The following is a 72,089-nucleotide window of genomic DNA, read 5'->3' as shown; positions in this document are numbered from 1 at the left end:
CCCCACCCAATGTTCTCAGGAGAGCTAATTGGGTTTGGGGTTGACGGGGGTGGACATCATGGAGGACAGACGGATGGTTGAGCAACAAGAGAAATCAACTCCAAAGATTTGATTGCCACCATGAACTGTCTGTTCTTGTCCTCCTTGGTCTTCACCGCCATGCCACTGTCCTATCCATGCTTTATACATGACTCGTAGGCAGTGGGTTCCTGTACAACAGCTACGGGAGTTGACCTTCGTAAACAAGGGGGCAAGAATAAGTGAGGTTTCATAAGCAAAAAGGCAAGGACAAGAAGTATGGGTAGCTTATTTCTTCTTTGATATTTAAACCGCCATAACCATCGACAGCCTGAACACCATAGAAGAAGGCGTCGCCCTTTATGGTGAAAAGTATGAAATAGGAAAGGCATGGGAATTTGGAGGTCACCAAAGCTTAGAAAGAATGGGTGAAGAATGGAATGAGATGAATTCCCCAAGAAAATGGAAAAGCCCCTTTTATAAGCGAGAGCGACATTTGGCATCCCAGGGCACCGTAACTCCTGAGACCTCCTTGGGCGACCACATGTCTCCAAGACCTCCCAGAATGTCCATGTGTCTCTCATGAGAAATAGTAGACCCTTGAGATTTGGAAAAGGCGGAAACTTCAAACCGACGTATTACACGGAGTTTGTAGAGAAGTTAATGACAGGGTTAAATGCTAAAACTACAGTCAACGTGCCACACGAAGTTCATGGAGAATTTAATGACAGGGTTAAATGCAGAAACTGCAACCAAATTGCAACACAAAGTTCATGGAAAAGTTAATGACAGGGTTAAATGTAGAAACTGCAACCAGCGTGCCACATGAAGTTCATGGAGAAGTTAATGATAGGGTTAGATGCAGAAAATACAACCAACGTGCCACACAGAGTTCATGGAGAAGTTAATAATAGAATTAAATGCCAGATTAATGAGGAATTGACAGTAGGCATAACTGCACTGAAGGAATTAAACGGCATCTAAAGCAAACAGGAATTGAAAGGATGTTAATAAATGTAGTCTTAGGATCAACGTGGAATCAACAATTAGATCGAGACACCCACGTGCAAAGTGGTGCCGTGCGGTAAACACGCATCAAAGTGGTGTCGCACGGTAAAAGTGTAGCAAAGTGAAGCTACGCAGTAAACATGCAGCAAGTGGTGCTGCGCTATAAATATTTAGCAACGAAACTTAGCAAAGATCCCCATAACAAGAAAGAGGCTGGCTCAGATTTCCCTCAAACAAAAAATAGACTACGCTTGAACATGGGTTCAACAATGGAGAACAACCAACTGCAGTAGGCAGAAAAAGAAGAAACATCAAAGGCTTCAAATCAGCCAAATTCAAACAAATTATAGGTACATTATTTTGCGTGGATTATCAAAATTACATCAAAGACTGATTGCAGGACTGGAAATGGAAAAACAAAAAGAAAAAGCTGAAGGCTAAGAATGAGCATCACGGAAGGCCAGAGGCATGTCATCTACACCCCAGGTCAACATTTCTTCATAAGCGGACTTATTCGGAACAAGTCCTTCCCTGCACCTCTCAGAGATGCTCAAGACCTTCCCTGCACCCATTAATCCAGGATTTATCATGCAGGGCAGGAGCTTTTCTGAGTTGGGAATCAAGAAGGTCTGCATGAAGCCGAGCCTATTCTAAAGAAGACTCCAAAAGGGAAACCCTGACCCGAGCTGAAGCTCTTATTTTGTCTCCTTGTTTGGTGATCCACAGATATTTGTGGAACATTCGGCAATGAACTTCAATAGTGCTCCTCTTTTCCTTCACCAATGTCTCTATGACTTCCTTGCTCTGCTTCAGCTCTTCTTAGAGATGCTCTAAATCACACTCCAACCTCTGCACTTCGGTTTGGGCGCTATCCCTTTCAGCCAGAAGGAGCTCGGAGTGCACTTGGAGATCTTCAATCTCCTTCTGGGCAGACCCCAATGATTGGACCTTAGAAGCAATCTCTGTATTGCTTTCTTCAATCTCCAGGTCCCTCGACTGAATCTCCTTATCCTTGAGCTTGATTTCCAAAGCCATTTTCTCAAGCTTATGATACAAAGCCTTCATAATCCGTACTTTCTCCTCAATTTTCTTTCGTTGGGCATGGTTTTTCTGACGATGGGACTCGTTCTCCTCCCTCAAAGAATTATTTTCCACGGTCAAGTTGTGGAGATCTTCGCCCATTTTCATCCCTTGCTAGTGCATAAGGGGGTTCAAAGCCTTCTAAACTCTAAAGTCCTCTTCAAGAGCCTCCCGCTCTTTAGAAACCATATCAGCAGGTTGGTTTGTAGCTTGAGAGGAAAGCAAAAGGTAAAATTAGGGGGCAGAAGGGCAAAAAGTGAAAATCAGCATACAGAGAACAAACACTTACATTAGCGAACATGGGCCTGAACTTCCAAGCCTCGGCTTCAAAAGATTCTGCCAGTGCCTTCTTAAAACCTGGCCCGAGCTCCTACGAAGAAGAAGAAGGTTCTACGCGTACCAACGGCAGAATAACCTCAATAGGTAACAGCAGAATAACCTCAATAGGTATGGAAGGCAGGCTGGATTCCTCATCACGTCGAAGAGGAACTTCGACTTAGGGAGCTTGGAAGGGCACGGACGAAGAGCTTGGTCATTCCTCAGCCCGAACCAAACTCTGCCCTAAGTGGCTCTAAAGGGGGAGAACCGTTCCCAGATGAAGGGGAAGCAAATGAGGGACCGTCCTCCACCATAACAACGTCTTCATGGAACGGAGGAGTGGTCTCGACTTGAGGAATTGAGCATTCCTGTAATGAATAAAGCAGCTCAGTGTAAGATACAATGTATGGACTCCTCACGGCGCGGAGTCATGCAAACAAGTGTAAAAAGGGGGTTCAAGTGAAGATGCAAGAAGCAAATACCTGAAATATTGGAAGAGAAGGGGTAACTTCTGGGATTATTGGGGGGACCGACTCAAAAGGCAATTCCAACACTGAGGAAGAGACCGAAACTTCAGAAGGAATCGGTTCCATAGTCTCCTTGGAACACGGTTCCCCAGTCTCAAGCAATTCCGCAAGCTCCTCAGAACGTGGTTCCACAGTCTCAAGAGGAGTTGCCTCATTGTCCCCAATAGGGGTAACCTCCATGTCCATTCCCACGGGCAGTAATGGAGGAGTGGTGAAAACTGTTGAAATAGGGACCGAAGGTAAACTAAGGGGAGTCAGACCTGAGGACTCCACAGGCAAAATGAGGGAGTTAGTCAAACACTCCCCAAAGGAAGCTTCAACCTCGACGAGTCTTTCGTCGAATGGAGTTGGCAACCTGTGCGATGGAACCTCCTCTTGACCGAGAACCTCCTCAAAGGAGGAGAAATCTCCCATCGTTGGACCAGAACCCCGAGACGCCGGTTGGTCAAACATCGAAGAAAAGAGAAAAGCAATGGCAATGTCAGCCTCATCTCTATTAGCAAGACCTAAAAAAGAGGGCAAAACTCTGTTATCTTTGGTTTAAATGAACGCAATAAAAATGAGGAAGGATCTTAGAAATCTCAAGAAATTACCTCTCAGGAGATTACCAGCTAGAGCAGCTCGGTGAGAACTGCTCTCTTTAGCATCTCGATGCGAACTGCTTTCTTCAGCAGCTCGACGAGAGCTGCTCTCCTTAGTAGTTCGGTGGGAATTGCTCTCTTTAGCAGCTTGATGGGCACTGCTCTCTTTAGCAACACGGTAAGAGCTAGACTTTGGAGCCGCTCGGTGGGAGTCCCTCTTCTCTTTACGGGGAACACTCGGCGGAAGGGGATGCGAGGGTTTCAAAGGAGCAGCTCGAGAAGACGTAGGTTGAATGGGCACAAAAGCACCTTCATCTGTGCGAGACCTCTTTGAGCTATTGTCTTCAGGCAAAGAAGCTGTGCAGTGCTTCTCCCTCGGAGGAGAAAGGGGAACTTTTAAGAAGTCTTAACCTAGCACATTTGCACAGTGGGCAAGAACAATGTAACGACGAATGTTCTCAATGCTCAACAACTAATCCGACTCAGTAAGGGTTGGATTAGCCGTTGCCCAGGACATTACGGAAGCAACCCTAAACTCTTCTCTCTCCGATAACTTAATGGAGAGAGATTTTGTAGTCAAAACCTTACCCCAGACAGATCGGACAGGAAACTCCTCATATTCACGATCTTTTTCTGGGAACTCCCAGTCAGGGCCTCTTACAAAAAGTAATCGCTGGTGCCAATCTTTTATGGAGGAATAACGCCTATCCAGAGTAGTGAAACATTTTTCGACAGATTGGGATTGGAAACTACAAACATTTCCAAGTTGTTGATTGATGCGGTACACAGATGGAAACTCACGAGTAGTAAGATCGGGATAGTCTTCTAAATCACCCAAAACGATTCGAAAGGCCACACAACTGGCCATAATGAAACGCCAGGCATTGGGGTTGAGTTGCGTTGGGGCTAGTTGCAATAAATCTAGAATATCACGCACCGGACGGTAAAATGGCAAGCGCAATCCGCTGGAAAACATGTGGGGATAAAGGGCCACCTTTGTCGCCAGTCCATCCTCGTCCACCGTCAAAATGCGAGGACTAGGGATTTCAAGAACTATTTTTGGAGGGATAGAGTACTCTCTGCAGAATGTACGAAGTTCATTACTAGTCATGGCCGACGTCCAACCCTTCCTGGCAAAATATCTAAAGCGGGGATCGTTCTCACCTCGTTTGCTCATGGTGAAAGTATACGGAAAGTTTAGAGTATTTTTTTTCAGAAAAATGAAGGAGGGTGAAACAAAAATGACAAGAAGAAAATAGAAGAGGAAATGAGGGGAAGAAATGAATAAAAACAAATGCAATGGAACAGTTAGGTGTCTAAAATGAAGGCACGAAGTACGAAGGGATACGTCCACCACAGAGAAACAGAACGACGCTTAACCACCACACGTGTGCATGAAACAGACCAATCCCGAGCAACGTTGAGGTTCCCGCCAGGGGACAACTTCAGTTAATAGTGGCAAAGAATGATTATTCATTAATGGCAGAGATCGGTTTGCATCCCCTCAGATATGAGGGAAGACAGATAAGTGCATGCAAACCCTTTCACCCAGGTTAGAAATCTTCATAGGGATTAGCAAAAAAAAAAAACCTTCTTCTTTTAATTTCCATCCCACAAGGTAGGGCCTAGGTTAGAACCCAGATCTTGGGTTTTAAGCTGGATCGGGCTGGACACAAGACCCAGATTAAGGCCTAGGTGCATAATATGGCCTAAGTTGAACGTTAGCACCTAGGTCAAGGCTCGGGTATAAAACTTGGGTCGAATCTTGCTTACATCTTAAGCCTAGGCAAGGCTTAAGAGGGAAGGAGCATAGCATTTAATGAGAGATGAGAAAACTTGCGGCATTCATACCCAGCATTAATGAGATGGAAATGTCCCAAGGTAGAATATATGCGGAATTCAATGCGGCCCAAGGCTCGAACACTCAGTGGCACTATAGCTCGGTGAACTGAAGGCAAAGGGATAGCTCGGCTAGAGGACAACATAAATATATGATCTCCTGCTATACAATGCTCCACTAGTGTGGAAACCAGGTCGGCAAGTATAAATAATACAACCAACAACACACAGGTGGGTAGTGTGAGATCCATAATTTCTATGTTTATAATTCATTGCTTAAATAGTGTTATTTTATTTGTGTTATTTTAATTATGTTGTTTATACTCTTCGTATTTTATTTTTAAGTGTGTTATTTTATTATTTATTTTGGTTTGTTGGGTTTTTATTTTTATGCTATTTTTATTTATATTATTGATGTTCTTTTTGTAGTGTTTTATTTTAGTGGGCTTATAATTTTTGTTGTTTTAATTGTTGTGTTTGGGCCGTGTGTGGTGTGTGTGTGTGTTTAAAATTTGACCCAGCCGGTTTTGAGAAGCCCGAAGCCCAGCCCGAAAACCCAGCCCAGCCGTGCGGCCCGTGTGACCCAGCCCCTCCCCCCCCTCCACTAACCCAAGTGATGCCGTTTTGATGGATCTCTTTCTCTGTAGCGCAGTGTGCCAGCAGCCCCATTCTTCTCCTTTCTTCTTCATCTCATCTAGATTCTTCTTCATTTCTTCTTCTTCCACCGAGCTCCATCCTCCACACAGCTGCTGCCGAACGCGCATGGTCAAGCATCCCAGTCGTGAGCCACCTCCACCTTTCCTCCTCGTCTCGGTGTCTTTCGGCTAGTGCTTTCCGAAGCCTTGTTGTCCAGCTACCCTTCCACGCGGCCACCTTCGTCCACCTCAAGCTTCATCAGATGCCTCCGTGTCCTTTGGCAAGGTCTTCTTGCATCTGTTGTCAAGCTCTCGCAACCAGCACTGCCACGGCTTGTGATGTCATGTTTCTCCTCTTCAAACCGTGCGACACGCAGCTCCTCTAAACTGCCATTTTTAGTCTATAAATGGGCACGGGTTCTACTATAAATCGGGACCGAGTTCATCTTTTCCTTCTGTGATTTGAGGCATCGTCTATTCTTGTTGTTGGTTTTGTGTTTTTGGTAGTGAAACTGTAAGCTTGTGTAGCTTTGCCGAGTGCTATTCTGGTTCTAAAATTGTTCTGTGTTTTTTATTGAGAACCCGTGAGCTTGATGAAGTTGTGTTCTGTTTTGTTGTTGAAATTCAATCCGTTTGGGTGAAGTTTTGAGGCTTGTCGTGGGTGAGTTTTTCACACTTGTTTGTAGATCGATTTTATTTTGATAGAACCTTCTAGAAAAGTCACTATTGAAATCATTGTTGCCGTTGAGTTGCCGCCTTGAGCAAACGCCCTTCCGCTTAATCTTTCAGAATTTTTCCATTCATCGTGTGTATGTAATTTTCCAGTTTTATTAATAAAATTGTTGTAATTGTATTTTTGTAAACTGTGGTTTTTGTTGAACTGTTGATTGTATTAATCTATTGGATTTGGGCCTTGGGCCGTTATAATGTTGAATTGTGTTTATGGTCGGATTTGATGTTGGGCCTTGGGCTGGATTGGAGGACGGGTTACGCGTGTAAATATACAACTGTACTTCTGTAATTATTTGAGTTAATTAATTTTGTATTCCAATTAAATGGTGAATTGAATATTTATCATTTTATTAAATTGTGCGGTGATGTCACATTGTCTGTTGGAAATTGATACTGTTGCGTGGGTGCATGTATTTCACGACCCTAAGTCGAGATAGGGCATTATCTAGGTGGAGCTCCTCTAGTTACTCGAGAGGGTAACAGACTGACGTGACGTCCCCTGAGTTATCGCAGGGCGATGACGGGAACGGACGAGACGGTAACGCTCTCGTACCAATTCTGTGACCTTTGGCTGGCGAGGTTAGAGGATGCTTGGCCATGTACGCGCTGAGCGCGGAACTGGGCATTGCTCGTTGCGAAGTCTCATGCACGGACGTTACCCGTGATGTGACGAAAAGAGTCAAGTCGTGCAGACGGTCCATGGGGGAGACTGTGGCGCATGCTTAATAAAATAATAGATATGATTGGACCAAAATGGGATTTTGGCGTGGGTGGTTTAAAAAGGGTATTTTGGGAAAAAGAATATGTGCTGTTGTTTTATGTGGATTATGTCCGTATGGGGACACTTGATTTTTATATATCTCTTGGATGTTATTTTGGTTAATTACTTGCTGAGATGTCATAATCTCATTATGGTGTTTTACCCTACGGTTCCGTTTTATGGTGCCGTAGAGTCTGACGCAGAACCCGAGTTTGAACCTGAGGGGCCGACTCCGCTAGAAGTATAAGTTGCTAATTTGTTGTTCAGCATTTTGGGATTTATTTTCCTTATGATATTTCATATCTTTAATTTATCTGTCGGATGACTGTATAATTCTTGTAAAGTTAATTTTTTTTTTAACAAATTCTGGTACTTAATAAAGAAAGACTTTTTATTTCTCTGTTGCGAATATTATTTTGTACACTTTTTGCATATTGTACACACTCTGAGCACTGGTCGATGGGGTGCGTGATCCGTGTGGTCATCATCCCGGTGTCATGAACACCACTAAAATAACACGTGGGGGTCGAGGGCGCCACAAGTAATCTAACATAATCATTGTCAATATACTTCATCTTCAACCTTAGCTCCAAACTGACTTAAGCATCAGAGCATCAACAGACCCCGAGGTCCCCCTTTTGTCACTGTGCAGGTGATCATACGAGCATTGACCGAGTGAAATTGTCAAGGCTTGCGAAACACGATATCAACAAAAGTGATATTATAAGTATTAAGAAAACATTATCAGAATATTATTAATCTAATTATTTACTCATTTTCTCCTACAAAGAAACCTGGGCCATGATAGAAGTGATTATCAATTTAAAATTGTGAACTTATTATTTTTATACTAACTACATAGAAATCAAAGCAACTAAGGAATAACATAAAATGTTTCGTTTGGTTATACAGTTCAGATGAGATGTTTTGTTGAAAATTAAATAAAATATTGTTATAATATAATTTTTAATATTATTATTATTTAAGGATTTAAAAAAATTGAATTGTTTATTATATTTTATGTGTGAGTTTGGAAAAATTGTAATGATGAGTTTGTGTATCCAAACAGTAAGAATGCTATGTAAGTAGAGATCCATAAATTAGACTTGTAAGCTTTTATTGAAGTATTTTTTTGTTCTGGGATTTAATTATAGATGTTGAGCCATAAAATATTTTAATTAATGAAAGGATATATGTAGGGGTGTGCATCCGAATCAGATTTTTTCGGTCTGGTCCGGAACTCGAAAATCTAGATGAATCCGAGTGGTTATCTGCTTGGATTGGACCCTGGTTGGTAGAAATTCTACCCGCCCAAACCCGATTACAGATTCAGTTATTTATCCAATTATCCGAAGTCGGGTGTTTTTTTTTTTCCTGATTCTTTTGTTTCAAAACGACATCGTTTTGAACTCGAGATTAATTACCCAATCGAAGTCAGTTTCCTCTCTCTTGAGTCACTCTCACTCTTAGTCTCCTCTCTCTCTCTCCTTGAAACCCTAGCATCCCTAAACGAGATCCATCGCTGCCGGTGACTAGTAGTGGCCGCCATCCTTTAACATCACATAAGCCCTAGATTTCTCTCTCTCTCTCTCTCTCTCTCTCTCTCTCTCTCTCTCTTCGTTGTTCTTCAAACTACAAGTTGTCAAAGGCAATCTGTTCACAGTTGATTTTCAGCAGTTCTCCAAGTTTGGTCACTTTGTTCTCACACCCCCCTTGTGAAGTCTGATTGAGTGGTTCTTGAGAAATCCTAGATTTCTAATTTGAGCTTGAAATAGGAACCCTACTTGCAAAGGTGATTTCTTGTGATTTCTTGTTATTTGTAGGTGATTAATGGTGATTGGAGGAGTGATTTGGATAACACTTTCCTCTCTTGTTGGTCGTTGCCCACTTTGGCTAGATTTGAGTTTCTGTGTTTGTAGATCTGAGTTTCTGTATTTGTAGATATGCTTTGTTAGGTTTCTTTATTTTTAAAATCTTCCAGCAAAAATTTAGTATTTTTTCATGAAGTCCGATTGAGTGGTTTCTTGAGGAAGTACAAATGGTTTGCTTTTGCTTGGAGAGTGAGAAGTTTAGTTTTCGCTTTTGTTCTTAGATAGAAGGTAAATTTTGTTTCTAAAGATTTTTAGTGTTCGTAATGAAGCCCAAGTAGTTGGGCCATGTTGAAGGAATAAATTGAAGTCTGAAATAAAGGGGCCAGGGACCCATACGCGAAATGGAGCGTTTTGGAGCAGTTGAAGGCAGAAATCGTGGGATTCTAGCTTTTCTGCTACTGGTTCACTATCATGCACCTCTTGAGAATCGAAATAAAGTTCTTCTCCCTTATCATCCAGCTCCTCCTCACAACCTTGGAGCACATACACTTTAGGAGATTTGCACACATGATTAGGGTTCCACTTCTCTTCACAATGGTAACACAATCCCGTCTTTCTCTTCTCATTCCTCTGAGATGAAAGGATTTGCCTTCCTACCTTATACAACTTCTGTCCAGGCCCCTGAAATTGGGTAAAATGAGACCCAACCCCAGAACCTGAGCTGGATGAGGGTGGTTGTCTGTCCAGCAACCTTTCACTGATTTTTTGGAACAAGTCAGGTACTCCTCTTGGATCTTAGCGAGGCCAAATGCTACATTAAGAGTCAAGGGATTGAACATCCGCACGGGAAGGTGGATTTCATCCTTCAATCCACTAAGAAAACAACTTAGCTTGTGTGCTTCAGGAAGTCCTTTCAATCTATTAGAGAGAGACTCAAATTGGGCTTTATAATGTACTACTATGGACACTTGTTTGAGTCATGTGAGGGCTTCCATGGGGTCGTCGTATGCCATAGGTCCAAATTGTAGTAACAAAGCTCTAGAAAATGTATCCCATGTATTAAACTGACCCGTTTCAACTGCATCTTGGTACCATAGGGCATCCCCCTCCATGTCATATGATGCCATTAACAGTTTCTGTGCAGGTGGTGTTTGGTGATAGTCAAAATAATGGGAGACTTTGAAAATCAATATACTACAAGCAGTACATTACATCAGTACACTACAAGCAGTGCATTACGTCAATTTCTTCCCTCAGCATGGCCCCTGTAATGGCATTCTTCATATGCTATTACTTTAAATCAATACACTACAAGCAGTACATTACAGTTCGTTTTACAAATAAAGGCAGATCCTTCCAAAATATAGATGGTGGTTTGGCTGCTAACAAGCTATTTATCATAATTGAACCTTGGTTTTAGAAATATGTTTAGAAAAATTCTACAACCTCACTAAGTGATGATTGCTGCCAAAGAATATCTGGAGTTTTCAAATAATCATGTCTACAATTATTTCTGATGTAGTATCTTACCCAATCCTTTCCTCTTCTTTTTCATCCATGTAGCTGCTTTTGTTTCTCATTTCATCTTCATAATGAAGTTACAAGGAAGAAACAATGATACATTGAAAGGGGGGAAAAACAGTGGGCTCAACTATTGATGCAACAGTACATTCATGGAGTCTTGTTGGGGCTCATAATTCTGTTTCTTTTATCTTTTGCTTGCTATAAACCTTGTTCATTTTTCCCTTATATTACAACATGCATTGGAGGCTGATAGATGGGAAAGTGAGTACTTCCAGCCTCTTGTATTGCTTTTAAGGCTTCTGATCCTAACTATTCCGCATTGCTTCTTCAAAGATCTAAACATGTACTTGAGGTTTATTATAATTTATCACATTTTTCATTAGATTATACCCTTTTTTTTCAATTTTTTTTTTACAATGATGTCGATTTGTTTTTCTTTGTATTGTGGATCAGGTCTTTGATTGAGCAGATATGTATCAAGGATCTTACAAGCATGGTTATACAAGGCCACACACGAGGCTAATGTGACCGCATGCATGTTTTCAAGAAGAAAATTTGATATTTTGCATTGTGATGCAAACAATGTAATATGTTGTAAAAAAGAAAACATAAAGGCCGGTAAAAAAAGCCTTCTAAAAATTGTTAAATAAATACAAAAAAAAGAAAAAATAGATATCTCGTAGAATAATAAACATAAAAGTGTTAAGTAGATAAGAAAAAGGCAAAAAAACCATAAAAAAAGGGGATATCCAAGTATAAATATGCCAAATCTAGATATCTATCCAAATTTTGGTCAGGTTTACCCGGGCAGATATTCACCTGTTTTTCAAAGGGCAGTGCTAAAGCCACCGATAGTGGCTCTAGACACAACACACCGAGAAGGTTATTTTCATTTTTTATGCATTTTTTTAATCTCCTTACACATTTAAAAAAAATACAACATTATTAAAAAATATTTACTTAATCATAGAGTAAAACAAAAAATACAAAAGGGGTATCAGTAGATGCTCGGATCCCAAAATAGAGACCCCAAGTATTTATCCTTTTCAAAATCCGAATGTAAAACTGGATATTTCTTGATACCCGAATCCGTGTTCGGATGCACACCCTTAGATATATGTATATTTGGTTAAATTGTTGATTGATTGTGAAGTTAATAGACTGAAAGCCTTATTACATCCCTATGTGCTAGGAAGAGCAAAATCTCAGTGGAAGTTCTTGAATGTGAGTAAAAATGCAGTGATACCGCTCAATTTGATGATATATAAATCAACTACCATGGACGGGGTGTCCGAACCTCAAGCCGAGAACCATGTTAAAATGAGCTTCGGGCCGATAACAAAGACACTAAAATTATTTGCAGGGATTGTGGCAATGCGGCTTAAAGTAAAGTAAAAGTACAAAAGAAAGAAAGGACATGAATGAAATAATGATTTATAATATAAGTGTTTACGATGAAGGAAAATATTTGAGACTTGAGGTGAATGTAAAGGGTTGGTCTATCTCATCATCTTATATAATTATTATAATTTTTTAAAATTTTTATATAAAATATAATAAATAATTTAACTTTTTCAAAATAAAAATTTATATTAAAAAATTATATTATAACAATATTTTATTCAACTTTTAACAAAACATTTCATTTCATCTCATCTGAACTGCGTAACCAAACGAGGCTAAGTGGTGTTTATGAACATCAGGACAATAAACTAGATATTTAGGATTTGTTTGACAACAAAATAGTTCTCAAGTATTCTTGAAAATTTTTAAATATTCCTTCCCAAACATCACTCAATCACAAAAACACTTTTCAATTTTAAATTTTAAATTTTTTATTTAATTATTACATAATCATTATAATTTTTCCTAACTCTCAAATAAAACATAAAAATTAATACTATTTTTTCAAATCTCAAAATAAAAATAATATTAAAAAATAATATTCAAATAATTTTTTAATTTTATAATATTTTTATTCAATTTTTTGACTCAATAAAATATTTTAATTTAAATAATTTTATTATTATTCATAAATATATTAAGATATTCTAAATATCACATATACAATTTGAGGGGTAATGCAAACGTGGCTTAAAGTAAAAGTAGGAAAGAGAAAAAAAAAAGAAATGAATAAAATAATGATTTATGATATAAATGTTCATGATAATGGAAAATTTTTAACACTTGAGGTGAATGTTACATGTTAGTGCTTATTACTCATTCGATAAAATTGTGCTTCCCTCTGGTTAAAGCATATTTTTATTTAGTTAATGTTTATGTTTAAGATTTAGAAAAAATGAAACCCAGTGCACACACATGTAGAATTCATTAATCTCGAATACTAAAATGCAAATCTTTGGAGTCCCACCTGTGGTAATATCGGATTCCGGAATAGGTATACCTGAATTTTCGAGTCAGAACTCGGATGAACAGTCCTATGTAGTACTGATAAAATGGAATCACATATTTTATCGTAAGTACAGTTCACTCTACTGTGGAAGGGGATAACGAAGAGGAGGTTGACCCTCAAGATTAATATGTAATCTAAAATGTGAAGTCATTTACAGACTTGTAGAAACGGTGTGGAGTGGTAACCTATATGAGAACATTGCATTGTCAATATCTAAGTCTGTCCTTTTGAAACTTTGATAAGTTAAGGGAAAATGATAGACTCACCGAGAGAGTCTACTCATTTTCTTTACCGAAATATATTTTTCTAGCATTTGTATTTGTTTATTTTTTAGTATTGTGTTTGTTTATTTAAAAAAAAAAAATACACAAAAAAATGCTATAAAAAAATTTTGGAAAAAATGTTTAACACTGTCGGTACAAAAGCTCGGTAGCTTTTGTTGGTAGATGTAGCAGTGTCCTAAGTTTAAGTGCTTGAATTGTACGTATTTGATACTAATAACTCATGTTGGCTTAACTTGGATTGGAAATATTAATATTTGTATACGTACAATTTATATTACTTATGGTATTAGTTTTATTTTTCTGCTACAATCCACTTTATAGACTGTTGAAGACGCGTTTTACCTCTTGGAACTCTCGATCTCCTGCAACCAAAGGGTAAGAAAGCTTGGAGGTGGAGAATGAGAACCTTCGATGCCTAAGTCAGTAGTTGTAGAAGTAATCTCAAAACTAATTAATGTTCTGCCTTGTTTACGTACCTGGTCCCTTTATATAGACCTTGTGCCTTCTTCTGATCCTTCGGATTTAACTACCTTATCTATCATTTGAAACTTAAATTCCCGTCCCTCAGAGTTATCTATATGTTATGAGTGAATAGATACCTTTAATCGTGCCAAGATATTTGGTGGGAACTCTCTTTATCAGTTTAGCTTGAACCCTATCGAGCATCTAGGCCTTAGGTGTTTTGCTGGACCTTGGAGGGTCGGGCTCAGGTAAATGCCATGCGGGTCTTTAGGAGTATTGGAGCCCTTCCATAGACATTTGAATAATTCTATTGGAACTGAAAGCTTAATTAAATAGTTCATATATAACTTAAGGAAAAAGCTAAATGCAGCAGATTTGGGGGACCAATCGCGCACCAATCATCCACCTGGATGTTAAATAAAATGGTTCGTTTTGAAGTGGTGAGCTGAACTGTGCATTTCATTCGGCATCTCCATTCTCTTCTCTTCTTTCTGTTCTTTTCTCTAATTTTGTTTTCTCTCGATTTTCCTCCATTCTCGTGTCAACCTTGCAATTACCATGGTTGTGTTGGAACCGTCCATTTTCATGGCAGCAACGACTGAGGGATACATTTCCATTTCAAGGCCGAAGAAGTTTCTGAAGAACCTTGAATAAGTGCTTGGGTTGACTCGATGAGAGTTTGTTCTTCTACCAGTATCAAAACCATCAACCATGCCTTCTTTGGCCGACCATGACCAGAGTTCTTGGATTGTGAGTCATAACATTTCTCAAAGAAAAAAGATTTTTTCTTTTCCCATTTTTTGGTGGTTGTGTTAGGTTTCAGAATGATATATCTGATTCATTTTAATTTTATTGGCCAACAACTTTCAAAAGTGATTAAACTTTGTCTTCTTTTTTTGTCCAACTCATATGAGAAAGACGATGGGAAAACTAAAGCAACTCCAAGGGCTCAAGTGGAGCACAACAAGTTGATATGCGTCTCTATTCATTTTTTATGGGGATGAGAGACAGACGAAGATGATCTTAGAAGCAAGGGAGACGAATCCTCTTCTGATTGCATTTTTTTTTTAAAAAAATAAAAGTTATTCTGAGCAGCAGACCACGTAAGCTTGGTATGCAGATTCGTCTGTTAACTCGCCTGTATCTAGACGAACTCTAATTTTTTATGCCGAAAAAGTAACCAGCACAGAGTTGGTACATATTCCATCTCGGGTCAAATTCTGAACGTTCCGTCTAATTTCGATCAATTCCGATATTCCAACTGGAACGGTAATTTTACTCTAAAATGTAGCTTAATGGCATTTTTGTAAATAACTTGGAAATGAGATATAAAATGGTCATTTCGTGCCCTGGTCGACTTCTCTTGTTTGCTCTCCCGTCCCATGCGAAATCAAATTCTCAAAATCGAACCCCTAACCAGCCACACTCTGGCTGTCTCCACTCCAATCACCAGCCACACTCCAACAGTCGAGGGCCCCCACAATCAATGTCGTCGCAGCTCGAGCCTCCTAACGCCATCGCAGACTCCATCAAACTCCGTCCCATTTGTTGTCTAGAGGTTAGTCTGTACTCTGTAGATTTTCTTCCATAAAACCCTTTGTTTCTACTTTCTACTTCTTTAGATTTCCTAGCATTATTTCCTTTTTATGGTTTGGTAGATTCATGTATTGCTTTAAGAAAGATCTTTCTTTTTTTTTACCTAACAGCAAGGGTTTCAAAAGAAAATCTAGTGAAGGCTTCCTGCCAAAGGAAGGAACTGGACGACAAGGGAAACAAAGTTACACCCCGACATCTCAATGTGTATTTTTTTTCTTCATTGTTCACAACTTGACTCTCATTTTTGGAGCGGAAGTCACACAAGCTAAGGCTGTCGATGGTGGTATGGAGAAGGAAAAAAACACTACTAAGTGAATAGAAAATCTAAAACGTACATAGCTGTTCCAGCGAAAATACTTGGAATAATTCTACCACTTCTACTAGGAGTAGCCTTTTTAGTGCTAGCTAAATGCAAAGCAATGGCTTTTGTGCAACGTCAAAATGATAGGATACATAAAAGAACATCTGAACCAATGAAGAATTTGAATTTGGATGAAAATTTTAAATCAAGATATACTTTGAATTTAGAAATGCTTTATTATTTTCCAGAATAAAAGGGATTTTTTAATGTATATCAGTGAAGAAGCAACAACCAAAATTTTCTGTCGTGTTTATGTTGTGTGCATATTTTTTTCGTGCAAACTTTTTCCTGCTTATGTTTATGTTGTTTATAACATTTGGCTGTGTTTTCCATTGTTGTTTTGTTTATCACTTATCAAAACATGGTGTTTCTTGTGTAGAAATTAGAAAGCCTTGTTTCCATTGTTGTGGCTATGTTTCCCATTGCTGTGTATTTTGTGCAAATTTCTTTCGTGCAAATTTGACTTTATGAAAAAATATTTCTTTCATGCAAATTTTGTTGTATTTCTTGTTGGCGTTTTGAACTTTTGTGCATATTTCTTTTGTGCAAATTTCTTCATGCTTATATATTTCTGCAGTTGACTATGAGATTGTAGCTATTTGAGAAAGGACTTATAATTAGTTCAGTGCAGTTCATTTTTAGACTTCTTTATTTGCATTTCAGGGGTGTAAAAAGGTCTAATTTTCTATCAAATAGTGCTACATCTACGACAGTTTCTCCTGCAAGATCAAAGGATCTAGCATGGGCCCATGCACGCATAGTGCTAGGGGCAAGAAATGGTACTCAAGGTGTTTATTGTAACAAAACAATTCGAGGTGGCAGAGTCACTAGGTTGAAGTATCATCTAGCTAGGATTCCAAGTGATGTAAAAGCATGAAAAAGGTCCCTGATGATATAAAATGGCAAATAAAGGAGCTGGTCAATTAACTGAAAAAAAAAATTAAAGAGAAGAAAAGGAAAATAAACTCAAAGATTGGAAGCCCTATAGATTTACCATATGATGATGTTGATGACGATAATGAGGGACACTATCATGGTGCAAAATGGAAGGGGAAGGAGAGAGAATGTGGAAAGTCAATGGGGGTATTTAATAGATTTTCAACTCTTAAGAACAATTCTTGGATTTCAACCTTCCATTAAGAGTGTTGCGTTCGAAGGATATGATTGACAAAATAAAGATGGATGTAGCAAATTGGTGGTACAATGCTAATCTACTCTTCAATGCAGCTTAATCTAATTTTTATCAAACGGCTATAGATGCCATAATTGTTATTAGGTCAGGATTCAAGGGTCCTTCTTTACATGTGTTGGAAGGAAAATTGTTGAAGAATTCTGTGAATGAGGTTCATAATTATCTCTTAGATATTAAAAAGTTTTGGAATGAGTGGTTGTTCACTAATGGCAAATGGTTGGACAAATCAGAGGCAGACAACAACTAATAATCAACTTTCTAGTTTATTATCTAAAAGGTACAACGTTCTTGAAGTCTATTGATACATTAAGCCTTATAAAAGATTCCGAAACATTATTTAACATGTTTGATGAAGTTGTTTAAGAAGTTGGGGTTGAGAATATTGTGTAGTTCATTACAAACAATGATGCAAGTTATAAGGCTGCTGGAAAAAAAATTACAACAGAAGTATGGCTCTTCCTTTTAGTCCCCTTGTGCAGCTCAGTCCCCTTGTGCAGATGATTGTATATATTTAATGTTGGATAATTTTTCTGATCCCAAACATTTTATTATTATTGATGAAAGTTTATAGAAGGCAAAGAAGATTACGAAATTCATTTATAATCATGCTTGAGTTTTGGCTTTGATGATAAAAGATTTCACTAAAGGTTGTGATTTATGTCGTCTTGTAGTTACAAGGTTTGCAACAAAATTTTTTAAGTATACAATACTTACTTTTGTTTAAGAAAGAATTTAGACAAATGTTTACTTGTGATAAATGAGTTGTATAAAGTCATTCTAAAAGAAACATAGAGAATGAGATAACTGAGATTATTCTAAAAGATATATAGTTTTGGACTCAATGTCAACTTATTGTAAAAATTAGCGAGCCTTTGGTTCAAGTCCTACGACTTGTCGACGGAGATGAGAAGCTTGCAATGAGATACTTGTATGACGCCCAAAGAGAATATAAAAGCAAGATTGAAGAATAAAGTTACTACATTTATGCCATTCATCAAGATCAATGATGTTAAATGGGATAACCAGCTTCACAGTCTATTACATACAGTGGGTTGTTTTCTTAACCCTGAACTCTTCTTTAATCCTTGCATATTATGTCAATGTTGTAGTGCGACTGGCTGTGAAAGAAGTTGGAGTACATTTGAGTTTATTCATTTGAAGAAGCGGAATAGACTAGAGTATAAACGTTTGAATGATTTAGTATTTGTTCGTTATAATTTGAAGCTGCGAGAGAGATAAAAATTTTCAATAATAATATTTTTTACTATTGAAAAAGATGTAACGTTTTAATTTCTGTGACTTTTATTTTGGCAAAAACATTAAAAAAAAATGGAAGAGATGCTTTGGATTCAATCAACTTTGAAAACATTGGCTAGATGGAAGAATGAGTGGCTGAAGAATCAGAGTTTATTGATGGAGAAGACTTGGGTTGGGATGTATAGAGGAGTCGTTAGCCTCATTAAATGTGAAAAACAGTGATAATGTTAGTCTTGATGTTGATGATGATCGTGGTGACATTAACGAAAATATTTTGATTAATGTTTCGAATATTAATCCTTGTCTTATTGATGAAGAATAGTGATTTTTTTTTTTTTAACAATTGGATTGAGAATTTAGAATTATTATTAATTTTTATAATTATGTGTGTTTTTAAGACTTATATTGAAAAATATTATTGAGCTTCTCAAATACGTATATATAATTTATTCATACCGATATCGAAATATTTCGTACCAGTGATTCGATCGGAATGGTTATCGAAATGGAATTCAACACTTTGGTGTTGGCTAATAAGATAAGTAAGCTAAGTCATGCATGTCATAAGTATATGTATGAATGATCATATTTTTAAATTTTCAGCATGAAATATTTTATGAAAAATTTTATGTTTATTATGTTTACATTATGATGGGTTTTTTACTAACTCTTCAATTCATTTTAGTTTGCCTTATATTTTTCAACCATCCCAAGTGAAGATCTTTATGAGGATTGAGGATGGAATTGCAGGACAGGACTTGGCCTATGGAGGCAAGACAAAGGCATAGATCATGCACATAGCTTTTAAGTTGTGGTTTTGATAGTAATAAAATTCTAGAAATTTTAATAAATGTTTCCACATATTCTCTTTTATAATTTCAATATTTTGAATGATTTTATTTATTGTAAGGAATCTTTGTACCTAGTGTTAAGAATAAAAATGTTTTTAAGCCCAGGTTAGTAGTAATACTTCGATCATCGAAATTTTTTAAAAGTGACTTTATTCTTAACCGTGAGGAGCGGTGTAACACAATCATCAAATTTAGTTTATTTTTCACGAACTTAATTGTTAAGAGCCCTTTTACTCATCAACCTTAAACTACACACCACACTTTTTTTTTTTTTTTTAATTCTTGCTGAAGTAAAAGAGTTCTTCTATTTATCATTCATATACCACATATTTGATAAAGAAAAATTATGTTTGATGTGTGGTGCAGGGATGATGAGTAGATTTTTTCTTTGTACTATTATATCTAAAATGAGAAAGTGGCATTCCACATGCAAAAAGTTTTTTTTTAAGTGTTATAAAAAGTTGAATTTTAAATAAAATATTATTAAAATATAATTTTTTATTTTAAGATTTAAAGAAAGTTGAATTATTTATTATATTTTAAATGAGAATTTAAAAAAATTATAATGATTAAATAAGATGAGATAAAATAATGTGTAACGAAACCAAGTTAATTATAAACTAGTTGCTTGATATGATAACATATGTTTTATTATAAAATAAATTTTATAATTTAATCTGTAATAAATTAAATATAATTTGTTAATTCACTTTTTTAAAATTTTGTGTGGATGCTATATTTCTCTATCTAATGGATTGGACTAGAATCTTCTGCATTCGTTTTCTTACTGTCTTTCTAAGTAAATATTGTGAAAGTGTAATTGAGGCCGTTTGAGTCATGTGATCTTCTTAGTTTAATATTTTATTCTAATACGAGTTGAGTTTGAATTTATCATTCGAGTCACATTTTATATTTACGAATAATTTATGTATTATATAAATAATTTTAATTTATTCAAGAGCTACTTAACTTTGATAAAAAAAAAAAAAAGTTATTTATAATATACCTTTATTTATAAATTTTGACAAATAAATTTAGAGTTTTTGTAAATGTGTTTATATTATATTAAAAAAAATCAGTAACACTCGTTATAATATTAGGAATATGATTTTTTTTATCATCTTTTAAAAAATATAAGATTGTTATAAAGTTGAAGATAATATAATTAAAAATAATAAAGAACGATTTTAATCAATTTGATAACTTATACGAGTCGTGTCTCTAGTCTCAAATCAGTCATGAGGAGCATGCGGTGACTCCAATGTATTTTTTCTTTATTTTATGGAAAATGCTAGTTGTTCTGAGGATGGGTCCCAATATAAATTTATTTTTAGTTAATAATTAAAAAAAATATTTTTTAATGATATTATGAATTTTTTTAAATATTTAAAAATAAAAAAAATAAAATTATTTTTATCAAGACTCATCCTCTGGCTACACCCTCACTGGGGGTGTGGCACAACTCTTATCTTTTTCTCACGTCTTAACCTGTCATTGTTGTCAACCCGTAAGAGTCGTCATTCGTATGCGTAGGAGTGATAAATGATCTGTCTGGACTAGACTGAGACTGGTCGATCTCGGTCCATGGTTTAGAGGACTAAAAAGTTTCGATTTGGTTCCGATCTAAAGTTTTTCCACCCTAGACTGGATCGAATGAAAAAAAAAATATTATATATATTATTTATGTAATAGTTGTACAATTTATTAGGTAATTTTCTTCTAACATATCACTATTAACAATATAAAATTTTAAATATGTTATTAATACTTGTTAGTATTCTATCAATTAACTAATATATAATATCAATTAGTTAATTATATAGTAATTATATAAATTAATAGTATAATTTTTATCTAATTTATTATCATTAACTATATAAAATATTTTTTTATTGAGTTAGTTAAATAATTTATATTAATAAGTCACTTAATTTTAATTTAATATTTTAAATAAATTTTTTATTAATTATTTTTTTTAAAAATAAAATAAAATAAAAAAATATAATTAAACCAAACTGATGGATTTGCAACCGGTGATGTAAGAAAGGGGCACCCATAGTGGGCACCCCTTCACCTCCTCTTGAGGGTTATGAAGTGGCTCTTAAACCACTTTATGAGGCTTGATGGCTGGCCCTTAATGTCCAGCCAAGGGGTTACACTAGAGAGGCTATTTAAATAGTCTCTCCCCCTCTTTAGAGGAGACACTTAAACAAATAAATTCTCTCTCAAATGGTTCTCTCTAGTCACGGCATCTAGGCTGTGGAACGTGTGAGTGTTGCTCTGGTATTACCACGTAGCACACTCCACCATCGATGTGAAGATCCTGGATGAACAATGATACTGGAGAATCTGTGGAACAACCGCACTAAATCCGAGATATTTCCTGTGTGGTAATATCGCTTCCGCTGTATATTTTGATCTATTATTTCTAACATTGGTATCAGAGCATGAATTGGTTGTTCTCGATTTGTGTTTGATGTGCATGTTTTGATTTCATTCACTGATTTTTTTTTTTTGCTGCCCAATGAGAAAAATTTTATTTTCTCTCGATAACCGTGATAGGCGGTTTATGTTCACCCCTTAATAGATGCTGATCATTGTTAACGCAATGAGAATCGCTGCGGCTATGGCCATATGAGGCAACAACCTGCACTGGAGGGTATTGTGCACCCCGGTGCCATGAGCGCCGCAAAAGACACCAGAGCGCATCGCTTGGGTGCTGCCGCACAGGTGATGGGTGCACCTCTGTGTTGCATCCGCAAGGCAACATTGAGCACCTCTTGAGGTGTCTGAGCGCCACGGTGCTGCTCGAACCAGAGGGCAGCGAAGTGCACCCAAGGTATTGCGGCACCAGGTGCCGATGCTGCATACCAAGCGAAGTGGCACGATGGTGCACTACGTACCAAGAGCGGCTGCACCGCAATGAGAAGCAGCGACAAGGCTGGCCCTGCTGTGCACAAAGCCGCCCACTTGGGCGCGGCGAGCTCTGCTCCACTCAGAGCTACGCACAAGGGGAGTGAGGCAGCCCAGCGCCTCAGGAATGCTGTCGTGGTGCAGCGTTGCACACAGTGCAGGGTGGGGGTGGCACTGCCGTGGATGGGCGCCTCTGCCATGGCTACGAAGTGCATCGAGCACTGCAGTGTGGGCGCACCAGCTGGGTGTTACGCTGCCCATGCAGTTGCGCGCACCAGCCATGGCGCAGCCCGCCATGCTCTGCGCTGCACCATGGCTTACCAGTCCGTGTCGCACAGTCCTCTGCTGCGTGCAGAGCAGCGCGCACCATGGTGGTGCTGCGAGCTCTGCTGCGTGCAGAGGAGCACGGCAAGCTCTGCTACGGGAAGAACTGCGCACGGATGGTGCGACAGTCTCTGCCTCCCGCAGAGCTGCGTGCTGCGAACATACGTGTGGAGCGTAGCCCACGGTGCTACGGCCGTTGAGAACCAGTGGCCGAACGTGTATATTAGTGCCAACATGAAACGGCAGTAGGCGGTTACAAGATGTGGCATCGGTTCCAATTTTTTTTTGGATGCACTGTAACAATCGGCTGAAGGAGGAAGATGAACAGTGATGTTTGTGATGAAGTCTGGGCTGGATTTAAAGGGAGTTGGGCCTATTTTTTTTTTAAGTTCTGGGTCCGGCACATATTTTTTTTTGTTTTAGCAAAACCCATCTGTTTTAAGTAAAGGCAAACAGTTTTGATTTAAATTATTTATGGGCTGTGGGTTGCAAAACTATTTGTTTTATTTCAGTCGAAAAAGAAAAGCCCAACTAGTTTTTTTTTTTTTTAAAAAAAATGCCCACTGGAGGATTTGGGCCGTGAGCCCAGCAGGCACAGGCCTGCTTTGCAATTGGGCGCCCAAGATGGTGCGGCCCTTTGGCTGTCCAAGAAGAGTGGCATAAAATTTTGTTTTACAAAACGCTTGAGTGGTGTTTTGAACCCAAGACCTCATACACAAAACTATAAGCTCAACCTTTTGGGCTAGAGCCTATTATTGGTAAGTTTGCTGATTTTAGTTATTTATTCAGCATGTTATTGTGGCATAAATGTTTTTTGAAATATTTTTGCATGTGATTATGGTTATTAAATACATGCTTGCCATGATATTTTTTTTGTCACATTTGTTTGGCATTTTATTTTACGTTATAAATTGCCTAGATTATTATTTTTTGTGAATAATAATTATTTGGATCAAATGTGATGTGATCATTTTTGTACATGTATTATGATTACATGTAAATGTATGAGCTTTTTTTATCACTTGTATTATTAGACTATTTTTTAGAACTGTCTTCAATTTTTTTTGGATGTGATAAACTAGAGGATTAAGTAGCCCGAGTTTGATTTGTCCATGCTTATGATTGGTTTAAATTGATTTCTTCGATCTAAGAAGAAATTATTTTTACATGAGACTAACTCGGTAGATTACTTATCCTAGTGGGAGTATGGTTGAGATTGATTTGGAATTAATCTCCTATACAATATAAATTTGCGCGAAAATTAAGTTAGAAATTAATAATTAGACATTGAGGCGCAAGAGATGATTAGGAAGCTTAGCGATTTTTCGATCTTGCGACGTGTATTAATTATTTTTCTTCTAACTTAGATTAAAGCGGCAAATTTCATAGATGTGTGTGTAATGAGATGCGCATAGTTTAGTAACTTTGAGATAACCATGAAGAAAGCCAAGAGATTATTTATAAGACTTAATCGTCGCATTAATCTCCTCCATGAGCAATAGTTGGAAACAAATAAAGATTATTTTGAGAGTCAGATAGTCTTAGATCATCATTATTGAAAAACCTCTAAAATGTCTAGAATAAAATTGGAAGTGCGCGTGGGACGCATGCACTATAATTTTTATAGAAGTTGATGGGATCAACTATCATATAGAGCTAAATCACTATTTTGCCTTTAAGAATCTTGTGGGTAATAGAAGAAATTGCGCGTTGTTTTTGTAACGTAAAGATTAATTGCTCCTATATTTTGAGGTTGAGTATTATAATCTTAAAGCAATTTAGATTACTCACAAATAAGAACATACTCTCTAAAACTTGCTAGTATGTCTGGCGAGTAAGGATATTAAAATCTGAGTGTGCAAGCGTGTTGAAGACATTCTTGATTGGCACATTCATTTTTTTAAAGATTTTATCAGTGCACCTTTATGTGGTATTAGCATTGGTAATCTTGCTCAAGTTTTATTTCTCTTAGCGAGAACATATAGGTTCTTGCAGATATATAAACTTTGGAGCACCCCTTGAGAGTAATACCAAGCACCTTGGAGGTTTGCATGACAACTGTGGCAAAAGTCTGAATAATTAGGTATGACTTATCTAAACCTAAACTAAAAATTTTGCTCGTGGTGGCACTGATGCAAGATAGGTTTTAGGTTAAGATAATTTCTCGCAAAGTTTTTTCTTTTTCTCTCCTATAGTGGATTGAAGAAAATAAAAAATATTAAGTATGCAAGAAATAAAGATATATCGCTAGTTAGCAGCTAAAACGTCGCATACTGCATTTGTTGCACAAAACGATGTTTTTATTAGTGCTTTTAATGCGATATTTGTGAAGTCTATACCTAATTTGATTTAAGACTTATTGAAAGTAGTGGTGTTAGTGAGAATTCCTAGATGTTTGGAAGTTGGATGGTCACTCATTGACTCGGTGGTATTATTTCTCGGGTGGGGAAATGATATATTAAAATATGCCATAGAGGCATAGGATGATGGGTGTGAAGCTTGAGAAATTAAAAATTTTCTCGCTAATGAGATCCCTCTCCTTGGTTTAGTAGAGTTAAAGAGAAAAGGCAATATGAACATTTTTCTATGTGAAAGTTCCTAAACATGCACACTAAGGACTTTGATAATAAATATGTTGTTTCATCATATAAATACGATCCAAATTTTTTTTTGAAAATATATTTTTCAGTTAAAATTTTTTCGAAATCGCAATCGTATAAGTTATATGATGAAAACAATTATCTCGCAATTTATTGACTTGCTGAGAATGGTGTTATAAATGAATTATGGCGCAAAGCAGTTGTTACATCACACTTGGGTTGATGTAATATGGGTTGCAGCCTTAATTCTGATTTGTTGTCCTTAGATCGAGTTCATTCGCTTTTGAGAAAGGCTGAGTGACTATTTTGTGCAAACGTGAAGTCTATTAAAAGTCGAGAGGATCTAAACTTGATCATTTTTTTTTGGTTGAGTCAAGAAAATTACTCGTATTTTCGGCGAGGGTGGGGAATTGTGGATTTTTGTAACACTTATTTTTGGAAAGAACGTTTTCATCACATTTCATTCCACATTACCTTAATCTTATTTTTTCAAAATTCTATATTTATAAGATCGCCAAAAATAGTGGGAGTAATTCAACAACTAGTGGGAGTATACCTTTGAGTTTGACTTAAGGTGTACCATTAGTGATAGTGACTCCCAAAAGTTATAGAATATAAGGATCCTCATAAATAGCGTGGTAGCTTTATATCAATATTTTCTCGTCGTTTAGAGACTAGAAGAGAATATTTGTAATATGGCTCCGCTAAAGGTATTGAATTCACATAGTAGGAATCCCAACATAGAATCTTAGATTCGCTTCACTTATATGATCCAACCTGGGGTTGTTGATCTAATTGACAGGAAAAGTGGAGTTGATAAAGGTATAGATCCATCTCTTGGCACTAATTGAGTTGCATTTAGATAGTTATTGATCGCATATTTATTGAAACTTTTCTTGAAGGTGTTAAATAGCTGATTCTCATAGGAGAATTAGATGGTTGGCTTTTGTGATGTTTAGGCATTAAGTACCGTGAGCGCATGATTGTTGCTAGTACTATTTTGGTACAAAAAGCGAATGAATGCTGCTGGTGCTGTTTAAATGCGGCCTCAACAAACCATCTATTCAAAGATATCCAATGTACCTAGTCGTTTTTTTGTTATTAAACGACCTATTGAATAAATGAGATTCTTTGAACGCTGTTGACAATATTAGAAAACTGTTATCATAAGAGATATTGTGAACTGATTATCTTAGATAATTAATTGTCGCCTAATAAGAGGTTTTCCATACTATGAGGTGATGGACATGGGTTTGTGAAAAGAAGCTCAGATTTCATGTCTTGTGAGATTGTTTTTTAGGAAAACAATTTCTAGGAGCTCTTGTTCAAAATCCATAGACAATTAATGAGATGGAAAATACTAAAGAATCTAGTTTTGCCTATACTGTTTGATGTTTCCATTATGGTTTGCTCATGGGAGTTAGAGATTAAGTTTTTGTTAGAGGGTAAATATGGCTTACTTGGTTAAGTGAGTTTGTGATGCGATTGTCGTTAATAGTAACGACTAGACTATTATGATTGTCTTTAGGAGCAAAGGCCCTAATCGCTTTACCCTTAATGAAAAATAAATAATGGTTATCTCACATGCTTTTGTTGAGTGTAAGAGATTTAAATGAAACATTGAAGTCGCAAATTAAGTTTGCTGAATAACATTTGTGGTCACTTTGTAGATTCTTAAAAATCTCAGTTAGACTTGCTGACTAGAATTTACGGCTTATATTGTGAGTTTGACCTAAATGAGATTCGCGATGAGTCATCGCTGACTTCATGATTGTGCAAATGACTTTTACATGTAAAAGTTGAGTCTCTTGATACGAGCATGTTTTGGAAAGTTACTATACATTAGAATGCGCATGTAGAGAAATGGTCATTAAACACCACTTGAGAGTTGTGGTTTAATAATTTGTTGTTGACCATGTGATTTCTCTGTACCTCACGATATTGCTCATCATGCACATGATACTGATGTGTTCTATGAACATGTGGCGTGATTGGAAGCATTCTTTGGTATGCACACACATTCATCATAAATTTAGGAGTTATGGTGAAAAATGTATATTGACAGGCTTAGATCGGCTCACTCACACGAGCGATCGCCTTTGGCGCTACAAAGAGGTAGCGAGCAAAGATGAGACAATGTGTCACTCAGTACTTGTTTAGAGAGAGATAAGTTGTAAGACACAAAAAGATATGTCGCCTTAGTGGGAGCTAAGATGAGGTCTAAGGACCGTGCATGGTTACCCACATACCATGTAGCCTGTGGTTTAGCCAGATGCGAGATCCTCATTGGCGCTTTGGATAGCGAGCAAATGGAGGGACTCGAGTTAGGCGCTGAGATAGCGACTAGACTAAAATCTGTACGGTGAATTGAGAATAGATATACGCTCTTTCTTTGGGAAGAGAACTCCACCGTAGCATGTATTTCATACTACATGTGCTTTTGCGACCAACAGTAGAGGTGAGTGAATGGTTCCCTGCTTCCTCACCGTGTGAGTCCCGTAAGTTATAATTGATAACCATAATTTATTTATGCCCTTAGGAGACCTTTGACTATGTCACGAGGTTGATGTTTTAGTGTCTGCTACTTTGGCATGTTATCTATGGCCATGAATGATGCGGTCTAAAGAGGCATTGCTGGGAAAGCGACTGGATTGAAACTAAATGACATGAGTGCGAAGGGAAGACTATTTGGTAACACATCGATAATGGTGTATACTCATTGCCGGCAAGTTATGTTGCTTCTTGGGAGTTGCAATATAGCTGTGAGTACATCATGTTTTATGGAGATTGAGCATTGCTCTGAGTCATTTGGACTCGAGAGGGATTAGGGATGCTTAGTCTGATGTGACCAAATGAGTCGGGGCATAACGAGACACTTTTAGGGATGTTGCTATGCTGGTCTTTTCTAGGAGAGATTTGGTATATTGCTCCTATTTTTCTTTTACAGCTGTGCTCGATGGTCGCACGGCCTATTTGCCAGTATGAATAAGATTGAGAACATATTGAGAGAAGCAGACCTGGGGTCTTGCCCACTATGTGTGAGTGGGAGATGTAAGAAAGGGGCACCCATAGTGGGCACCCCTTCACCTCCTCTTGGGGGTTATGAAGTGGCTCTTAAACCACTTTATGAGGCTTGATGGCTGGCCCTTAATGGCCAGCCAAGGGGTTACACTAGAGAGGCTATTTAAATAGTCTCTCCCCCTCTTTAGAGGAGACACTTAAACAAATAAATTCTCTCTCAAATGGTTCTCTCTAATCACGGCATCTAGGCTGTGGAACGTGTGAGTGTTGCTCTGGTATTACCACGTAGCACACTCCACCATCGATGTGAAGATCCTAGATGAACAATGATACTGGAGAATCTGTGGAACAACCGCACTAAATCCGAGATATTTCCTGTGTGGTAATATCGCTTCCGCTGTATATTTTGATCTATTATTTCTAACAGGTGAGTTATACTGTACTAATAAGAAAGTTTCAAATATGAAAAATTCTATATTGAAACTTTATTTTTATATACTATTTAAAAATATATGAATTTATTTTTATATTTTTATATTTTATAAAATATAAAATATAAAATATAAGAATAAAGAATAAAATTATATATTTTTTAAGTGATTTGCAAATTGCGTAGTGTGTGTGTAACTTTTCAACTATTAGCGTAAGATACATGGACGATAAACATCTCCCGAGAATATATCGATGTCCCTAACCCCTTTTGCAAAGCCCACGACAGTGCGGGGTTTGGACGCTAATGGCTTTGTCTCAGTCTCAGACGAAGAATAAGCAAGTGCACCTTTTCTACTGTCCAGAGTGCGAGGACCTTGCTCGGAATGTCGCCGCTCAGTCGAACAGTATCACTCTCCAAACCATCAAATGGAGGTCACTTTATTCTTTCGTTTTCAAGTTCTAAAATCATATCTTCACGTTTTTCACTTTTTCTTGTTGGTATTGTGCCTGATCTCTTTATTTTGTTGTAAACATGAGATGGGTAGTTTTTTTCTAATAAATTTAGCTATACAATGAAAGAGGAGATGAGTAGGAAAAAACAGAGGAAAATGAATAAGAAGAAAATAGAATTACTATGAGAATGGACATTGACATTGTTGAGGAAAATCTGACATTGTGAAGAAAAAGAAAAATAAGAATGAAGGGTAATTGAGCTATTGTGCTTTACATTTTTAAATTTTAAGTTGGAATCACTTCCCTAATTAGACAGTTATATGTCGCCTACTTTGATCAATTTCCATGGTTTCGACCTTTGTAGTGTTACGCATACTATCGTTAACACGATCCTTGTATTGGCACAATACAAGCAATTAGTCTAAGCAATTTTGCAAGTATTGATATGATGACCTGGTCTATGTACGCAAACTGCTCTTATGGAGCATGCATGCTAGTGTATTAATCTTGATCAAGATTATTACACTAGCATGCATGCCACCTCTATCAAAATTTATTATTTGATATACCTTTGGTGCTTTTCTCCGTTTCACACTTGTGTCTTTGTTTCCATATCTAACGGTTTGTGGGAATTTGAGATTGATGATCTGTACCTAATATGCGGCTGGGTTGCCACTGGCTTTGCTCAAAACATTGAAGTTGGGCCTGCAAGAATTGATACAAATAATCATTGCAACTAAAAATGTTGTTTCCTTGACCAAGAGATGATAAAATGTTGGTGGTTGCTCCTAAATCTGCATAGGACTTTAAAAAAATTAGTTTTTTCTTATTTGATAGGTAAAAAAGGAAAATATGTTTCTACTTTATAAATAGTTAAATTAAATTTCCTAGTATTTTTTTTTTTTTTTGTGTAATTTAAAATTTATCTTTAGTTGAATTGTGGGGGCAATGAGAGCTAATTTTACACAAGGATGCATTGGAGAACTGATTAAATTCTAGTCATCTACAGGAATTTTGATGATGGATTTCCAAACCTTTATATTAACAATGCTCAAGATCTGCGAGGTCAACATGTTGCCTTTCTTGCATCCTTCAGCTCCACTGGAGTCATCTTTGAGCAGCTCTCCGTTACATATTTACTCCCACGGCTGTTTGTCGCTTCCTTCACATTGGTGTTGCCCTTCTTTCCAACCGGCTCCTTTGAGCGAATGGAAGATGAAGGGGATGTAGCAACTGCATTTACCTTATCAAGGATGTTGACAAATATACCCATTTCAAGAGGTGGCCCTACTAGTCTAGTCATCTATGATATTCATGCTTTGCAGGTACTCTTTATTCTGGAAGTAGTTAGATTTGCTTCTATTGTCCTGGTGCTTCGATGCTCTTTTAGAATCACATAACTTTGTTGACTTTTTTTAATTTTATTCTTCTGTAAAAGCAGCATCCTTTTTGAGCTTACTATAAATTGTGTGATGCTAATAAGATTGTTTCAAGTTATTTTGTTGCCTTAATTAATGATACTTGCATGCTTATTTTTATCTATTCTTTCTCCTTTTGTGTATATGGACTGTTTTTTCTTTTTCTTTTTTAATTTTTCATCTAGAGCAATTTCTTTTGCCTTTCCTTCTGTAAGAATTGGATACTTAGACTGCAGTTCTTTATGGTTTTAAGGAATGCCTTTCTTTTGGCCGAGGGTTAAGATGGCTTGAGGTGGGGTCATAGGCTTATGGCTTAGTAGTTAGAACCTAGAGAGAAAAAGCGAACATTAGGATGGTGATATATTTTTCAGAATACCTAGGTATTCATGTTTGATGTTATCACTAGCTTTTTTACTTATATAAGAATTTTTATTTAATCCAATGTTTCATTATTTTTATTATGCATCTGGAGAATTTGTGTCTTTAACTAAACTCTGTTTAATACAGGATATATTTGAAGATATAATTTAGATAATGTGACCTACACTGAATTAAAAATATTAGAAGTAGTTAATTCAGTGTTAGAATCATCTGTTGATCTGAGTTTTTTGGTTAAAATCCAAGCTCACAATTTCTTTTTCTTTTTCTTTTCTTTTTTTGCTTGTGGAAGCTAGTTTGACAAACACCTAGCTAACATAACTGAGTCACAAGTATGTCTTCATTAGCTTCCCATATCCTCCTAAATTTGAGATATGGAATTTCAGATTCTTGGTCATGATAACATGACCCTAAACGCTAGAGTCTACTAGCTGCACAATGAACAGAAAGTTCTGAATGGTGATCATTTGTAACACCCCCGCTCCCCATAGTTAATAATAAAGTCAGTTCTAAAAACTCTCAGGAGCCGAAGTGCTACAATTGAACATTGACTTAAAAATGTTTTCTTTTATTCTAAAAGAAGCACCAGCTACAAAGATTCTATAAATAAAATAATTCTTTATTAAAATATTGAGATCATAAAAGAGAGTGCGCAAAAGCATTTATTAAAATTTCTCAAAACCCGTGTCATAAAAATCACAACTTAAAATCTCTGTACATGATTTAGGCCATTGTCATGCCTCCATGGATTAAGTCTCATCTTGCAGCTTTATTGTAATAATTATCCTGACCTGGGGTGGTTTAAAAATATAAAAACAAACTAAAATGAGTCGATGACTCAGTAAGAAACCCATCATAACATAAACATACTTAACATAAGATTTTTCATAAAATATTTCAAGCTAAGAACTTAAAATCATGACTGATTATACTAATGTTTATGCTATGCATGATTGATTTATTTGAATTAACTGGTTGATCTGACTTATCTGACTAATCTAGCTGGCCAACACACGTAACCTTATGTGCAAGATTGTGCACTAACTTCCTCTGGTGCAGCAAAGGAAGCCGACTGTGTAGTACTCTGGCGTACTACAGTGAACCACGCTTGAGTCCGTAGCTTGCACGCCTACCCTAAAACTGAATGAACATCTGATTAACTGTTATGAGCTTATCTTACACTTGATCTTATGAAAGTTTATGTGTCTTATGCAACGTGAGATGCATAAGATGCATAGTACATACATAACTATAATGTACAGAATGAAACATGATGAATGACGCGCTTGCAAATATTATTACATGCGTGGTATGTAAACACTGGCTTCGAAAGAACTGGTTTTAATATAATATATATAATTAACTAACGTATGTTAATGCTAATTTATGATCAAGTTACTTACCTTGTAGTGTTGCTTCCTAAAATTTCTGACACAAAATCAATCACGGTGCTGGATTGGGAGGTTTATGGTTTTTTTTTCAAATAACACACGTAAGGGAGATATTTATAGAGAGATTTGGGAGAGGGTGACGACCAGTTTGAGTTGGACTTGGTTAAAAAGTTTTAATGTGAAGATGACTTGTAGAGTTGTATCCCTATTGGAATAGGATGCCGAAGAGTTCGAGTTCGAGTTGGACTCGGTCACGATCATTCAAGAAAAGAGTTTGAATTTAAAAACATGATCTAATAGTTCATTCAATGTAGGATTGGCAGTGACTGAGACTGCGTAGGAGACTTCAATCAGTGATGATTTTAAATTGAAATAAATTTCTAATGACTGATATTTAAACTCTAAAAGGAGTCTGACTCGTTCAATAAATAATAAATGAGATTTAACCTAGTTATTGAGCCTAATTAAAACTCCTAATCACTCAATAATTTATCGCTCATGGGCTTATCTAATATGACCCATTAAATATAATTTAGGCCTAATAAAAATTATTAATATCTCGACCTTAGAATTATTGGGTCATGTCGTTACATCATTGAAACTTATGGTAGTTAATAATCATCAATACTAATTTAGGAGTTACCCCATATTATAGTGGTTGTCACTCAAACCTGAGATGTCCAGGTTGATTCCCAGTTCTTATTGATATGCATTGCACTACCAGTATTGAGATATTTCCTGCATTGTGTTGCTGTGACTAGTTCATCCTGGCGGATTTGCAAATTATGCACCTTTGGTAGCTTGATATCATCATCCTTTATTGACCATCTAATTTAGAGTTTTGTTAGAGAGTTGGGGTGGTATCCGCCTTTACAAGACTCCTTACTTATCAAAAGAAAAAATTCTTGAAAATTGAAAGTTCTTGCTAGCTGTGCAGTTACTTCTACCAAGTTCACCAATAAGTTGTATCCAAAGAAACAATGCAAGGGTGAATTGCATTAACAGCTCCTGTGTAGTGATGGTGTTCTATCAAGGCCCATGGGCTTTTGATTTTTCTAATCACACTTGTCAATCTTTTATTGTTCTAATGAGTCCTTTTATCCATAGTTTTGGTGATTGCTGTCAACCGTGTGGATATCACATATTATGGGCCAAAAAAATAGCACTTATTAAACTAGTCACCCTTCATTTTTTTATTGTAGTGGCATTTATATGATAAACAGATATAAGATAGAAAAAAAAAAAGAGAAAAAAAAAGAGAAAAAAAAGAAAGAAAAGAGATGGAGAGTGGGAGAGACAGAGATAGAGTGGGGTTGAAGAGACAGAGAAAGTGAAAGGGAGAAGACTAGTATTAAAATGATGTTGTGTATACTCTTGCGGTGTTGGTACTTAAATGATAAAATATTCTAGCCTTTACACACACACACACACACATATACTCTTGCGTGTGTGTAATTTAATGAGTTACACAAAATATTTATGTTATTTAGTATTTTGTTTAGATTCTGTTATTCATTCTGAGTTTTTAATGAAAAAAAAAATAGTTTTGGAAGTTTATTCGTTGATTTGATTTTGTTTGCATCTCCTAGGGGCTTTAACAATGTTTTAATTTAATATTCAGAAATACAAGATTTTCCTTCATTGCATTTGAAAGTATATATATTGTGGTGCATTTGATTGGTTGAAGTCTGATTTTCCTATCTCTCCATCCCTCCATATTTCTTTTACATTTTGTGATACTCTCACTTATTAAATCTCACATTGGGTGGAAGAAGTATGATAGAGGTGAATGAATATGATAATGGTGCATCGAGTGTTGAGTCCCACATTGGTTTCTTACTAGGTTAGAACTTGGCTTTAAATTGTTCAGCAACCTAGGTAAAATGCTAACCACATCTACACCATAAAAGACTAATCAATTTGAAGCTTCCCTAGTATCACTTATGAAGTCCATTTCTACCTAGCAAGCAGGCAATGCTGGACTTAGCGCTCATGATTATCTTTATAATGTACCTGCTCTAGATGAGTTATCAATCGCAACATTGACTAGTCTTTTTGGAGTATAAGGCTTATATGTGGCTTGGGCTATCCTTGGATTATGCTTCTTCTGTTTCATTTTTAACATTCTTTATATTGATAACATAGATAAAACAACAGTTTTATTTTACTAATCCATAAATCATGTAATGGTCCATGTAAGTAATCGTCAATGTCATTGTATGGACACACCTTATTATTAAGAACATAGGGCCTTGACAGAATATAATAAAATATGCAGGCAATGTTGATGCATTTTACCCAAGATGAAAATGTGTTGTTAGATAGATCCTCTCTTTCCAATATGCGGAAGTGTTTGCCACTAATTGTAGATTACAAAATATGTTTTCTCCACTATGGTTGAACCAAGCTTCAGTGTACCGGGGAATATTACTTCTCTTGTTCTGCACCCTTTAGGCTTGTCTTTGATATTAGTTTTAGGTGAGATAATGGCGACAATAACATCCACGTGTGCTCATTTCCATTATTATACAGGAAAGATTTTATTTTGGGGACCATGTTTTGCCGTTGTTTGAGACTGGCATTCCTCTTTTAAAGCAGCGTCTGCACCAGCTTCCAGATGCTGACAATGTGAGTGCTTATGCTTAGTTCTTGATTTCATAGCAGCTCTTGCAATACATTCTAGCCTGTAAATTCTTTACTATATCTCCCCATTCTAATAATACACCCCATCCAGATTGTAGTTGCATTTCCTGATGATGGAGCTTGGAAGCGATTCCACAAGCTGTTGGATCTTTTCCCCATGGTTTTTTTCCTCAAATAAAGTGATGATTAAGTTTAGGAAATTTTGGTCATACACACCCTTATGCTATGGAGTAATTAGATTTAGGGCCATTTGCGATTTGTGTTTTCTTTTGTTGAGAAATGACCCCTATGGTATGTGTTAATTATAAATAGGACCCTACGTCAATTTTCCGTCCACCAAAGTTAACCAAAAACTTGTGGCATTCTATAGAACTACATGGAAATTTAAACTCTGTTAAGAAAAAGTTATTTTATTATTTTATAAAAAATAATTTTAAGAAATTAAATTATTTTTTAAATCAGGGTAAACTAAAAATGGATTTTGTATTTAAGAATGTTAAAATTGTTTGAAAACAAAGAGAGAGGCAAACTCAACCATTGGCCACCCGATGCTCGGCCACCCCATGGTGGCAGCCACCACGGGTGGTCTTTTTTATACAAAAAACAGTTGTAATTTTTTTTAAATATAAAAAATATTTATTTATTTATTAAGAAATGTATTGATTTTTTTAAAAAAAATTATTTTAATCTTTAAAAGAAATGAAAGTTGCCACATGGTAATCTGTGAAAATGATATGTATTTTAATTAGCATTAATGGATGGAAAAATTGACGGAAGGACATCTTCCTAATTAACTCATACATAGAGGGTTATTTCTAAAAACGATTGCAGTGTCCTAAATCTAAGTACCCATAGCATGGTAGGTTTTTGACCAAAAAGTTTCATCAAATTTATAATCTGATGCTTGTATTATATGCTGCCCTCTTATGTTGTTGTATTGAGGTGGTGTGCACGAAGGTTCGTGAGGGTGATAAGAGGATAGTTCGGCTCAAGGAAGGAAATCCTGCTGGTCGTCATGTTGTCATTGTTGATGATTTAGTCCAATCAGGAGGCACCCTGATTGAGTGCCAGGTATCCTTCAGTTAGCCCTAGTTATATAGGCATTTTCTTTTCTTTCCTTTGTATTCATAGTCTTTTGAGGATGTGCTTCAGGACTCGGATAAGTTTATGTTCTAAGTCATTTTATTGTATTTCTAATATATTGTCATTCTGATTGAAGCATCAAAATCTCTCATCAGCACCAAACCTGAATTCTTTTATATAGCACACGTAACCCATGTAAATTCAAGCATGTGGGACTGATAAGGACTTGAAACAATACGGATAAGTGAAGACTGATTCATCGAAATATGGGATAACACAGAAAGTGGGATTGTGTGTCTGCTTTTAAATAAAAAAGAACTGTTAAAACCCTGTAGTTATAACTCATTGATTTACTCAGTTAAGCATCCTTATACATACTTCAGACCATCCTAACTTATTTTGAGATATGTTTTTCCTTTCTATTTTTGTTCCTATGTTACAGTTTGAGATGTTTTAGTTTTATTTTATTTATTTTTATGTCGGGGAACCTCTCCAAGGCAAGGTCCTTCGGACCCACCCATGCAGAGTAAACCCCGGTTCCATGCACCGCACGTCAAAAGTTTCTCTATATGGAACTAGTTAAATCGCTGTCTTTTTACTAGGAGGTGTGGCCCCAAAGGATTGTTTGCATCCATGAGATGTTGAACCTTAAACCTTGAAAGGAGTGATACTCCAAGACCAAGGCCTTCACCACTTAAGGCCAACCCCTTGGGGTTTTGAGATGTTTTATTGTTACATTGAAGTTGAACTTTGTATGTCGTTCTTTACGAATATGTTCATCTTCCCACAGAGGTAATCAAAGTGGGTTCCAATTGTTTCTTTTTAACTCACTATGTTCAACATGGATACATATTGGGCAGTATGATGGAAATGTACATTTCGTTTATGCATGTTTTAGCAATCCTGGGGCATAACATTTGTCTTTTTTTTTTTTGTTTTCCCCTTGATTCTGCCAGAAACTTTTGGCAGCCCATGGTGCAGCAAAGGTGAGCGCTTACGTGACCCATGGAGTGTTTCCTAAGCGCTCATGGGAGCGATTCATTCACAAGGATGGTAAGTACTTTCCTGTTCCCATCCCAGTGCTTCTCTTTTGAACTGCTATGATTTTCATTGCCTCTTTACTTTCAATTTCAGAAGTGTCGGAAAAGGCGTTTGCCTACTTTTGGATAACAGATTCTTGCCCACTTACTGTCAAAGCCATAGCAAATAAAGCTCCTTTTGAAGTGTTGAGTCTTGCGGCATCAATTGCCGATGCTCTACAGATTTGAAAAGATCGTTGTAACTGACTTCAGATACAGTGCGAAGAAATACATCTCTGGCAATTCTGATGAAATTTAACTCGGTTGATGAATGATACTTTTTGGCAAAACGGTAAGCAAGAAGCTGAATAATAAAGCCTATTAGTAACAGAAAACATGTTTCTGAGAGGTTTGCTTGGTTGTCACTGTCAAAGCCAAGGCAAATAAAGCTTGTTTTTTTCTTAGTAATACGCAAAACATGAGCACTGATTTGCTTCTAGACCTTGGTGTACTGCTTATTTTGGACTAAAAAAAAATAAAAAATAAATTAAAACCCAGTTATGTCCTTGTAGGGCTGGGCTCTACTCTGATGGAGTTGGATTCCCCCACTCCGGACTCCAACTCTAATAAGAGGTAGACATCATTTGGGAGTTTGACTTCGACTCCGATTAGGAGCCCACTTTGCCTCTGATTGGAGTTGGAGTCTATTTCGAAGTTCGGCCGAATTCAACATTCAGTATGAGTCTTTTCCTATTTTTGGGCATTCTTGTATCTCTTTTTGGTAATTCGTTTTTCTCAATTTTTATGTTTCATCTGTTTTATATTTCTACAGTATTAATTTCTTAGCCTAACTAAGCTACCAAAGTCCAAATACCAAAGATAATTTAAATCCAGAACGTAAATTACAAAAACAATATCATCAATAGTTCATCTATAATCAATAATCAAATATAGATAATAGAATCATAAAAATTGAAGCACAATCATGCAACAACACAATTATGCGACATAATATCAAAATGCACACCCTGCCGACATCACACAGGAATACACTTTTGAGTATTTGTATCTAAGAGAAATGCTTTTTGTACTTAAAGAAAAAACGTACACTTAAAACCCACACATGATAGCAAATGGAAAAGAGATAGCTGCCTTAAAACCCCACATGTTTAACCCCACACGTTTTATTAAAAGAAACGGAAAAGTGAAAAATGAAAGCCAACGGAAAAAAGTTAAAAAGAATCGAAGAGGACCCATCAAAGCTGCCCTTTCGGATTTCTTCCACATTTTCATTTCGTAGTTAACGAAAATCCGAAACCAATGCACCTCTTCAACCGCCTCCAACCACCAGTGCGCCTCTTCAAATTGTTGTCCATGAACAATCTATTTTTCCCGTTTTGGTTTCAATCTCATCACTCATAAACATATATACTAATGGTTTTTGTTTGTGGGGTTTATTTGAATTGATTTAGACGATGTTATTGTTGTTATTGTTGGTGTTGGTGATTGTTAATTTTTAATAACAAATCTGAATGGGGGTTTTTATGTGTGAGATTTTTCCTTTGTCCCAACTTTTACAAGATGTATTTAGTAGTGTGTTTTATGAATTTTTATACATTATTAGTGCTATGAACCTTTGTGCATTTTATTTTTATCAAACACTAATTACCTTTTGGTAGATTGTTGCATTTTTTTTTTTTAATGTTATTAGCAATATGAAAGGTTGTTTGTAATCACTAGAAATTTGTGATTTGTTGCTCTATTTGAAATCTCTAGCGTGGTATATTTATATTGAATATTTGGTCATGTAGAAAACTTGAACACTAACCAAGTGATAAACATGGATAGTAATAATGGTGATGTAAATACTAACACAGAACAAAATGAAAAGGTGGAAGAACCAATGGTTGGAATGAATTTTTCATCGGAAAATGAAATCAGATTATATTATACAAAATATGATAGATCGATAGGTTTTGGGGTGTCAAAACGAAGCTCTAGACCTGGAGATGATGGGAGATTAAAATACTTTACGCTAGCTTGTGTTCAACAAGGCCAGGCAAAATCTACAAGTTCTAATCCTCTCAGGCCAAGACCAATTGAGAGAGTGAGATGTAAGATAAAGATTAATGCAACTGTCTCTCTCGATGGAAAATATGTAATTTCTATTGTTGTGCATGAACATGCACATGTATTGAGTCCAAAGAAACCTAGATTTTTTAGATGCAACAAGAAAATTGATTCAACTACAAACAAAAGGCTGGAAAATCTAGACAAGGCTGGTATAGGCGTTAGCAAAAATTTTAAGCCTTTGGTAGTTGAAGCTGGTGGGTATGAGAACCTTATATTTGGAGAAAAAAATTGTCGCAATTTCATTGATAAAGCAAGGTAGCTTCGACTTGGTGAAAGAGGTGCCGAAACACTTTGAAAGTACTTTATGAGAATGCAAAAGAAGAATGATAATTTTTATTATGTAATAGATGTAGATGATGATTGTCATCTCAGAAATGTGTGTTTGGGCAGATGCACGAAGTAGGGTTGCATACGAATATTTTGGAGATGTAATTACATTCGACACAACCTACTTGATGAATGCTTATAAAATGTCTTTTATTGTGGAAAAGGTTGTTAATAAATCGAAGGCAAAAAAAAAAAAAAAAGGTTGGCTTTCATTGTGTTTCATTTTCTATAGACTAATATAATCTATTTGGTTGATAACTTTGTGTGCCTATGCAGTCTAAACCAAAGCCCGTTGAGGAAGCAAACCTTTATGCACTTTCAATGCAACATGCAATGTATCAAACACAACATCAGCTAAGTCTTTCCAGAGTATGTTTTAAGATCACTATTTTTTAGTTTTAGAATCACTGTTATTTAGTTTTAGGATCACTAATAAGATGTCATTGTTTTTTGTTTTTAGGATCACTATATTTGGAGTCAAGCGAGTACACATCTTGGTGCAGCTTCTGCCATACAAGATGATGAGCAACATATGGAGTGAAGATGTAAATCCTAATATTGGTAAACACTTTAGTCAAATGTGAAGAAGTGTATTTTTTTCGTTCATAACATGAAACTGATATTAATATTGTTAAACACCTTATTTTTAAGTTGGCCCACTCATTTTGGTACTTAATTTATCTTGTGCATTTTGTAATATTTGCATGTTGGCCTCATGATTTCATAAGTCAAGGTGGTGGACACTTGGATACATAATGATGTCCCTGTTATGTAGTGAAAAATACTATATATGTAATTGTCATATCATGTATTCTGAGTGGAGGTTAGTGCAATTATTAATGTGTCATGTACTCAACAATTGCACTTATTTTTGGGTGATTTTGTGTGTTGAGGATTCAGGTTCTGTTATTATCAGGGTGTCATGTACTTAATAATTGAACTAATTTTTGGGTGATTTTGTGTGTTGAGAATTCAGATTGCTGTTATTATTAGTGCGTTATGTATTGATTTTAAGGGTTCCAATTATACTATTGACTACTTTTTTTAGAGTATAAACTCAAATCTGGTTCAACTGTAATTTCTTTTTATCATTATTGAATATAATATATTCTTAAAATTGACTCAAATTCCTACCTATCATTTTTTTAGATAAGGATATAACTAAATCTAACAATTCTATTTTAGCATTATTTAAAAAATTAGGAAAATCTGAAATTTCATTTTGCTGATTTTTTTATTTTTCATTTTCGTCATGTTTCTAGTAAAATCTAAAATTTTACTTCGCTAAAATATTTTCTTCATTTTCTTTGTTAGAAGAGGCCTTGTTGGGTGGGATGATGGGTTATGGCATTTTTCCGTTTCTTTTATTTTCTATTAACTTTAACTTTTCGTTTGCTTTCCAATTTCTTACTTTACCGTTTACTATTTATTTCACTTTTTCAATGCACTCACGTTATACATTTTTCTTAAGTTTTCTTTTTTATTATAAAGAAAAATAAAAGAAATTTCTTTTTAAGAAAAGAATAAGGTTTTATGTCTCACGAAAATTATTTTGGTCTTCAATTCATATTGTTTCATTAAACGAATATCTTACATTTAACATTGGTGTGCAATTTAGTGCGTAAAATTACTTACAAGAAGATTTTTCTTTTTTTAAGTACGTGTAATAGCACTCATAATTAATAAGTGAGATTCTAAAAGCCTAGGCCCTAGACTCCTATGCATGTAGACCTTCTTTTCAAGAAGAATTCAAATTAACTTCAAGGAAAAATCTAAATACAGCTGATTTGGGGGACCAATCGCGCACCAATCATCCACCTGGATGTTAAATAAAACGGTTCGTTTTGAAGTGGTGAATTGAACTGTGCGTTTCATTCGGCATCTCCCTTCTCTTCTCTTCCTTCTGTTCTTTTCTCTGTTTTCATTCTCTCTCAATTTTCCTCCATTCTCGTGTCAACCTTGCAATTACTATGGCCGTGTTGGAACCGTCCATTTTCATGGCAGCAACAACTGGGGGATACATTTCCATTTCAAGGTCAAAGAAGTTTATGAAGAACCTTGAATAAGTGCTTGGGTTGACTCAATGAGAGTTTGTTCTCCTACCCGTATAAGAACCATCAACCATGCCTTCTTTGGCCGACCATGACCAGAGTTCTTGGATTGTGAGTCATAACATTTCTCAAAGAAAAAAGGTTTTTTCTTTTCCCATTTTTTGGTGGTTGTGTTAGGTTTCAAAATGATAAATCTGATTCATCTTAATTTTATTGGCCCACAACTTTCAGAAGTGATTAAACTTTGTCTTCTTTCTTTGTCCAACTCATATGAGAAAGTCAATGAGAAGACTAAAGCAACTCCAGGGGCTCAAGTGGAGCACAACAAGTTGATCTGTGTCTCTATTCATTTTTTATGGGGATGGGAGATAGACGAAGGGGAGACGAAGATGATCTGAGAAGTGAGGGAGACGAATTCTCTTCTGATTGAGTTTTTTTTTTTAAATAAAAGTTACTCTGAGCAGCAGACCACGTAAGCTTGGTACACAGATTTGTCCGCTAACTCGCCTGTACCTAGACGAACTCATAACTTAATGGCATGAGGAAACTATAACTACAAGTTATGTGTCCATCTAAAGATAACGTAAGTTTGAATAAGAGTTATACAACCACGACTTAACGGTGCAGTCCAAGTTTGCAAGAAAATTGAATTTGCAATCTTGGACCTTGGTACAAAGTGAAGGCGTGAAAGCATTTGTAATTGCAAGGTTGACACGAGAATTGAGGAAAATTGAGAAAGAACGAAAACGGAGAAAAGAACAGAAGGAAGAGAAGAGAATGGAGATGCTGAATGAAACGCACAGTTCAGCTCACCACTTCAAAACAAACCATTTTATTTAACATCTAGGTGAATGATTGGTGCGTGATTGGTTCCCCAAATCAGCTACATTTAGATTTTTCCAAAAAATTATGGCTGGAATGGAACGATTTTTAAAACTTTGACCAACACACTTAGCCATGTGCAAGTTTGTGCACCGTCTCCACATCCTGTGGGCCAAAGGAGAATAGTGAATAGTATTCTAGCATACTATAATGGACCACGTTTAGGTCCATGACTTGCACATTCACCCATAAATCGCTTTGGTACCATGTATCATTGCATCTAAATGATCATCTTATTAACTATTATGAGCTTATCCTACATATGATCTTATGAAACTTACGTATTTTATGTAACTTGAGATGCATGAGATGATACATACATAACTATAATATACGTAATGAAACATGATCATGAATTATGATTAATGCCATGTTTGCAAATATTATGACATGCATGGTAGATAAAGATTGACTTCCAAATAATTGGCTTTAATAATAGTATATCTAGCTAGCTAATATGTACTATTCTTAATTTTATGATCAAATTACTTACCTCGTAACACTTTTTAATATTTCTAGCATGCAATAGATCACCTATAAAATAGGCACGTAATTTGCATACATCTCTAATTAAATACGTACTTTGTAATTAAAACCTAAAATACTAAAATAACCTATATTTTCTAAAATCTAAAATTTTCGTAATCTTAAAATAACGTCACTCACCAAATATTCACAAGATTAACCCTAAAAATATTTCTACATCCAAGCATCTATTTTCTCTTGATTTTATTGTATGAAATCATCGTAAATAATGATTCCTATGATCAATACTAATTGGGCATGGATATTTCTATAAGTTGGTTATCTTAGGGGGGACAAAGAGAGGACAACACTGAGACAAGGTGAAAAATAATGTGCACAAAGAGGGAGAGAGAGAGAGGGAGAGAGTTTGACGTTGGCAGAAAGAGAAACTAATGTGAGGGACAGAGGAACAATGACAGTAGTTGGGGCGACGTGGGAGGCTTGCTTTCCGTGACCGTAGCAGCGGCTTGAGGCAGTGGTGGCAATGGCTGAACGGTGCAACTCTCATGATGGTTGGGCAGCTTGCGGAGGAGCCTTACATAGTGGAGGTGCTTGCTCTGTTTTCGTGTGGTGAAACAAGGGCGATCATGCATGGGCTAGGGTGGAACGTACAATGGCAATGTACGTAGGAGGGGTGGCGGTGCAAAGCAAAATGTATGTAGGAGCTCGTGGTTGCTAGACATGGAGTATGCATCAACTGCTTCCTGTGGTTGTGATGCTGGTTTGAGGCTGGGAAAGGTGTCGACAGTTTGTTGTGGGAAGGGGTGGAAGGTTGGGTTGTGTGTGTGGGTCGAACGTGAGTTTGGTGGTTTGCGGTTGGTGGCTGGCCAATGTGTGCTGTGGCTGAGAGAGGAGGCTGGGCGTGTGGCAACGTGGTGCACTGTGGTTTACGTCTGAGAAGGGAGAGACAAAGGGCTGTCAGCATGGCGGGAACAACTGTTTTACCTGGCCATGGGATTGGACAATGGTGAACGTGGGACGTGCACATGTTGTTCAGGTTATCTTGGGTTTGGCAACCGTTACTTGATTACACTCGGCTTCGGTTCAGATTTAGGCTCTTTTGGATTCAGAAAGTATTTTATTTTATTTCATCTTATCATTATAACTTTATCAAATTCTCACATAAAATATAATAAACAATTCAGCTTTTTCAAATCCCAAAATAATAATAATATTCTAATAATTTTTTTTTTCAACTTTCATCTAAAACCATCTCATCTTATTTTTGAATCCAAACCAAGTTAGAACTTTTCTAATATTCAAACACCCAACTTTCAAATCACTAAACTCATCTCAACTCAAAATCTCTTTACACGTGGGACCTACAACATTTTTCAACTCAAAAACTCTTTAAACACAGAACCCACAACTTTTTTCAACTTCTCATAAATATATCTAAACTCATTTTAACATCTAAACACATCTAAACTCATCTTAGGTGGGCCCCACATAACTCACTAATATTCATAGAGAACTCAACTTAATTCAGCTCAACATCCAAACGCAGCCTAAAATGCTGAACACTCTTGCAATCCACAGAGGAGAGTTCGTTAAAACATAATGTACCAATTCATTTAATATAGGACTGAGAATGACTGAGCTTGTGTAAGGATCTTAATTAATGATGACTTTAAAATGAGATTTAACTATGTTTATCTTTTAATAAATAAATTAATAATAATAATAATCTGAATTAAAATGTTTATGATAATATCAAAATTAAGATTAAAATTATTTTTAAATCCTAATTTTAGACCTAATAAAATTATATCTATTTTGTCCTTGGAATATTTCACCGGGCCTTTACAGTGTTAGCTACAAACCTGTAAGTGATTATTGTTAAAGTTTGTAATCTACTTGTAAGTATATATTCAAATAGTGGATTGGTATGTTGTAGGTGGGATAGTTTGGAACCATTTGTAATCTACTTGAGTAGATTTTTTGTTTGAAATATATACCACGTAGGAAGTGTGATTAGGTAAGCAAACATGGCCGAGTATCATTTCTCTTTTTCACTTAGATAGTCAGTCATAGGAAAGATTCGCTTCAGCAACAAATTTCTTGTATTTTAATCATTAGTTATACTTTTGATTTTCTTAATAATATGTGTGTCTCTATGATTAAATATATCTCAGATATGAAATTGAATGTAAGAATTTTGCCATGTCTAATACCGTAGGCCATAAAGTAAAACTCACTGATGTAGCATGTTTTCCTGGGATAAAAAACTCGTCTATTTATCCCAAATCACAAAGAAATTTAGTGATAACTAGAACATAGGCAGTCCTCTACGGTATGGAAAAAAATAAATAAGAATAGGAAAAAAGAAAATAACAGATACACGTGCACAATTTGAGCAAGAAATAGTTTATTGCCACCCCATCTAGACCGATGTAAAATATTGGAACGGATAACCTTAAAATTGACTCACTACTATGCATCAAAATATTGGTACAGGGATTAGCTTGATCCTGCCATAGATGAGCTACAGAAATCCAAGAAAAAGAAAGCTCAATGACAGATAGAATTTACCAAAAATGAGATTTAAAGGGGAAGGAAAAGAAAATTAACTTTCTAGTTCATTCCGTATCCAATCTTGTGAACACACCAACGCTTGGACTGTATGTGGACTCAGTGAACTCCAATTTCGGCGGAGCACCCTTCCTCCGGTGTTGAATGCAAACTCTGAAGTAAATTTGGACATGGGAACTGCTAACACATTCCGCGCCATCATAGATAAGATAGGATACCTAGGAGTGTGTACTTTCCACCAATTTAGTATGTTGAAATCTACATTACGTGGAAAGAGGGGCTCCTCTAGATACTTGTCTAGGTCCGATTTCATGCCTTCACTATGAGCAGTTTCATGTAGATATTTGTCAAACCCCATCAGCCTATCCCTTGAAGCAGGTGAGGAACCATCCACTTGCCAGGACAGACCTTGATCATGAGAAGCCAGTGGTGAGCAGATTGAATGTTCATTGTAAAGTTCCTTGACACAGTGAAAGACATCATCAACACGTTCTGAAGCACTGCTACCATAGATTTGTGGATAGTAATACTCTACCAGTTTCATCTTAAATCGAGGATCTAAGATAGCTGCAACTGCTAAACCAGAGCTGCATCTCTCCCAATATTCTTCAAACTTATTTCTCATCTTCGACGCCAAAGAACTTATACACTGATCTGAATTCTGGCACCATTCAATCAACTGCAAGTGAATATCACAGAGCTCAGGAAAATATATATTTGCTGTTGGAGACTTGCACTTTGTCAAAACATTCGTAACCTCAACAAAGAGCTTCAAGAAACTAGTAACAACACTCACCCTCTCCCACTCTGTGTCAGATGGGCACATTGTGTAGACAGGGTCATTTTCTTGCAAAAGAGAAAATGCCTCCCTGTATTCCAAGGCCACTTCAAGCATAATATACGTGGAGTTCCATCGCAATGAATTATCTAGACACAAGGACTTTTGACTTTGAACTTTAACTTCTTCAGCCACTTCATTGAACTTCGCTTGCATAGCTTGCGTACTTTTAAAGTGTTGAATGCTTTCCCGAATCTTATGGGTTACATCGGATAGTGCTTCCAAGGCATCCTGAACCATCAAATTGATAACATTTGCCACACAGCGTACATCAAAGAATTGACCGTTACAATAAAGAAATCTGTTCTGGGACAGCCGGTCTCTGATTCTAAAGACAATGTTATCGTTGGTAGAACAACTATCAAATGTCATGGAAAACAACTTGCGGTCAATATCCCAATCCATCAAACATGTCATGATAACATCTGAGCGCATGTCTTCAGTATGGGAAGGATCAATCAAACTAAAATTTAGAACCATCTTCTTTAACAGCCAAGATTCATCAATGTAGTGTGCTGTCAAACACAAGTACTCAACGTCGCCATAAGCAGCCCACAACTCTGCAGTGAGGCTGATTTTTCCAGGCAATTTATCCAACACTTCATTCACCTTCTGTTTCTCTTTCATGTAAATTTCAATACAATCAGCCTCAGCTTTACTAAATGTCACGAGCTCAAAAAGTGGCTGCATATTCTTAACAAATACTCTAAATCCAAAATGCTCAACCATGGCCAATGGATACCCATGTAAAATGATCATGCGAGCAAGATCAAATTGACTTCGCCTTTGATCAAAGCTACCCGTTCCACCGTTAACAAGCTCATCTTTCAAATGTTGCTCTTGCTCAAATCTAACATTCGCAAGGCTGAGCATTTCATCCTTTCGCTGCTCTTGATCCAAATTTAAATTTGCCAGAGCCAGGGTCCTTTCCTTTTTCTTTTCCCTCGCTGCAATATATTGAGGTATGCCATGATTAGATCTTCTCTGGCACCTGATCAAATGATTCCTCAAATGCGATGTTCCACTTGTACTTGATCCACTAAGTTTCTTTTTACAATGCCTACATACAGCCACACAGGTATCACCTTTCTTGACCCTATCAAAGTCATTCCATACAACTGATTTCAAACGGCTAGAATTGACTATTACAGCATCTGACAAATCCATAGCATGAACCTTTCACCGATATCTGAAAATCGAAAATATATACAAATATGTTATGTTGATAAATAAAACTGAAAGAAAACTAACAAAATCTATAAACTGCAGAACAAACAGTAACCTATGTAAGACATCATCACCAAAAAAAGAAGACACTAGTTGTTCATTTCCTATACAGTACAAAACCATTTCTGAGAAACATGAAGCAAAATTATTGAAATAAAATGTAAAGCATAGAAGACAACAGGAACCAAATGGAAAATATAGATAAAAAGAATCCAAGAAAAAAATATGGTGCAGTTACTCAAACTTTAATAACAATTAGGAAAATTAGTACTAAACACGATTCGTTGTCCCTGGTTACATAGAAATGTTGATTAATTATAATATGAGGAAAGAACAGGAGACAATTATGAAGAGAAGGGTGGGGAGATGGTAAGAGAGATTAAAAGAAACGATTCTCAAAAGTTTGTAAGCATATTCAATGCATTAATGGAAAGTTTACAAAAACTCCCAAGATCTTGCACAAGATTATCAAAAGATGTCCCTAGATTTGGAAAGAAGATTACTCTGAATTTTTAAGCAGTCTCAACCAAGTCGTTTTTTTGTTTTTTTCATCTTTTTGATGTAAGTGAAATATCAGGTTTATTGGTAAGTCTAATACCAGCTCAAGAAACATGTCACGGAGAAGGTTATTCATTAAAGATTTGCAGAAACAATGGATGAATAAGATGGTCTTGCAAAGGATGCCAAAACAACAATTAACTCATCCTAGAATTATATTTTCTTTCCTATATATGTTTAAGCGAATAGCCAAGTCAATTTGGGAAAGTGTTCTAAGAAAGATGGACATCGGTTGGTTGGATGAAAGAGGATATATTTGTCCAAAGGTGATAGAATAACTCTGATAAAGAGCACCCTCTCTAATCAACCTGCCTATTTTAAGTCTTTATTCCACTTCCCTGCAGGTATCCAATTGCATTGATAATTTACAGAGGAACTTTTTTGGGGTGGCAAAGGGGAGGAGCTGGAAGCCTGGAATTCCACCTAGTGACTCCCCCAAGATGTGCTCCTAAATATCTAAGGGCAGGTGCTACCCCATCCCCATGGGCAACACAACAGTGTCCTGAGGGAGGAGTTTAGAGGCCTTATAATAGCATGAACTTCTTTTTCTTTCTAGGTCATGCAAAGGGGGCCAGTCCAAGATTGTACTGTTGGTAATTCTACTTTCTAATAGTTGTTAATTCCGCAGCTCTGGGGGAGAATTCCATGATTTAAAAATGGGATAGAGTTAAGGGAGGATGCTGCTGCTTTAAAAAAAAAACTAATAAAGAGAATGAATTCCATGAATTAGGAGACCTAATCCCCAAACCCATCTCTCATTAGCGAAAGCTACCAACCTCATTTTGCTGAAGCCCTGCCAGACTTGAAAAAACAATTCAATGCAGGCTGATTCAAAATTGAATCGGTAAGAAACCGAACCGATTTTAGTGAACTTTTTGAATCGTTCACTGAATTGCTTCAATTGATTGATTCTAGCTTATTTTAGACCAGTTTAAACTGATTCGAAACTATATTTACTTTTAAGTTGTCTGTCTAATAACTGAGGGATTTTTTTTTTTTTTTAAATTTCTTGTACAAAAATATGATAGAACTAAACATATATTAACATTTTCATCATTATATTCAATAAGAATCGTAGAAAAATTGAAAGATAAAAAATTTAGTTATTTATTTTCTTTAGTTGAACAAAAAAATTAGAAGATGAATGAAGATTTTTATATTAAATTTGTGGTTGTGCATAAAATACTACATTTGTCATGTGCTTATAACTTAATGGTCTCTATTTTTTCGTATATGAGGCAAAAAAATGTCAACAATTGAGGTTAAATACATAAATTATATATTTATTAAAGCTATTTAGATTCATATAATTCTTTTATTGAAACTAGTTCATGAATTTATATTTTACACTCTTTTATACATGATATAAAAATGCATGAATTGCACTATATATAATTTTTAATACTTTTTATCAACATTAAAATAACCAATTAAATTTTTTTATGAATCGTTCAATTCAATTTGTTGAATCACCCAACTCATTGAATCGGTTCCTAATCGTCCGAACCTGATTCCAATTTTTCAAGCCTTGCCTGCCAATATAGCATGGTGCTCTTTTTTAGTGTCTTTCTCTATATTCACTGAACACTTCCAATACCTCATCATGCAGATTTCACAGCTCGATTATAGCAACTCGACTTTGTTTGCAACTTTCGAGCCCCTTCCATATTATTAGTAAGATAGGGCCCTTGAGCGCTCTTGCGCAATACGGCTATAAAGCCTTATCTTGCTCGCTCTTTCTTTTTAAAGAAATTGCTTGAGCGACTTTAAAATCTTACCTTTAGCAGCAACAGGAGTCTTGGGGTATAAGAAAATTTATTACATTCAACCGGGCCCTCTTCAGAAAGTGGCTATGGATGTATTGTGATACCTCGATATGATAAGGATAAAGGTAGGAGGTGTATGAGATCCCACATTATTTGAGAATGAGAAGTTCTTGTTCTTTATAAAGTTCCAATGGAGCTCCAATTGTACCATTGACTAGTCTTTTTGAAGTATAGGCCATGTGGTTTGGGCCTTCTATTGAAGGCATTACAAATGGTATCAGAGCCTATTCTAACCAGAAATGTGGGACTTGAGTTGTGCCAATTACGACGGACTAGCTCGACTAAGACGTCTGGAATTTAAGGAGGGTAGATTGTGATATCCCACATGATAATGATAAGGGTAGTTGGTGCGTGAGATCCCACATTGTTTGGGAATAAAAAGTTCTTGCTCTTTATAAGGTTCCAATGGAACTCCAATTGTATCATTGACTTGTCCTTTTGGAGTATAGATTATGTGATTTGAGATTTTCATTGGGGCGTTACAAGTATGCCACAAAGAGAGAACCTATAGAGAATGGTTATCAATATGATATGATAGTTGATGGAGTTGTAATGAGGTGAATTGAACATATAGGGGGTTGGACCATGAAAAAATATTACAATGGTGATTTCAAAAACTATCATACAAGTCGTGGCCGGTGGGAGATGATCCAAAATAAAGTTTTGATAGGATGTGTTGTGTGAAAATCACCCTCTTACTAGGGCATTCCCATATCTAGTTTTCCTTGCTCGATCTAAGGATGCCTTTATAATAAAGAATATAAAGCTTCCAAATAGACTTCCTCAATGAGTAGAAAATTTTAACAGAGCGGCACAAGATTGAGAAATCATTCTACACTACTCAATTGTATTATGTGTGTTTGAAAAAAAAAAGATGGGCTCGACAAAATGCAATGGGTAGGGTTGTAAGAATTTCCTTCCGAATTGAAAAAACCGACCAATTTTAGTCAGTTTGGACCGAACCAATTAAGCAACCGGTCGGTCTCAGTCCAAGAAAGTAGAGAAAATTGGTTTTCGGTCCTTTAACCCAGGACCGGATTGGATCGACCGAGTTTACAATATAAATTTTTAAATATATTTTTATATGATATTTTATAATTTTTTTAAGTAGTTGTATAAATTGAAAGCAAGTCATTTTGTACCTTTCTTCTAACTAATTATAAGTAATTATGTAATTTTCTTCTAACCTGACTATTTATGCTTAAATTATAAAAAATATTAAAACACCAAGAATTTTATGACAGTATTAACTATTAATTATTGATAATACACATATTGATAACATTATTAATTTATTACACTTAATTAAAATACATGATTAGTTAAGTATATTCTTGGTTAGAGAACTTAGATTAAATCATTCACTTATTACATTTTTTCATCATTTTATACAACTTTTATCAAAAACTTGAAAAAATGGATAAAAAAAACCCGAACCGAAATATCCTGATAAGATAGATCGGACCAAACCAAATTGGTCTGGTCTGGTGTTTTGGTGGACCTAAAGAATTGGTCCGGTCCAAAATTCTCCTCCAAGACTGACTGGACCGGACCAATGACATCCCTAGCAATGCATCAAATCCAAAATGGGATTGTTTGAAGTCAAGTCATTCTATAATGTATTGATCCATCGCAATAGTGTTATCTACTCATGGAAGTTCATAGTAGAAGGACCCCTAAGAATAGCCCTTTTTTAGATGGCTGCATTAGGGAAGAACCTTACCTTTAAGTGCTTATCGACAGGACATGCTATGATGATTGAATGGTGCTGCACGTGCAAAAAGGTAAAGGAAACAGTAGATCATCTCTTACTTCATCGTCAAATAGCTTGTACTTTGTGGCAAGCAGTTTTTGGCCTCTTCGAGTTCATCTGAGTTATGCTGAGATGGGTGGTAAATCTATAAGAACGTTTGAAACATCGATTCGGGAGTGAACACATTAGGCTATGGTGGAAAATGATTTCCAATATGCTTATTGTGGAGATTAGCATGAATGAAATGATAAAATTTCAAAGAACACCACAAGGATAATGGATGATCTCAAAGCTTTCTACTTTACCAAGCTATACTCTTGAATGATTGCTTATTTTTGTTTCTCTATCTTTAGCTTTTCAGCCTTCTACTTTCTCTAGATAGGTAGATCCAATGTATGCTCATGTGTACTTAGGGAATGCTTGGAGAATGAGATGAGATAATAATTTTGTGAATAATAGTAAGATGGTTTGTAGTAAGATAGTTTGAGTTAAATATTTATTGGGTTTTGGGAAATGGGAGATAAAAAGTTGATTTTTTTTTATAAAGTTAAAATATTATTAAAATATAATTTTTTAATATAATTTTTGTTTTGATATTTGAAAAAGTTGAATTGTTTTTTGTTTGAAAATATGAGAAAGTTGTAATGATTAGTTTTAAAAAGTTGTAATGATTAGTTTGAAAGTGTTTGTGTTTAAATGATATTTGGGAAGGAAATGAGATGAGATGAGATGGGATGAGATATGTTTCCAAACATCCTCTTAGATAGTGCCTTTATGATCATTAATTGAACTTATCTTACTTGTAAAATAGAATAAATTTAAGCAAATAGCACATAGCTAGACTAGAAACACATATCCTAACGGTAAACAGTTAATCAATTCAAGGTTCCAATATTTTTGTTTCGATAACAAGTATTCAAGGTTCCAATCTTAGCAAGCATAAAATTAAACTATCCAAAAACTTTACCTAAAAAAAATTCTCACAAAGGCCCACATCCTTAAACTACTAGGGCAAAGACCACAAATGAAGGTTGTTGTGTAGAAGCCTTAGTGTACTCAAAAGGTTTGATGTTCCTTAAACCCCAATATTAGTAATACATGATCAATATATGGTAAAATCTCATTTCTTTGGCTACACAAAGGGGGAAGGGGATGTTGAACCCCAACTCTCAAGGTGCTAGTGTGGCAGAAGGGCCCCTAACTGATCGATATATAATTTATTCAAGCATCAATGTGATACCTCATATGATAAGGATATAGGTAGGTGGTGTATGAGATCCCATATTGCTTGGAAAGGAGAAGTCCTTGCTCTTTATAAGGTTCCAATGAGGCTTCAATTGTATCATTGACTAGTCCTTTTGGAGTATAGATCATGTGGTTTGGGTCTTCCATTAGGACGTTACAAATGGCATCAGAGGCTATCCCAACTAGAAATGTGGGACTTGAGCCATGCCATATATAACGGACTGGCTCGACGAGGACGTTGGGAATTTAAGGGATGTACATTGTGATACCCCATATGATAAGAATATGGGTAGGTGGTGTATGAGATCCCACATTGCTTGAAAATGAGAAGTTCTTGCTCTTCATAAAGTTTCAATGGGGCAATGAGGCTCCAATTGTATCATTGACTAGTCATTTTGGAGTATAGGCTATGTGGTTTGGATCCTACTTGGAAATGAGAAGTTCTTGCTCTTTATAAGATTCTAATGGGGCTCCAATTGTATCATTGACTAGTCTTTTTGCAGTATAGGCTATGTGATTTGGATCTTCCATTGGGGCGTTACAATCAATGACAATTCATATGCTAAAACCATAAGCTTGACACCTATATAGAACCTTCAATGCCCTATACGACATGCAAATAACTAAAGCACTTCCATCCTTTGATATTCTTAATGTGCGTCTCTCTATCAATTCTGTAGCCACCCAAGCATGCCCCATTAGTTTAATAAACCCTACTAACTTTGAAATTCAAATATATAATAAGCCTAAATTTAAGGCCCATCAGAAAAAAGGCTATAGGCTTAGTAGATGACTTTCCATTGGAGTTTGCAGCAAAGCAAAATCAAGACTAAGGATCCTATTAAGTAATACCCCAAATTGAGCATACAAGGGTAGAAGGGTGGTGAATGAAATTGCAATGTCTGGCATAGAGAAATTATTGTGCTTTAAAAGATTTCATTGGTATCCTATTGTCTGACAAGTTTTTTTGAAGTATACGCCCATATGTAGTTTGGACTTTTCTTGGTTTAAAACTAAATTTTGCTGACAATAAGGGGATGGATAGCAAATGCAATCTATAATGAGATGGGCATTATAACTAATGATTCAAAACATAAAATTATTTTATGTTGACAAGTGATTCAAGAATTTATTAAATAACCAATTGTTTAAAGAAGACCCTCCGCAAAGAGGCCATGTTTGGGAAGTGAGATGAGTTCAAAACATTTCATCTCATCTCAAAACTTTTCATAATTTCCTTTTCAAACATCATTTAAACACAAAACACTTTTCAATTTCAAATCTTCAATTTTTTCATCTAATCATTACAACTTTCTCATACTTTCAAACAAAATACAAAAAACAATACAACATTTTTTAAATTTCAAAATAACAATAATATTAAAAATAATATTCAAACAATTTTTTAACTTTATAATATTTTTATTCAACATTTTCTCTCTCCTTTCCCAATACCCAATAAAACATCTTAACTCAAACTATTTTACTATTAATAACAGAATTCTCCTGTAATGCTTCAATGGAAGGCTCGAACCACTTGGCCTATACCCCAAAAGTACTAGTCAATGATACAATTAGAGTACCAATGGAACATTATAAAGAGCAAGAACTTCTCATTTCCAAGCAATGTGGGATCCCCCATACACCACCTACCTTATCCTTATCATACGAGGTATCACATCTCCTCACATCTCATTACCAAAATATGCCATTGATGATGGAAATAGAAAATGTATAAGAACAAACTTAAAAAAAAAAAAAAAAAAAACTATATTTTACATCATAGGATTGAATTTAGTCATGCCCGAGTGAGGGGCAAATGAATGATGGAACAGCAATTTTCTACGGAAATCTCGACCAAATATGTGACACATGAATTCAAAGATCTGTTACTGAGTAAATACCAGACTTTTTGCGAATGCTTGCCTAAATAGATGAAAATTGTTTAGGCAAGATTTTTGTTAGGAGTTCCTCTTGTATACTTCCTACGTGCTTGAGCTACACCTTAGGCATTTCTAATAAACTTCCGATTACTTAAATGAGAGAGAGAGAGAGAGATGAGGAGAGAGAGAGATGTTATCAGTTCTTCCAATAATACACTACTGAAAAGTGAATGGAAAAAATATCCTCACAACATGCTAAAATTTTCCTCGAAATAAAAATCCTACATTTATAAGTCTTAATTTGATTTAAAAATGGGACAAAACCATAACAAGGACAGCCACGACCAAGAAAGTTAACAGAATAAACTGTTAACTATATTTTTCAGTTTTGCACTGAAAACCCTTGGTCAAACGACTATTCGGCTCCACACTAGTAATTCAACAGGTTCAGAGCAATAATGAACCACACAACAATGGGAATTGAATCAGAAAACCGAAAACTAGACATATATAAGGACAAAAAAGAGTTAACCAAGAAAAAGAATGTGCCATTAGTGTCAACAGAATCTGGTTTGTTTTCCCACTCAATTTATCCTCATCTTTAGGGCTCTCTTTTGTTTTTACGTTAATTTTTCTGATTTCAGTTCGATAGGAACTGGGGTTTTTAACCATCTGGTATCAGAGCATTAATAATCTTTACCTACGGATTTCTTGGTAACCGTTCGAATCCATTAAACACAAACAAGAACAAGAAAAAGCAGAAGGTCCGAACCATACGCTGTGGCAAGATGAAGCTTGTGAGCGGCGTTAGGGTGCTGTGCGAAGTGGTGAACCGTGGGTTTCCGTCGGTAGTGGCGCGTGCGGTGGTCCCGAGCCGTGCGAGTAGAGTCGGGTTCGTGGGTATTGGTGCAGCGGAGGAGTGCGTCGGTGCTTTTCTGTGAAGCGGCTGCGCGTAGGTGCCACCGTACGTTTGGGTTGCTGTCCTGAGTCTCCTGACGACGGCGTGCGACGTGGTGCCTGTACCGCTCCGTGCTGGGGAGGAACGGTTTTTAAACAAAAGAAATCGTGAGAAGTGTCTTGTGGGAGGATCTCGTTTGGCAGCTGGTTTTGTACTAGGAATATCGTAATCCTATAATACGCTAAGCGACGTTTAGTGGCACGCATAGGGTGAACCGCGTTCCCTTTTATCTGTGATTTGGCACAAAGCTTCTTCCAGTTAAAAATTCAGATTACTAATTTACTTATTACTATATACATTTTGAAGTGTGTATACATCTTTTGAAAAGAAGTGGTTGTTATTATTAAAAATATATATATATTTTTTTATGTGAGTATCATATTTATTAATTTTTATCAAAAGGAATATGTGGGGACTACTCTAGGACTGCAAATATTATTTTTTTAAATAAAATCCTTGAAGACAAAAATGGTAACATATAGTCCTAGAGTGTGCAGTTCCTGCGTTACTCTATTTGAAACAAAGTAGGAGTTACTATTAAAAAAAATATTTTTTTTCACGTGAATCTTAAATTTACCTACATTTTTTAAAAGGAGTATACCGGAACTACAAATATCATTTCTTGAAAAAACAAATACTCTAAAATATACATACTAAGTAGCGGTGTAAGTAAAAAACCGATCAAACCAACCGAACCGAACCTATTCGGTTCGTTTTAATACATGTTTGATCGGTTTTGGCTCATAGGAGATGAAATTAATTAGAAATCGGTTTGGTACTTGTTTTCAATATTTTAAAACCGAATAAAATTGAACCGAACCGAAATATATATTTGAATTTTGAGTCGGGCTACTCTGCCGCCCAGAGTAACCCGCTCAATTTAGGCTAAATGTGGGTTTTTATTTTTTTCACATTTTTCTTTTCATATTTTTTTCAACATATTTAAATATTTTTAAAAAATAAAAAAAATACACCAATACACTAAAAATCATTTTCTTAATCATTAAGTAAAAAAAAGATTAAAAAAAATTAAATATACAAGCGGTTAAAGTGAGGAGGCAAACTAGCATCTTCCTTGGATTTTATATTATATATATTATAATTTTTTAAATTCTTATACTATATATTAGGGGTGGGCTCCGACTCTGTTGCTTCGACTTCCGACTCCGACTAGGGTTGGAGGCTAGGTGGAGCTTCAACTTCGATTGAAGTTCTGGAGTCGGAGTTGGAGGTCGAAGCCCAACTCGGAGTTGGGCAAGTCCAATGGTCCATTGTGTTGGGCTAGGCCAAAACAACCTTAGGAAAAAAAAGGCTTAATGAAATGATGTGCTCTTTTATTACTTTCTACGAGCCTATAACCTGCGCAATGCGCAGACTGTTATTTATGCTGGATTTTATAGATATATATTTAGATATTCGTCTATTGTACTATTTCTGGTTCGTTCACCTTCAATACACATTCTTGCTGCACTTCCTATATCATCCATTATGGTTCGTCTTCTACGTCGCACAACTATGTCATCACTTATACTGTCACTACTTTGTTCACCATCATGACGCATTCTTCCTCCATTTCCTATATCATTTTTAATCATTCGTCTTAAACGATGTGTTAGTCTTCTAGCATTTTTCATTTTTAATTTTATTGAAGAATAGAAATAGTCACAAACTTAAAACTATTAAAACTATCACAAAGTATTAATTTCCATCCTGGTCTAGCTGTATATGTTTTTTTGAATTAAATGCATGAGACTTTATTGGTTTGTTTTTCACATGTGAGTCTCCATAATCCACATGCTTGACAAATACAAAAGAATGAAAATTGAGATAGTGGCCAAGCGATCAGAAATCATGGCATGTATTTTTTTTGGGAAAAAATCATGGGATGGAAAAACAAAATCGCACAAACTTTTCATTACATGTCATCACTTACACTACACATTTCAACCGAGCATAGTAGAGTCCTTGCTAGTAATTATAATAAAATGGTAATACATTGATAAATTACATATTCATCAAATAAATTATTGTCAGAAAATTGCTAACAAACATAAAATTAATAAATACATATTTTTAATCAAAAATAAAATATTATATGCCTTCACTAATATGCTAATCACGGCTCCGCTCCTCAAAATCATTCCAAGCCTCAAAATTATCTCAACTAATCCAATTATTGTCAATTGCCCTATTCAATGCCATTTCAGATTTGTATTAACCTTGTAATGAAGGTGGATAGTTTGGAATAGTTGGAATATAAGGTTCTGGATCATTAAAAGGGTTATGATATATTGGATCTGATTGGCGGCCTTCAGCTTTACATTAAGCATTCATCTTGTGTATTGCTCACTAACCTGGATCGGTAGCTTGGACCAAGGTCAACCACTGCTTTTATTTTTGGAGTTGCACTATCATCACTGGGTATGTCAAAGTCAAAATGCTGGGTAGATAGTATAACACGCATTCTTGCTTTGGTCTTGATGCAGGAACTAAACTGTGTAGAGTGAGGTGCGGTGCCATATTGAGGATTCCTTGATTCATTTGCTGCAACATCATTCATTATAAAACCATGCTTCCGTGAACCATTATTTGATATGCAATCATCCTAGTTGTGTGCATTGGATTCCCATGATGATGTAAATGCAGTACCACTTTGATGGTTATTTAAAGACATTAGAAAAGCAGAACGCCGTTTAGTGTCGCACCCATCATAGTCAACGTAATGTCTTGTGTAGATGCCACCATTTTGACCACCTTTTTTAGTACGACCAACTTCTTCGATCCTTGGTAGAGGGGTGTTTTGGTTGTCTATGTCATTACTGCCTTCATCCAAGTTTTCCTATGAGATTGCATAGCATGAACAATTTTGTCTCTTAGAATACTTTCTCCAATATCTTTCTTCATGTTCAAAATTCTTTATAAGACTTTTCACATTTTTAGTATAGTGGATTTCACCCACAGTAGCTTTCATTGGTTTATCATTGAGATCTTGAAGGGATCGATGATAATTGTATAGTGCAATCGTTGTTGATAAACTCAGAATCTGTCTCTTTAAAGTTTTCCCAATATCTTCTAGTTTGGATTTGTTTTTTCACTTTCTCATATCCTAAGAAGAATTCATATACTGGATATATCTTAAAATTCAAATGCATATCTAAAAAAAAAAAAAACAGTGTATAAATAGAAGATGTGACAATTAGTTTAACTTAATATATGAAAATTATTCAAGTCACGAATAAATACATGATGACAATGATTACCATGAAATGTATTCTACCCACCTCTCAAATTAGAAGTGTCAAGGAAAGTGAATAAAACTATGAACTATTAACCTGAAATGGGTAGATATAAGAACTCTCCAAAGTCCGAGGTCCTTAATCCCACACTTGATTCACGAAGATCCCAACTTAGCTCGAGATCGCAAAAAATAAATATTAAAACATGATCTTTATGTTACTAAATTTCTAAAAAGACATGTCACTAACTGAGTATATTGTAGAAAATAATTTAAATAATTTTTATTTTTTATATGGAACTAATAATAATATTTAAATATTCTTAAATATCTTATTTTCGAATTATAACTTAGTGAATAGTTATATTTTATCTAAATATATTAAAATATATAGCAGAATACTTAAATGAAATCCTTTGCAATTTACTACAGCAATCTAATTATAAATCAATACTTAGTAATATATTTTGACTGTCATAAAATATAAGTGTGATTCTCATAAAAACAAAATCCAAACTAAAACAAATTCAAGTGAAAAGAGAGAGGAATCGGCGTGGTCTTACCGAGAGAAGAATAGAGTGCGATGGTGGCGACTGGGCTGGAACTTTCTGGGTTGCTCGAATGGTCTTCCGACTCTCCCTGTGTTGTTCGATGGCGAAGTAGGAGCAAATCCCACAAATTAAATCACTATCGTAGATGAAAAATTGACAGAGTAGAGAGATAGGGCCAAAGCCTATTGTGGAGGAAGGGAAAACTCACCTTCGATGCCTTATGAGTTTCTCTCGATGGCAATGATATAAGTGTTTTAGTTTGAAGAGAGATTACTATGGTGGCCTTGTTGGGTTTCTCAGTTTTTCTATGTAAGGCTCTGTCGGGTGCTCTATTTGATTTTTGGAAATAGGGATTGTATTTTGAGGATTGGATGGAAAGCAAGTTCTGGCGGCTTGTTTGAACGGCAAGAAAGAAGTGATGATCAAGAGGATTTTGTTGGCATGGCTTTTGGATAGTTTTGTCCTGGGCTGTTTGAAAAGCTAGAAATTGGGTCCATTTTGTATCAGTGAAGCATGAAATGTTGCAAGGAAGGAAACGTTGTGAAGCTTTGAGTTTTTGTCAAAATTTCATTGCAATGCCTCAAGTTTTTGCCGAAACGTTGCAAGGAAATCAACACAGTTTTCACAGAAACTATATACAGTTGTAACAGTTGGACTACTTATCTCTAAGTGCAAATAAATGGTTTTAAGCTGATTTATACGGGAAAAATGCCAAGTAAGCAAGTTTTATCATGAGTTTTGAGATGGTACTGAGTGAAACGGTAATGATTGAAAAAAAAACCACTCATGTGAAGCCCAAAAGTTTACGTGCTACCGACACCTTGCATCCGGTGGCTTGCGTTGGGCTGCTCTTGGCATGGCCTAAAGAGGTGGCCTGCGTTACTGGTGGGGACGCCCGAATGGATCTGCAGTGGCTATATGCCGTGCTTGGAGGAGCTATCGATTGCTCTATTTTCGGGTGGAGAAACAGAGGTGTTTTTGTTGAGTATTTGAAGTCTGGTTCACGCCGCTCGAGCGGCGCGTCTAGCTGCTCGAGCGGCGCGTCTAGCTGCTCGAGCGAATGCAAGTCAGAGAGCTTCGCTCGAAGAGAGCTCGACAGACCACTAGAGCAAAAGCAAGTCAGAGAGTTTCGCTCGATAACCGCTCGACACTCAGCTCGAGCGGAGGGAAGTCAGAGAGCTTCGCTTGAGGAGCCGCTCGACTCATGGCTCGAGCGATTGTGGGAAATAGGTTCGCTCGATGTGGGCTCGACACGCCGCTCGAGCGAACATCACTAATTCTGCTGAGTTTAGGATTTCCACCGCATAACATATATATTGTTTTTATTTTTGACTTGCACTGTATCAGAGTGAACAGTAGCCGTCCTACACCATTGTATTGTGATTCCTCAAGAAATAAAAAATCCTCTGCAACTCCTGTGGACGTAGGCAATTTGCTGAACCATGTAAATACTGTGTCGTGTGTGATTGCTTGTTTTTCCCGTGTTTGTTTTACTTTTTCATCATCGTTTTTACACAACAATTGGTATCAAGAGCCAAGGTTCGGGTCTGAAAAACGATGACTGGAGAAGAAGTGAAGGTATCGGGGATCAAGAGGTTTGATGGCACGGATTTTGGGTATTGGAGGATGCAGATAGAGGATTACCTCTATGGGAAGAAACTTCATCTTCCATTGTTGGGGAAGAAGCCGGACAGCATGTCAGTTGATGATTGGAACCTGTTGGATCGACATGTTCTGGGGGTTATTCGTCTAACCCTGTCGAGATCCGTTGCACACAACGTCATCAAGGAGAAGACAACTGCGGATCTCATAGCGGCTTTGTCAGGTATGTATGAAAAGTCGTCAGCAAATAACAAGGTACATCTGATGAAAAAGTTATTTAATTTGAAGATGACAGATGGTATGTCTGTTGCACAACATCTAAATGATTTTAATACTATCACAAATCAATTTTCGTCTGTTGAAATTGAATTTGATGATGAGATATGTGCACTGATACTATTGGCATCACTGCCAAATAGTTGGGAAGTCATGAGAATGGCTATTAGTAATTCTGCCGGTAAATCAAAGTTGAAATATGATGATATCCGTGATTTGATTTTGGCTGAGGAGGTGCGTAGGAGAGATTCAGGCGAGACCTCAGGCTCAAGTTCAGCATTGAATGTTGACTCTCGGGGGAGAGCACAAGACAGGAACTCAAACAGAGGCAGATCAAAATCAAAGAACAGGGGCAAGAGCAAGTCAAGGCCTGACCAGCAGGCAACTTGCTGGAATTGTGGCAAAGCTGGCCACATAAAGAAGAATTGCAGAAATCCCAAGAAGACCGATAATGATAGTGCTAATGTGGTAACTGAAGAAGTACAGGATGCACTATTACTTGCAGTTCATAGTCCAGTTAATGACTGGATACTTGATTCAGGGGCTTCCTTCCATACATCTTCTCATCGGGAAATAATGCAGAATTATGTTGCAGGTAATTTTGGAAAGGTGTATTTGGCTAATGGAGAGGCTTTGAATGTTGTAGGGATGAGAGATATTGATATTGTTCTTCCTAACAAGAACAAATGAACCTTACAAAAGATCAGACACATTCCTGAGTTGAAGAAGAACCTCTTGTTGGGCAGCTTGATGATTGTGGCCATTCAGTGGTGTTTTCAAATAGCACCACTGAAGGTCACCAAAGGAGCATTGGTACTGGCTCGGGGTAAGAAAACTAGTACACTTTATATGAGTACTGGTTTAGATAACACTATTGCTACTACCATTGCAGAGAGCACAGCAGATTTGTGGCATTGCAGGCTTGGCCATATGAGTCAGAAGGGCATGAAAGAACTTCTGTCTAGAGGCAAGCTACCAGAACTGAAGTCAGTTGATCTCAGTATGTGTGAGAGTTGCATTATGGGGAAACAGAAGAAGGTCAGTTTCTTGAAGAGTGGTAGAACACTAAAGTCAGAGAGACTAGATCTTGTGCACACTGATGTGTGGGGACCTTCCCCAGTAGCATCTCTTGGAGGTTCTCGTTACTATGTCACATTCATTAATGACCACAGCAGGAAGGTATGGGTCTATTTCTTGAAACACAAATTTGATGTATTTAATGTGTTCAAAATTTGGAAAGCCATGGTTGAGACAGAGACAGACTTGAAGTTGAAATGTTTGAGGTCTGATAATGGTGGTGAGTATATTGATGGTGGGTTCAAGGAGTATTGTGCAACTCAGGGTATCAGAATGGAGAAGACCATTCCTGGGACACCACAGCAAAATGGAGTTGCTGAGCACATGAACAAAACCATAAATGAGCGTGCTAGAAGCATGAGGCTACATGCTGGGCTACCACCTACTTTCTGGGCAGATGCAGTTAGCACTGCAGTATACTTGATAAACAGAGGGCCATCAGTTCCGTTGGATTGTGGATTGCCTGAGGAGGCTTGGAGCGGAAAAGAGGTAAAATTTTCTCATCTTAAAATCTTTGGCTATCTTTCTTATGTTCTTATTGATTTTGATGCTCGTAGTAAGCTTGATGTTAAGTCAAGAAAATGTTATTTCATTGGCTATGGAGACGAGGCATTTGGCTATCGTTTTTGGGATGATCAGGGTCGGAAGATTATAAGAAGTAGGAATTTTCAATGAGAAGATTGTGTATAAAGATAAGTCTAGTACAGTTGCTGAAGCAGTTCCTCAGGAGTCTGATTTTGTGAGTTTGGATGATCTACCAGAGGTCACAATGCAGTGTAGAGAAATGAGTGACGGGGAGAGTGGGCTCAGTGCACCCATTCCTATTATTTTGCAGTTAGATCTATAGCCGTCTACTCTTACAGCTGTAGTTCGCAGGTTAGTTAGGACTATTCATCCTCCACAGCGTTTCTCACCTGCTTTGAATTATATTATATTGACAGATGGTGGAGAACCAGAGAGTTACCAAGAAACCTTGCAAGATGAAAATTCTAGCAAGTGGGAGTTGGCCATGAAGGATGAGATGGATTCCTTGTTAGGGAATCAGACATGGGAGTTGACAGAACTTCCATAAGGGAAGAAGGCATTACACAACAAGTGGGTGTACCGGGTGAAAACTGAGCATGATGGCAGTAAGAGGTACAAGGCCAGACTTGTTGTAAAAGGCTTTCAACAGAAACAGGGCATTGACTATTCTGAGATATTTTCTCCTATGGTAAAGATCGCAACCATCAGGCTAGTTTTGGCTATGGTTGCTATTGAAGATCTATTTCTTGAGCAGTTAGATGTGAAGACAGCTTTTCTTCATGGAGATCTTGAAGAAGACATCTACATGCACCGACCTGAGGGGTTTGTGGTACAGGGAAATGAAGGTTCAATTTGCAGATTGAAGAAGAGCTTGTATGGCCTGAAACAAGCTCCTAGACAGTGGTACAAGAAATTTGATAGTTTCATGTGTAGTGCAGGGTACATCAGATGTCAGGCAGATCATTGTTGATATGTCAGACAGTTTGACAATTCTTACATTATTTTGTAGCTATATGTGGATGACATGCTCATTGCAGGGGCTAGTATTGATGAGATCAATAGTCTGAAGAAGCAGATGTCAGAGAATTTTGCAATGAAAGATTTGGGAGCTGCAAAGCAAATCCTTGGCATGAGAATTGTCAGAGACAGAGTCAGAGGCACGTTGAGACTCTCACAGGCTGAGTATGTGAAAAAGGTACTCAACCGGTTCAATATGGACAAGGCCAAGTCAGTTGGCACACCCTTAGGAAGTCACTTCAGACTCAGCAAGGATCAGACACCAAAGTCAGAAGAGGAACAAGACTATATGAGTAAGGTTCCTTATGCCTCAGCTATTGGTTCACTTATGTATGCTATGGTTTGCACTAGACCAGATATTGCCCATACAGTGAGAGTTGTGAGTAGATATATGAGTAACCTTGGAAAACAATATTGGGAAGCAGCGAAGTGGATTTTGAGGTACCTAAAAGGCTCCTCAGAAACGTGCTTGTGTTTCTTAGGAGAGGGCTTAGAGGTGCAAGGCTATGTTGATGCTGATTTAGCTGGAGATACTAATAGCAGAAAAAGTACCACATGGTTTGTTTACACTCTTGGGTGGTATTGCAGTTTCATGGGGTTCTAATCTACAGAAGACAGTTTTTGTCTACTACAGAAGCTGAGTATATTGCAGTTTCAGAAGCTGCAAAGGAGATGGTTTGGATACAGGGCTTCTTGGAGGAATTGGGTAAAAAGAATCAGAAGGGCACTCTCTACAGTGACAGTCAGAGTGCCATATTCCTTGCCAAGAACCCAGCGTTTCATTCCAGGACTAAACACATTCAGATCAGGTATCACTTTATACGATCATTGTTAGATGATGGACAGTTGCTACTTGAGAAAATTTGTGGAAGTAAGAACCCTGCTGATATGTTGACAAAGGGTGTTACACTTGAGAAACTAAAGTTGTGCGTAACTTCAGTTGGTTTTCTAGCATGAAGACAGGAGCTGTGAGTTGCAGAGGTGGAGGATATCATGTTTGAGGCAGAGGGCGACAATGTGGGTGTACCAGTCTCCAAGTGGGAGAATTGTTGAGTATTTGGAGTCTGGTTCACGCCGCTCGAGCAGAGCGTCTAGCCGCTCGAGCGAATGCAAATCAGAGAGCTTCGCTCGAAGAGAGCTCGACAGACCGCTCGAGCAAAAGCAAGTCAGAGAGATTCGCTCGATAACCGCTCGACACTCAGCTCGAGCGGAGGGAAGTCAGAGAGCTTTGCTTGAGGAGCCGCTCGACTCATGGCTCGAGCGATTGCGGGAAACAGGTTCTCTCGATGCGGGCTCGACACGCCGCTCGAGCGAACATCACTAATTCTGCTGAGTTTAGGGTTTCCGCCGCATAACATATATATTGTTTTTATTTTTGACTTACACTGTATCAGAGTGAACAGTAGCCGTCCTACACCATTGTATTGTGATTCCTCAAGAAATAAAAAATCCTCTGTAGCTTCCGTGGACATAGGCAATTTGCCGAACCAGGTAAATACTGTGTCGTGTGTGATTGCTTGTTTTTCCTGTGTTTGTTTTACTTTTTCATCATCGTTTTTTACACAACAGTTTTGTGGCTTACAATGGAGGTCACAAGGAGCCGTTGGGCGGCGGTAGGGCAGTTTCCAATCGGTGGAGGATGATCGACCTTGTAGCACCCTATGTGGTGGCTTCGGGTCGCAATAGAGAAATTGGAGATGAGAGAGTTGCATAGATGTTCTTTGAAACATGGTCAGACATTGCTTATTTAACTTTGCATATCGAGTCTCCTTGTGTCTTTGTCTATGTTTGTGTATGCATAGCTTTCGTGCTAGGATGTTTTTCTCGGTGGGGTATCAGTACATGTTTTTGAGGTTGACCTTCTGGTTTTTTTGCGTCAACTAATAAGCCTAAAAATGGAACAGAATGTTAATAGAAGAAAGAGACCTTTCTAGATTCATGTCGGTTGCTTCCATGCCACTAACAGCTGCCTGATTGAAGATTATATTTTCTTTCTTTCTTTTATTTATTTTTTATGACTGTTCACAGAGTTAAGAATCCATGGAATTCAAAACCTTTTTGAGTTTGATATTGATCTTATCTGACATCTTTTATTGTGCCTACTCCCTATATATCTACGTTGAGTTTGACATAGTCTGCCTGTATATCTACCGATTTCTTTTTCATTTTCTTGGAAAGGGTGTCAGGAATACATGAGGGTGGTGAAGTGCAGAGAAGTATCGGGGCTAAGAGGGAATGAGAGATGAAACGTGAGACCGTGAGAGGCATGCGACGAATTGGGGGTGCTAGAAACTCTTTGGTGGCGGTTTTTGTGGGATCCCGACATGGTGAGGCCTCACTAATGGTGGCTTGCAGTGGTTCAAGGTGGAGAAGGCTTGTGCTCTATTTTCGGGAGTTAGGAACAGAGGTTTCGCGTGTGGCGTTGCTGCATGTGGGAGTGGTGTTTTTCGACATTTAGGGTGCCTTGAAGGGGCAAGGGTGGTGATGATGGTTTGTTGGGTGGCTCTTACGGCAACGTGTGCAACAAGTGGTGGTATGGTTTGGTGGGGATTTTTCTTCGTCTATTTTCTTTTTCTTTTCTCACGGAAATTGAGTTTCGGGAGCATGTTTTTACCTTTGACATGTAAAATCATCAAAATATCTTTGCTTCAAAAACATATTGACTGGGGCATAGCATTTGCCGCTTCACGTAACCCTTTTGGACTCATCGCTTGGTCACTTCTCTTTTCACTTGTTGCAAGTCTCTCTCACACTTTCATTTTCGAATTTTATAGTATGAATACCAAGTCAGCAATTAAAAACTTGGCTTTTATATAATTAAATAGATTACCACATATCTAAAACAATAATTCCATCCTTGACCTCTGTAAACTCCACAAAAAAGAAATAAAATTGGATGATTATTTGAGATGATTAATAAAACCAATAAATAATAATAAATTAATAATATATGATTATTATTAGAACCAACAAACAAACAAGAAAACATGACACCTAAATCCATAATGTAAATTAAAAGACATCATCATCATCAATAAAATTATAAATTATATTATTACAATCCATCTATAATAAAAAAGCAAATAACCAAACATAGATAATAGAATCATAAACATTAAAACACAATCATGCAGCACAAAATGTTAATGCACACCCCTGCCAAGTATAAACATCACCCAAGAACACACTCACTAACGAGTGTTTGTTGCTATAGAAAGATATTGCAAAGTTACAAGTTACAACTCCCTTTGGGACTCCTTTCCATAATTACATCAATTTAACAACCAAAGTTACAGACGAGTGACACCACAACCATTCAAATGTTACAAAGTATCATAATGAAACCTAACAATCCCAACTACAACTGCATCCAAATGCTTAGTTCCCACCTAGTTGCCAACTCCAACTCCAACTACAACCCAACTATCATGCATTGTTTTGAAAATTAAATAAAATTAGACATTATACTACATAACTAAAGGATAATACTTATAGTAAAGTTGACATGAAAGTTTGATACCATTCATGATTCACCTATCAGACTCCCTCCCATAATGTCACTATCTCAGTCCTCCGCAATTATTATGGGGTTCACAGATAGGTCTACAAAATAATAAAAATTATAAGCTAAATAATTAAAACAATAAAAATATCTAATTAGTCATTTAAACATTGAGGCTAAAAGTCAAAAGTTAACCGATTCAAACCTATAGCTCTCGACATCATTAACACTATCTAGTCCAATATGCGTTGACCTTAGCCAATTCTGTGTGCAGATAAGGGACTCAATGGTTCTAAGAGCCAATCAACTCTGATAAGAATTCAACACACAACTTTCAATACTAAAAGCCGACTTAGAGGTAATTGTAGTGATATGAATGATCAACACAACTCAAGTGACTCAGGAAAGGACTAGAAATTTGGTGGAATGGACATTCCACCAAATTAAGATATTAAATGTATCACTAGGTGCCTCGACATTGTCAATAAAATATCATTCAATCTTAGATTTACACTGCATAATATTTCTTGATGGTCGGATTTGATGATGCATTCGTATTAAAATTGCTGAACTCGGAGCATGTGTGTCATCTAAGGAAGAAGTCGAACCTGTTGGTCTTGAGGAATTTCCACCTATGCTTGAAAATCGACCATTGTTGTTGTAATGACTATATAAGGCTTTAATATTATTCTTCAATGTTCTAATGAACTGATCAACCTTCTCATTACTGAATACATCCCTAATCCAAAACTCTACAGTAACCAACTTATATTGGGGATTAAGAATCGCATCCACAAATAATAACTTGTTTATTTTATCAACCTCCCCCCAATATTTATCGTACTTGGATTTCATCCTTATAGCCATAACCATTTAACAACTCGACACTACTTTCACAACTCCTTTGTAAGTGGTCATAAAGCCCCGAAAGCTCCTCAAAGTACAAGTCGCAGTACAATATAAACTATTAGATTTGTGAATAGTGGTATCATAAAGTATGATATAGACCTCCATCCTCTTGAAGGCTCTATGATACTTTTTTGCTACATCCAACATCTAGTGGGAATGTCCAAGGTCAACATACTAGCACATGTGATTTTTAGTCATTCGACATAGAACTTAAACTTGTCAAGCCTTTGGGGGTAAGCCTTGATGTACTTGATAATATTGCGGACCTTGATAATTGACTCATCAACTTCCTTCAGACCCTCATTGACTATGACTTTGATAATGTGAGCACAACATCTAATATGTATAAACTCATGGTCAAGAATTTTATCTTCTAAAACTGTATAATTTCGCTTCAACTAATCAATTGCACTAACATTTCAACTGTGATGGTAAGAAATGTTTTAATTCCCCAATCGGTCATACAATCATCCAACTCCCTTCCAATACTTGCCCCTTTGTGATATTGAATCCGCTTGAACACCAAAATTCACTTATGCAGCGTCCACTCATTGTCAATGAAATGTGATGTGATATGCATATAACTTAGGATCTGAATTGATGTCCATGTATCAATTGTAAAAGGAATGCTTTCCCAGTGCTTATGAACATATCCTTCATGCAGGCCTTCTCAGTTACATGCATCTTTAAGTAATCTCTAATGACCGTATGTAACGCCCGTCCTTGTGGTGGGACTTTTTACAAAATATTTTTATAAAAGGACGACGGGAATTACCATCCGATTTAAAACTTTTCACTTGCATTCCCAGGGTGCGAGACTCCACGTTTATAAATAAAATGTACTTTGATAATAAAAGAGGTTTACAGCAGAAAATATAAATCTTGAAATAAAAAGACCTCTCGTACGTTTAAAACTCGTGCCTAGATTTCCGTGCTCTTCTCCATGGGCCGTGTCCGTCCTGATCATGCAATTCATGTGGGGGGAGAGACATGCATAAAAACTAAAATGAGTTGAAGGCTCGTAAGCATTACTTCATACAGTTAAAATATAAAAATATAGGTTTTCATTCATGCATTCATCACTCGTACATACTATTACGTGCATGCATATGTGCTTAAGTGCGTTCATTTGAAAATGTCACTGGACAAGATTTTTCTCTTTTAAGCATGGGCTTCCTTTTCATAAAACGTTTCTCCCGTCAGTGCCTTCATTTCTTCAAGAGTTCGTGCATGTTTACGTGCTTACGTGCGTTCTTTTGAAAACTTCACTGGACGGGGTTTTTTTTCTTTCAAAAGGCTTTCCTTTCTTTAAAACGTGTCCCCCGTCAGTGCCTTCATTTCTTAAAGGTTCATGCATTCATGCGTTCGTAGATACATGCATACATCCATTCATTCTTATCACTTTCATAGGCCAGTACATACTGTTACGCCCCGTGTGTTTAGGGTTAGTGGTCTTCCTTTGGACCCGGATTCCACCCGTGGCCACAGGTTAGGAATCCCTTTCATAGGGGCAGCATTGGGTGCACTTCCAGTACTACTTACCCGGCATTGCAATCTACCCATTCATTGGTACCCTTTTCGTTCATTCATGTGGTCGTTACGTATCTTCATACATTCATGCTTTCATTTCTTTCTTTTCATTCATTCATTCATTCATGTCAGCTTGAAAGAGCTGGAGCTTTCATTCACTTCATTCTTTCATTTAACAGTCATTTCTTTTCATGAGAAAACATTTCTTTTCATGGGAAAACATCGTTTGGGGCGTAAGCCCGAAAATCATCTTTTCATTTTTCAGTTCATTTCGGTCCTATCCTTTCTTTAACAGTTCGTTCATGGAAAACGTCATTTAAGAACATACATGGGCTTAAACGTCAGCTTTCATGGCATTCTATAAGCGTCACCTTGAACGTCGTCAATCATGGCATCCACGAGCATCACCTTGTGGCGCACATTAAAGCGTCGGTTCGTAGGATCCTTAAAAGCATCCGTTGTCATGCCTTTCATGCATTTTCATCAGTTTATGGATTTTCTCAAAAAATACATACAATAGATACAGCGTATAGTCATCCATTCACATGCGTACAATTAATACTTTGGTTGCGTAAAAAGGGGCTGCCAAGGAGAGGCCGTACATACTTATACCTTTGAACACTTAGCATTTTCTTTCTTAAAACGTCTTTAGTCTTTTCTTAAAGCGTCATAAAGGAAAAGCTTTCGTTTTCATTTTCTTTTATCTTATAAAGACTCTAGAAGAGTATGAACGTAACACTTACCTGGACTCCATGCTACTTGCATATCATGCAGTCCATTCATGTGCGTGTCAGATGACAACCTATATGCATACACATACCTTAGCGTCATTCTCTATCTAATGCATAAGCAACTTGAACTATAAATAGAACTACGCTATACTTGGAACACTCTCCTTCTATCCCATGCACTTACGTGCCCTTTACTATGTTAAACCCTTCGTGGCCACTTACAGTCACCACATCTTCCAACTCAAAGTCTTGCCTTGAGTGCTCATCCACTAAAGTGAACACATGATTCATCTTAGGATTAAGACACTAAGACATTTGTCTTACTCTTCTTACAATCACATTCCGACGCATGATTCCGACCGATGGAATCACGCATCCCAACTCTAACAATATGCCCGTCACTACCTTCATGCATCTTAGCCCACACTAAATCCTCATTCCCATCCATACAAGCCACACAGCTCTAAGCCAACTCTGAGGCTTAAGCACTGTGCAACTATGCTCATGATAGATTACCCATTACATATGGTGAATCCGTCCGACACATGTGTCTCACCATGTTACACATGTACCTTACCCCTTTATCACCTAGGATCAACATATAACATGTTGATCACCTGCTCGTAGGGACAAGAGCCATACTCTGATACCAATCTTCTCTTAACTCGGCTATGATGACTTTTCACGCTACTCGTCCCTTTTGACAGTTTATCCCAACACTTGACACGACAAGACTCTATTCACAACTACGCCTTATGTCATGTCACATAGCCCGAGATTGCTCCCAAGCTACATCATGACCTTGTCGCGTTATCCAACATTTTACTACGTTAACTCCTGACTCATCACGAGTACGATTCCTCACGTACTCCCGACACATTGTGACATCTTGTCACATTCCCGTTGCCTCATTCCTACACTCTAACACTTCACCCATCATAAGCATAACTGCCAATAACCACGTCACTTCGTGACGTTGCCCAATCATGCTTTCGCTGCGTACTCTTACACTTGTTCCGTTACTTCGCCTGTCACAAGCACGACTGTCAGTAGTCATGTCATTTCTTGACATTCCTCAGTCATGCTTCCGCTGCGCACTCTTACACTTGTTCTGCTACTTCACGCCTATTCTCAGCCATAAGTCAAGTATGGTGACACCCATCACCTTAGACTACAGGCCTCACCATAGCTACTTCAGGACACTGTTCCACAATTCCCGACACTATCCATCATGTTCCATGCCCATAAATCACATAACCATCTTTATTTCTACGACACGCCACACGGCATATCGTTGCACCTTATGGAGTACATCCCATGCACACTCTCTTCTCACATGCTACGCCACATCATCACTATGGCGTACCCGTCATATAGTACATCACTCCATCACATGGAATACATTCCACTTGTACTCCCTTTACATACGCTCCATTACCACTATGGCGTACCTGCCATATGGTGCATCACTA

At 36.8% G+C, this 72,089-nt stretch overlaps 2 protein-coding genes across 5 annotated transcripts; one reads left to right on the top strand and one right to left on the bottom strand.

Annotated features, from left to right (window-relative positions):
• The first annotated feature begins 28,745 nt into the window (after window positions 1–28,745).
• LOC108981904 (ribose-phosphate pyrophosphokinase 4-like) lies at window positions 28,746–37,423 on the top strand. Its single transcript, XM_035684020.1, has 7 exons — window positions 28,746–28,971; window positions 30,002–30,317; window positions 34,712–34,807; window positions 34,914–34,982; window positions 35,765–35,893; window positions 36,862–36,958; window positions 37,040–37,423. The coding sequence occupies exons 1-7, from the start codon at window positions 28,844–28,846 to the stop codon at window positions 37,171–37,173; spliced, it is 969 nt and encodes a 322-aa protein (XP_035539913.1). The 5' UTR covers window positions 28,746–28,843; the 3' UTR covers window positions 37,174–37,423.
• Window positions 37,424–45,193: 7,770 nt separating this feature from the next.
• On the bottom strand, window positions 45,194–55,859 carry LOC108981875 (zinc finger BED domain-containing protein RICESLEEPER 2-like). Of its 4 annotated transcripts, none has more exons than XM_035695171.1 (3): window positions 55,482–55,837; window positions 46,171–47,401; window positions 45,194–46,053 (listed from the first exon to the last, which is right to left on the bottom strand). In XM_035695171.1, exons 2-3 carry the CDS (start codon window positions 47,377–47,379, stop codon window positions 45,409–45,411), a joined length of 1,854 nt encoding a protein of 617 aa, XP_035551064.1. In that variant the 5' UTR covers window positions 47,380–47,401; window positions 55,482–55,837; the 3' UTR covers window positions 45,194–45,408. The 4 variants fall into 4 exon arrangements, with proteins under 4 accessions (XP_035551064.1, XP_018808686.2, XP_018808677.2 ...); XM_018953141.2 differs by adding an exon at window positions 51,547–51,721 and having other exon boundaries at window positions 45,194–47,401; window positions 55,482–55,836; XM_018953132.2 differs by adding an exon at window positions 51,547–51,703 and having other exon boundaries at window positions 45,194–47,401; window positions 55,482–55,836.
• Window positions 55,860–72,089: the final 16,230 nt, after the last annotated feature.

Source organism: Juglans regia, chromosome 1 (assembly GCF_001411555.2).
Source record: "Juglans regia cultivar Chandler chromosome 1, Walnut 2.0, whole genome shotgun sequence".
Lineage (NCBI taxonomy): Eukaryota > Viridiplantae > Streptophyta > Magnoliopsida > Fagales > Juglandaceae > Juglans > Juglans regia.
This window is presented reverse-complemented; position numbering and strand designations above follow the sequence as displayed.

Coding starts and splice junctions, on each gene's coding strand:
- LOC108981904 (XM_035684020.1), top strand. CDS start 28,844: ATGGCTTTGTCTCAGTCTCAGACGAAGAATAAGCAAGTGCACCTTTTC. Junction 28,972..30,001: donor CTCCAAACCATCAAATGGAG/GTCACTTTATTC, acceptor AGTCATCTACAG/GAATTTTGATGATGGATTTC. Junction 36,959..37,039: donor GCGATTCATTCACAAGGATG/GTAAGTACTTTC, acceptor TTTCAATTTCAG/AAGTGTCGGAAAAGGCGTTT.
- LOC108981875 (XM_018953126.2), bottom strand. CDS start 47,379: ATGGATTTGTCAGATGCTGTAATAGTCAATTCTAGCCGTTTGAAATCA.